General features: G+C 44.8%; 3 protein-coding genes across 9 annotated transcripts; all 3 read right to left on the reverse strand.

Moving 5' to 3' along the window:
• Window positions 1-28,903: 28,903 nt before the first annotated feature.
• On the reverse strand, window positions 28,904-42,446 carry LOC147300793 (chloride channel CLIC-like protein 1). 7 transcript variants are annotated; one of them, XR_015127068.1, is made up of 12 exons: window positions 42,031-42,446; window positions 41,815-41,922; window positions 40,863-40,973; window positions 40,501-40,722; window positions 40,236-40,376; window positions 40,032-40,131; window positions 39,635-39,732; window positions 38,959-39,105; window positions 38,261-38,821; window positions 37,098-37,124; window positions 36,644-36,937; window positions 33,662-36,454 (listed from the first exon to the last, which is right to left on the reverse strand). XR_015127068.1 is itself a non-coding variant. In XM_086281564.1 (12 exons), the coding sequence occupies exons 2-12, from the start codon at window positions 42,160-42,162 to the stop codon at window positions 36,842-36,844; spliced, it is 1,743 nt and encodes a 580-aa protein (XP_086137690.1). In that variant the 5' UTR covers window positions 42,163-42,202; window positions 42,295-42,446; the 3' UTR covers window positions 33,662-36,841. The 7 variants fall into 7 exon arrangements, 6 of the variants coding, with proteins under 6 accessions (XP_086137693.1, XP_086137695.1, XP_086137690.1 ...); XM_086281564.1 differs by having other exon boundaries at window positions 33,662-36,937; window positions 42,031-42,202; window positions 42,295-42,446; XM_086281565.1 differs by having other exon boundaries at window positions 33,662-36,937; window positions 42,031-42,202; window positions 42,392-42,428.
• Window positions 42,447-42,956: 510 nt separating this feature from the next.
• Window positions 42,957-53,967, reverse strand: ftsj3 (FtsJ RNA 2'-O-methyltransferase 3). Its single transcript, XM_086281562.1, has 21 exons — window positions 53,788-53,967; window positions 53,546-53,651; window positions 52,787-52,833; window positions 52,598-52,677; window positions 52,359-52,458; window positions 51,935-52,129; window positions 51,693-51,808; window positions 51,402-51,506; window positions 51,191-51,291; window positions 49,564-49,650; window positions 49,327-49,476; window positions 49,004-49,139; window positions 48,681-48,874; window positions 47,121-47,238; window positions 46,911-46,992; window positions 46,625-46,775; window positions 46,360-46,457; window positions 45,658-45,760; window positions 43,857-44,040; window positions 43,681-43,775; window positions 42,957-43,589 (listed from the first exon to the last, which is right to left on the reverse strand). The coding sequence occupies exons 1-21, from the start codon at window positions 53,852-53,854 to the stop codon at window positions 43,331-43,333; spliced, it is 2,574 nt and encodes an 857-aa protein (XP_086137688.1). The 5' UTR covers window positions 53,855-53,967; the 3' UTR covers window positions 42,957-43,330.
• A 1,086-nt stretch (window positions 53,968-55,053) lies between these two features.
• On the reverse strand, window positions 55,054-60,187 carry plaat1 (phospholipase A and acyltransferase 1). Its single transcript, XM_086283390.1, has 5 exons — window positions 59,992-60,187; window positions 59,207-59,256; window positions 58,756-58,894; window positions 55,826-56,094; window positions 55,054-55,225 (listed from the first exon to the last, which is right to left on the reverse strand). The coding sequence occupies exons 2-5, from the start codon at window positions 59,231-59,233 to the stop codon at window positions 55,124-55,126; spliced, it is 537 nt and encodes a 178-aa protein (XP_086139516.1). The 5' UTR covers window positions 59,234-59,256; window positions 59,992-60,187; the 3' UTR covers window positions 55,054-55,123.
• Between the last annotated feature and the right edge of the window lie 761 nt (window positions 60,188-60,948).

The following is a 60,948-nucleotide window of genomic DNA, read 5'->3' on the forward strand; positions in this document are numbered from 1 at the left end:
AGGAAACAAGAAAAAACAAGAAAAAGACTACCAAACATCTCCTTTCACTGTTATGCTGATGATATTCAGGTTTATTCATCTTTGAAATCTGATGTGTCTGCTTCTATGCAACCTCTGTTCAACTGTCTGCATGAAGTTAAAATTTGGTTATCACATAATTTTCTTACACTGAATGAGAATAAGACCGAAATCATAGTTTTTGATAGTCACATTCTGCCAGACTGGTTAGCTGATGTCCTAGGTCCTCTTGCTAGCCATCTCTTGCTCACTGTAAGAAACCTTGGAGTGTTCCTGGATAGCTCTTTTAATCTAGAGAAACAGGACTCCACTGTGGTAAGAAACAGCTTTTACCAGTTGCACCAGATATCTAAAGCAAAGCCATTTCCACGCATTTATCACATCCTGTAACCCCCTCTACTTGGGCGTCCAACACTCTTCTCTTTACCGGCTTCAGTTAGTTCGAAATGCAGCTGCACATCTTTTAGCAGGTTAAATTGTAGCCAACTTACATTGGCTTACATAGTTAAATATCGTATAGATTTTAAAATTCTTTTGTTCACTTTTAAAATTCTAAAGAATTTAGCGCCCAGCTATCTTTCCAAACTCCTCCATTTGTACAATCCCAATAGAGAAATAAGATCTTCCAATCAGATGTTCCTAGCATAACCTAGGTCTCGACTGAAGTTGAGAGGTGACCGTGGCACCTAGACTCTGGAATAACCTCCCTGTTCATATTCGTACCGCCGAGTCCATCCAGTCTTTTAAATCCCATCTTAAAACCTCTTTTTACTTTGGCTTTTGATTCTAACTAGTTGGCTGTTATGTGGCTTGCTGCGTTGTCACCTATTCTTTCCTGTCCTGTTTTCTTATTGTTTTGTTTTAATTGTCTCATACTTTTACTGACTGTGAACAGAGGTGGGTAGTTGTCATGGTCCTGGGTCGTGCGACCCAGTGTTTTGTGTTTAGTCTATTTTGATGTTTGTTTGTTTAGGTTCATTAAGTTATTCCAGCTCATTTGTAATTATATTACCCTTGTATTAAGCCTCCCTTGCCCTTCATGTGTTTATGTCTGTGTGTCTTGTGTTGTCAAGTTCATGCTGTCGCTTCTGTCATCTTCTCCCTGGTTCGTGCGTCTACCTGTCATGAGTCATGTCTGCGTGGTTATGTTTAGTTCATGTCCTGTCTAATCTCCATGTTTCCTGTTTTACTTTGTAAGTCTGTATTCAATGTCAGTGTATTTAGTTTCACCTCTCCTGTCCTGTCGTTAGGTTCATGTGTGTCAGCTGTGCTCCCATGTGTGGCCACTTCCCCTGATCATCCCTCATGTGTATTTAGTCTCGGTGTTTCATGCAGTCTGTGTCGCGTCGTCTGTGTTCCCACCCTCCATGTTGTCACAGCCAGTCTTTTGTATTCATAGTTATGATTTCCTGTGTCTTCATAGTTTATCCTGGTATCACTTTCCCAGTTTAGTTATAGTTTAGTTTTGTCACTGCGCTTCTGCCTTGTTTGCACTCCTTGTCTTCAGCCACAATAAAGGCTCGCTTTTCGTTCAACTCAGTTTCGTGTCCACGCCTGTGTCTGCACCTGAGTCCTCCACACACTCGCCACACGGTCTCCCACTGCGACCGTGACAGTACGGCGCGACCATGTCGGACTCAGCGGACATTTCAGAGGAGGTAGGAGAGGAGCTGAACAGGCTCTGCCGCATTATGGATCGCATCATCGGATGGACGGATCCAAGAGTGGTTTCCACGGGATTGGCGGCCGTGGACGCCATTTTGTTGCGGGAGCCACGGTTGCGACAGCTCCCCCACCTCATCGAGGCGTTTGACTCCCTGGGCCCCCTTAAGGAGGAGCTTCATGCCCTTGCGCTGGCCCAGAGGGTCCTGAATGCCGCCTCAGCACCCACACCTCCACCCCGTAAACGGGTGTCGTCATCGCTGCCTCATGAGCCAGAGGCTGTGAGAGGTGGAACGCTCAGGCCCACTTCCACTCAGCCATCGCCTCACCGTGGATCGGCTTCCTCGTTTCTGCCACAGTCAAGCTGCACTGACCAGCACACGGAGGCGATGGAAGCCATAGATTTTGGTGACGATGAGCGTCAGCAGGTGTTACGGGCTTATCGGGAGGAGGAGCTCCGTTGGAAGCCTTGGCTCATTCCCGAGGAGGAGTTCCCACCTGTCGCCCTGCTTCAGACCGGCCGCTCACCTTCACCGCCTCGCGAGGACTTCTCGTCTCCGGCCGCTTGTCTGTCGAGGATGTGGGCAGAGGAAGAAGACCCGATCCCAACAGTTAACGCTGCCGTGCTCGCGGCCGCTCCCAGGAGGAAGCGGCGTCGGCGTCGCTCTACACGGCACTCAGAGGTTAGTGATAATGTTCTGTTGCCACTGAAACGCCCTGGATGTAATGAGGGCGAGGGGCTGGGAAAGACAATTAAGGTCTCGGAGATGGAGACTCAATTTACCTGTACTGTTAACTCTGTCACCCCCCCATGCACCTCATCGCGGTCTGTTTTCTCGGGGGCCAGTGAAGAAGCTGTCTTTTCCATGCCTCTGACTGCTAATGTTGAAGGTGTTAATCTTGTGCCCACGTTGTGTTTTGACAACAAAGCTAAAATTTCTGATGTTGGGCACGCTATTCTTGGGGAAAACACACTGCCATCACCGAACTGTGAAACCGACACTGCCAAACCGGCCATAGACTCTTCAGTCCTGAGAATTAAACCAAGTGATGTACTGTTAAACCCTGGTATTATGTATGAGCAGGCTGAGGGGGGACATTAGCGAAACAGAATGTACTAATGATTCTGCACACCCAGAACATCCATCTTCCACTGAGAGGGCTTCTTTTAAGACCGCTACGGCATCTGGGGCCTTATTTAAGACCGTGTCTCAGCCCCTGCTGTCCGTTAACTACAAATTAAGTGAGAAAGCTTCTGATCGGACCAGTAGTAAGACTGTATTGCCTTTGGCTAGCACCCCCCTTTCCAAGTCTGTTTTCCTTGTTCCCAAGTCAAATAACAAATGTTCTGTTTGTATAACTAGGCCAGCGAAAGAAGAAATGTCCAGTGTTGATCATGAAAATGTCTGTTATGATCCTGTGCTGATCGGTCCCCATGTTCCTCACTCTGCTGATGGTTTGACCAGAGTGAGTGCTTTGGAGCCCGACATCAGCGACTGCTTTTCTACACCAGTCCATCGGGCCGGGAAAAATATTATGGGTCTGCCAGGATTCCCTATGTCCGTGAATGACATTGCAATTTCCGTTAATACAAAACTGAAGGACTGTTTAAGTTATGCTCCTGTTTTATCCAATGACAAGGCTGAATTTTGTGTTTCCAAGACTGTCGGGGGGGAGCGCCATGCTAGTCATTACAAACCAGCTAGCCCTTTAACTGCACCCCTGGGCCAGGACCTTTTGACAGCAGTTAATGAACTGGCCGATCTAAAGACAATTCAGCCGGATTGCTCAGAGCCAGTCCACTATGTTTTCTGTGCAAAGCCAAGTCCATGTGCATTCCACTCACTAGCCTTCTACAGCCGATTAGTGTGTGTGGCTGAACCCCTCCTTAACTCAGTCTCGCCAACGGGGGGCTTAGATTCCAATAAGCGTAGTTATTTCCCATGTGACTGCCAAATTATTGTGTTAAAATCATCTGCACATAGTCCTGGTTGTTTTATGTGGGTTCATGAATCAAGTCTTGGCCTTAAGACTCATGCTTCCTGGGACAATATAACTATCACTTATGTCACTGAGCCAACTTATTTCAGGTCTGAAATGTTGTTTGAATCGTGCTCCAAGACAGAAGGTGTGTTTAGCTCCCCAAGAAGGGCAACTAAGGACAAGCCGGACTGTGTTAAGGACTTAGAGACTTTAAGGTTTTTGTCTGTCGTTGCTCCTCTGCTTACACCTGACAAAGTCAATGTCCGGAACTTTGTGCTCACTCCCAGGGTGGCTGTGGCGTTGCCTGACCTCTCACCTGCGTCTGATCTCCAGGTAGAGGCAGTGGTCACCCATCCAGCACCTGAGCTAGTTCCCACCACCAGGGTCAGGGCAGCCATAGGTCAGCCATATCCTGCACCTGCATCTACACCTCAGGTGGGAATGGCTGCCGTCCGGTTTGTTCCTACACCCGGGTTGGTTCCCAAGGTTATGCCAGTCAGCACACAGCTGAGCTCCGCACCCAGCCTAGGCACTTGGGTGGGAGCGGTTGTCGCTCTGCAGGCGCCTGCACCAGCTCATGTTTCCATTGGAGGCTCAAGAGAATCATCTCCGCCACAACAGCCTCCTACTCAGGTGGCAGCCCTGCTCCCGGTCCAGCCAGGGGCCTCCATAACTGTTCATCCTGCGCCTGCTGCTGGATGCCTGGGTGTGCCTATCCGGCACCCTGCAGCATCCACACCACTTCACGTCATGCCAGCTGGAGGGCCCGAGGAGCCCGTCCAGTCCCATGCCACGTCAGCTGGGGGGCCCGAGGAGCCCGTCCAGCAACCTTCCTCGTCAGCTGGGGGGCCCGAGGAGCCCGTCCAGCCACCAGCTGCTCCACCAGCAGCCTCATCCACGCCTGCAGCAGCAGTTTCATCCACACCGCTGCCTGCTGCAGCGCCTCCATCTCCGGCTTCCACGCCGCCGCCAGCTGCGGTCTCCGAGTCTTCGTCCTCGCCAGCTGCGGCCTCCGTGTCTTCATCGTCGCCTGGTCCAGCCTCCGTGTCTTCACCCACGCCGTCGCCTGGTCCAGCCTCCGTGTCTTCACCCACGCCGTCGCCTGGTCCAGCTACAGCCTCCGCCTCAGCTTCGGCGTCATCAGCTTTGTGTTCGCCTGGTCCAGCTTCAGCCTCCACCTCAGCTTCATCAGCTTCGCCTGGTCCAGCCTCTGCTTCAGCTTCACCCGCTTCGCCTGGTCTGGCTTCACCTCCGCCTGGTCCAGCTTCAGCATCCGCTTCAGCGTCGCCTGGTCCAGCCTCCGCTTCAGCTTCTGCTTCGCCTGGTCCAGCCTCCGCTTCAGCTTCTGCTTCGTCTGGTCCAGCCTCCGCTTCAGCTTCTGCCTTGTCTGGTCCAGCCTCCGCCTCGCCTGGTGCCGCAGGGATCACGCCACCTTCAGGTCCCAAACTGCCGCCTCAACGTCATCGATCATTTGTCAGGCCGCTTGTTGGTCATCATCACCACTGTGGCCGCCCTCCGGACTTCTGTTGCCACCCCCCCCCCTTCCGCGTGGACGACCTCCTACACGCCACCACTGCCTTCCGCGTGGCCGGTCTCCAGACTTGCATTCCCGCAGCCGTTGCCGTCCGCACGGTCGGCCCCCAGAACTGCTTCCTCGCCGCCGTTGCCATCCGCACGGTCGGCCCCCTGAACTGTTTCCACGCCGCTGCCTACTGCGTGGCCGGCCTCCGGACCTGCCCCACTGCCGCTGCCATTCACATGGTCGGCCTCCGGAACTGAACTGTTTTGGCCTCCTGCGCTGTCGGCCCCCTGAACTTGGCCATCTGGGCCTTTTTGGAATCTCAACAGGGTTGTCCGATAAGAACAGATGGCGTATCCACAAAATCCACTGCCACTCAGGTATCTGCCGTTCACTCATTTATTTAACAAGAATCTGAAGCACACATCCATCATGTGAGTGAGGGATTTAACAGGCTGTAAAATGCTATATGCCGTGTGGTGAGTGATGGTGTGGTTTCTGTTGGAAAGAACATAAAAGTCTTCCATAATTATGTGAATAGAGTGAATTAAATGTGTAATACAACAATACAAACAATACTGGATAGTGGAACATTCAACCAAAATAAGGGAGTATCAACAAATGCTAATTTTACTATTTACATAAATCCTAACTAGGCACTTTACACTAGAGCTAACATGAGAAATTAGTGACGGTCCCTAATGACCCCACGGCAGAGGCTGCTTCGCAGTAAACGGCAGTAACATTCGGTAAACAAAGGGTGCGCCAAGGATTAAACAAGGGAGGATAATGGCCGCAGCAAAGAACAAACACGATAAAACACAGAAACTTACAGTCTCATGGACGCACCGCTAACAGCATTAGAAGGAACGAAAATCCACACGGTGAGTAAAACTCTGCTGCTTCCCACCTGCAGCTCCGACCGAACTCTCTGCGTCGATGTGTGCATAATGATGAGGTGGAATTGTGTCTTCTGATTGGTGAAGAGAATGGGTTGCCTCACCGCTCATTGGCTAAACGGCAGCAGTATGCTGATATCTTACTCAGCAGATGTGGCTCCGTTCGTGAGTTCTGCGAACTGGCTGGCCTTTTGTACAATTTCAGTCTGCCTGTGTGACAGAGGCAAATAGGAGCAGCTAACATTTGAAAGTGGCAGCTTTATTAATTGAAACTTTGATAAGCTAATGCTGATAAGCTCATGCTGTTTATGAGCCGTGTTAAAATCAATATTGTATTCTCATTCTTTTTTTCTTTTCTTTTTTTTTCTTTTTTGTGTCCCGTTTGGATCTTTAGCCATCAGAATTGTTGTCTTAAGGCCAAGAAAGATGCCAAGCGGATTTATTTTACCAAGTGGATCATCATGGTCTTGCCATATTGGTCCATTTGATTGACCTTTATTATAATTATGAATTTATTTAATTTTCGGTTGCTACAAACGGGACAGACATGACTGGGGGATAGGACCGGGAGAAAGAATGAAAGAAAGAGAGGGAGAGAAAGAAAACCAAAGGGGAGAAGAGAGGGTGAGAAGGGGGGGAAGAAAGAAAAAAAACAAAATAAACAAAAAAACAAACAAACAAAGCACCTGGGTCACCTGTATGGAGAAAAAAAACAGAAGAGAAAGCAAACAGCAAAGAGCAACATAATAAAAAAAAAAACAGCACCATCACAATAAACTAGCTAGCAGTAGATATCAGTAGATACTAAATAACAAACGATATTGTTCAGCACGCAAGATAGACAGCGCACAATGTGCTTTGAGGCAGCAGCCAAGAAAGCTGTAGTCTGCGTCTGTGAATACCCGTGTGTACACCTGTGTGCATACCTGTGTGGATCAGCATGCTTGTATTCCAAAGGTTTCTCCATGTAACGATCTGCTAGGGAGTGTGGGGAGCCACAGCCCCGTCCTCCAGGGTATGAAGCAGGTATGGAGGAGATCAAAACTCCAGACATCCAGAGGCCCCCAGAACACAAGAGACCATGGAAGACCAACAGAGGGGCAGCCGCGCCACTGTCCCATTAAGAGCTGAGGAGAGTCCCAGATGAGGGTTCACCCAGCAGCCGCGGAGCAGAAGCCAGGGGGAGTTGCAGTGACGTGCCCGTGAGCTCCGCCGGCAGCCAGCTGTGCCTGAGTGACCGAGCCCCAGGCCGAGAGGCCGGGGGCACCCCACCTCCGAAGTGGCCCGAGCGAGCCCAAGGCTCCAGGCCCTGATAAGCGGCCGCCAAGGAGTGAGCCGGTGTGTACCTGGACGCCCATCCCCAGACACAAAGAACCACCAACGCACCGATACCTGAGGGAGTCCGCCACTGGCAGGGGAAGTGGTGGTGGGTGGAGATAGGCCTCCAAACCTTGGAGGGCCTGAGATGTCCCCAGAGAGGTGGCGTCTGATACCCAACCTGACATATAGACACAGACATACAGGCACACACAGACACAACCATCCATTCCCCCCCTCATGCTCTCATATGCACTTACTCCACACTGAACCAACGTGGAGACAGACATAAAGAGACGCTGTACACACGATCACACTCCCCAAGCGTACTCTACGAACCGGGTCTAGGTACCCTTGCCCCTGGAGGGGGGAACTGCACCCAGACCCAGGTGGTGTTACCCTTTTCCCTGCGGTGGGGAGAGGCAGACCGCCCCGACTCCGTAGCAGCAGGGAGGCCCCACACTCCAGACCGCAGTCGGACGGCCAACTCCTCCTAGCCCTCCCGCTCCAGCAGGCCGCAGAGAACGGGGGTGGGAGAAGACTCCAAACCTCCCTCCACCCGCTCATTGTAGTGTTGATGCATGTGTGTTCTAAGGTGCAATTAAAACCCAGGAGGGCATGGAGCTACCTGCCAAGGAGCAGCAGGTAAGCGCATAGTCCCTCCTGATAGCCCTCAATGTCTAAGTGTATTTAAAATTGAGAGGTGGGCAACGACGCCAGGGGTGAGATGTACACCCTGATGGTAATTTGGACTCCGTGTATCGTGCCCACCCCCAAGATCCTATATGTATGTGTAATGAGAGTGTGAGTAATGTGAATGTCTAAGTTGTGGGATAAAATTGAGGCAGAGGCAGCCAGAAGGGGACGGGGGGGGGGGGTAGCCTCCTCTGCACCCTGGTGACATACCCCTACTTCAAGGCCCTGCATGTGTGGGTGGTTGTGGTGGAGCGGGAAGAGGGAGGCAGCTGGAGATGGGGAGGGAAGGAAGGGAGGGGCAGGTGACCCCTCCCTGGGGCCAGCTCCCCCGCTGACCCCAGTAGGCACTCCCACACTCCGCGACCCGCCAGGGAAAGGGGGCCCAGGCCCATCCAGACCGGGGCCCAGTGCAGCAGCGCCTCCCGGCCCCACAGAGCCCGGGACAGTCCACCCAACCCCACCACAGAGAAAACTGCACCCACCCCACCATCCACTCATCTTCCAGACTACATAAGACAATAAACGCCCAGGCTGAGATCTTCCTCCACCTCTCCTGTATCTCCCCCTCCTGCAGAGAGAGTTCCTGAAGAGAGGAAAGCTCCTGCAAGATGTGACCATCTCCCCCACCAGTTGAAGAGCCCCCCAGGTGGCTCGACGCACCGGCCCACAACCCCGGCAACACACCAACCAGGACCCAAGCCCCCGAGGCCCGGCCCGGGCCCCAGCCCAGAGATTCTCATTCTTTAGTTTGACAACAGTAACAGAAAAATAAGAACTTGAGAACAAACTTATTTTGGATTCGGCTTTGAATGTGGTTAAGAACCACTCAGAATATAGAAACGTGGGCTACCTAGCATTAGATGGAAATGGTGATGGAAATGGTGCCTCTTCGAGGCAGTCCGAAAGTCTTTTTACATGGCCTCTCCGAACTCCTCCCACACCCAAGTTTTTGCAAAGAAAAAAAGAAGAAAAAAAGAAAGAAAAGCAAGAAAAAAAAGAAAAGCAAGAAAAAAAAAGCATTAGATGGTCACATGGTTAAAAAGCAAGGGAAAATGGCATTAGCTTTAGCAGCTAATGCTTATAAGAGCTGTCCCACAGTAATATTATCCCCGAGAACACTTCAAATAAAGCCTACACTTAAACTGAGAGTGATTTGTGTTGGACAAAATATGCTTTGCTGCTAATCATCCACAGCAGTACAATTTGCATAGTGTTCCAAGCTTTCTGTTAGCTAGCAGTGAGGGGGTGGGACTATGGTCTGTCAGAGAGAGATGGATTAAAACCAATTAGATGATGATAATCAAATAACTCAGCTCCTTAACTGGCATTGGCTGCACCTATGTCAGAGGAGCTATTTAGGTACCATGGTTACATGAGCTCATAAACCAGAGCTATTGAATGTATTGAACGCTACCCCAACAGAGGTCGATTATCTTGTTAATAATTTCACCTCCTCACTACGTACGACTCTGGATACTGTAGCTCCTGTGAAAACTAAGGCCTCAAATCAGAAGTACCTGACTCCGTGGTATAATTCTCAAACACGTACCCTAAAGCAGATGACTCGTAATCTGGAGAGGAAATGGCGTGTCACAAATCTAGAGGATCATCATTTAGCCTGGAGAAATAGTTTGCTGCTTTATAAGAAAGCCCTCCGCAAAGCCAGAACATCTTACTATTCATCACTGATTGAAGTAAATAAAAACAACCCCAGGTTTCTCTTCAGCACTGTAGCCAGGCTGACAAAAAGTCAGAGCTCTTTCGAGCCAACCATCCCTTTAACGTTAACTAGTAATGACTTCATGAACTTCTTCACAAATAAAATTTTTATCATTAGAGAAAAAATTACCAATAATACAACAACAACAACAACAACAACAACAACCTTTATTTATAGAGCACATTAAAAGCCTAGGCATACCAAAGTGCTTTACATAAAAGAAAAAAATTTAAAAAAAAAAAAAAAATAAATAAATAAATAAATAAATAAATAAATAAATAAATAAATAAAATAATACAGTTAAGAGCATTAATATCAATTTAATAAGAACAGCAGACAATGTTCACAGATAAGAGCCACTAATAGAATAGACTGCAGCACATAGGTTAAACAGACTCTATGCCGCCATGATAGAGAACAACAAGAAAGAAAGAAATAATAAAAATAAATGCAATAAATCGCAGCTAACAAGTCAACATTTAACAAGTAGTGAAGGCAAGTTTAAAGAGATAAGTTTTAAGCCGTGCTTTAAAGGAGTAAATGGAATCAGACTCCCGGATGCCAATCGGGAGGCTGTTCCATAACACAGGTGCAGCAACAGCAAACGATCGATCGCCTCTAGATTTCAATCGAGATCTAGACTGAACTAACAATGACTGCGAGGATGACCTTAAAGTCCTAGCAGGGGCATAGGGGGTTAAGAGTTCCTTAAGATAAATTGGTGCTGTATTATTGATAATTTTAAAAGTAAACAGCAGAATTTTAAATTGAATACGGTATTTGATAGGTAACCAATGCAGTTCAGCAAGAACAGGAGTAATATGGTCAAACTTCTTGGTTTTAGTTAGAATACGTGCCGCAGCATTCTGAACTATCTGTAGTCTATGTAGAAGGGTAACATGGAGACCAGTATAAAGTGAGTTACAGTAATCTAATTTCGACGTTACAAAAGCATGGATAAGCTTTTCTAAGTCATTATATGGGATATAGTGTCTGGCCCTGGAGATAAGGCGAAGCTGATAAAAGCTAGATCTGACAACAGCAGACACCTGTTTATCAAGTTTAAGGGAGCTGTCAAACATGACACCCAGATTCCTAACAGTATCAGAAAAAGAGCTAGTAAGAAAGCCAAAGGCATCTTGAAGTTTGGCGCGAAGAGCATTACTGCCAAAAATCATAATTTCAGTCTTATTTTCATTGAGGATAAGAGTATTTGCCAACAGCCATTTCTTGATCTCACTCATGCATTCACAAAAGTTATTTAAAGACAAAGCAAGATCGTCAGATAACTCAAAATAAATCTGGATGTCATCCGCATAGTAGTGAAAAGCAATGTGGTATTTCTCAAAGATAGCGCTTAAGGGAAGCATATACAGAGAGAAAAGGGTCGGGCCCAACACAGAGCCCTGAGGAACACCACAGCAAACAGGTACAGGGGAAGAAGAAGATGAGGCCAGATGTACCGAAGAGAGCCGATTGGAGAGGTAAGATTTGAACCAGTCCAAGGCAATGCCCTTTATGCCAACAGTCTGCTCCAATCTAGCAACTAAGATATTATGGTCAACCATATCAAATGCAGATGAAAGATCCAATAGAACTAAGACGGACGGACGACCATTATCAGCCATAAGTAAAAGATCATTAAAAACACGAAGCAGCGCTGATTCAGTGCTGTGATGTTGTTTAAAGGCTGATTGGAATTTATCGTTTATACCATTCTCGTCCAGGTAGGTCTGCAGTTGAAGCAGAACAACCTTCTCTAAAATTTTAGCCAAGAAAGGAAGCTTGGAAATCGGTCTATAGTTGGCAAAATCACCATGATCAAGGTTACTCTTCTTTAAAACAGGTTGAATAAAGGCATGTTTAAGAACTGACGGTACATAACCAGAGAGCAAGGAAAGGTTCAATATGGACAATATACAGGGTCCAATTACATCAAAACAATCCTTGACTATACGAGATGGAAGAGCATCATGTACACAATAAGTATTATTTAATTTCCCAATTATACGCTTCAGAGTGGGAAGTGAGATTAATTCAAATTGATGTAAAGCAGCAGAACAATCAGGATTAGACGTACTGTCAGTCACCAGAGGAAGAGTGGATTTAAGAGATAAAACTTTATCAGAAAAATATTTTGAAAATTTTTCACAAAGACCTGAGGAGCACAAAAGTGGCGTAGAGGGACAAGGATTAACCAGAGAGTTAAAAATTTTAAATAAGATGCGAGGATTGTCACTATTAGAGGTAATAATCTTAGAAAAGAAAGCCGCTTTAGCCATTTTGGCAGCAGATTGGAACTTCGAGCGGCTAATACGTAAAGAATCATATGATGACTGAAGTCTGTCATTCCTCCACCTCCTCTCATCACGCCTACACAAACGCCGTAGAGCACGGACAGAGTCGTTTAACCAGCATTGCGAGTAGGTTCTAGGGCGTTTGTGTTTAATAGGTGCAACGGTGTTAAGAATAGAGGAGCATGTGGTTAAAAAAGTATTGATAAAATTCTCAAGTGTGTGTGGGAAAAAACAGTCCGACATATTAAATGAAGAATTCATAAAAGACGTAGAAAAGTTGACCACAGTGTCGGCGTTAATAGTACGAGTGGGGTGGAGAGGAACCTCCAAGTGGTCAATATTACCCAGGTCAACATCAAAGATGACCGTGGAATGATCAGAAAGTCCAGTATTTCTAATTTCCTTAATGCATAGTTCCACATTAAATGAAAAAACCAAATCAAGAGTATGACCTTTAACATGAGTAGGTTCCTTTACCCACTGAGTAAGATTAAAAGAGTCAGTCAGTGCAGAGAAATCTTTCACCAGGAGGTCATCCATACAACAGATATGAATATTAAAATCACCAGAAATAACCACTGAATCATATTTAAAAAGAATAGAACCCAAAAAATCAGCAAATTCAGAGATGAACATCTTATGATATTTAGGCGGTCGATAAACCACAACACACAGGGTAGTTCGAGAACCAGTCAATTCACATAGCTGAGCTTCAAAGCTAGGATAGGTTGGGGAGGGTAGCAGCCGTGCCTCAAGTTTATTTTTAAAAACCGAGGCTAAGCCACCACCTCTACCAGTAGGCCTTGATGAGCTAAAAAAGGCACAGTCAGAAGGGAGAAGTTCAGAAAAGGGGATGAACTCACCCGGAGAGGTCCATGTCTCCGTCAAAAATAAAACATCCAGTCCCGAGGAAAGAAAAAAATCATTTAAGAGGAAGGCCTTATTAGAAAGAGACCTAACATTAAATAAGGCCATCCGAGTCCGAGGAATCCTGTCCTTAGTAGTAGCCCGTTTAAGGGTACAGAGGTTTTCATGTTGAACACCACGGCCAGGCAGTGTTATCCAAGAACGAGCAAAGTGGAAGGCAACTGGGCAGGCAGGATAGGGTTGAGGGCCGACGGGACATATCCAACGGTGGTTGAGCAGTTTAGCCGCAAAGCGGCTACCAAGATTGTGGATAGGGCGAGAAGAATCCCAGCTAGTAGAGGGGTAATCCGTAGCCATGGCTCTGATATAAGCCCTGAAGCGGACACGGACACCACTCCTTCTACCCCGTCTCCTGGGACGTTTCCTACGAGGCATGGGAAGAGGTAGGTAGGTCAGATGAGTGGGGGAAACAGGCATCAAGGGAATGGCATCACCCGCGGTCTCAAAGCAGTTCAGTCGTTGGGAACTGGGAAAACGAAGATTCAGTAGCGTGTTTCTATCATAGGTTATTAGCGTACAGTCACCTAGTGAACATAAAGCTAAGGATAAAAGGACAAAAAATACAACGCAGAGGCGCAGACGGAGTCGAAGACGGCCAGCCATGCACACCGGCGCCATCTTGGATTTAGATTGGATTCATCCCACAGATGTAATATTATCTACAGCTACTCTTAGTACCATTGATGTTAAATTAGACTCTTTTTCTCCAATTGATCTTTCTGAGTTAACTTCAATAATTACTTCCTCCAAACCATCAACCTGTCTTTTAGACCCCATTCCTACAAAACTGCTCAAAGAAGTCCTGCCATTAATTAATTCTTTGATCTTAAATATGATCAACCTATCTCTAATAATCGGCTATGTACCACAGGCCTTCAAGCTGGCTGTAGTTAAACCTTTACTCAAAAAGCCATCTCTAGACCCAGCAGTCTTAGCTAATTATAGGCCAATCTCCAACCTTCCTTTCATATCAAAAATCCTTGAAAGAGTAGTTGTCAAACAGCTAACAGATCATCTGCAGAGGAATGGTTTATTTGAAGAGTTTCAGTCAGGTTTCAGAGCTCAGCACAGCACAGAAACAGCTTTAGTGAAGGTTACAAATGATCTTCTTATGGCCTCTTTTTTTTTTTTTTTTTTTTTTTTGCCTGTCCCATTTGGTTCTTTAGCCATCAGAATTGTTGTCTGAAGACCAACAAGGATACCCAATGGATTTACTTTGCCAAATGGATCTTCGTGGCATTGCCGTATTGGTCCATTTGGTCGATCTTTGTTTTTATTATTTATTATATTTTATTTTCAGATGTTACAGACGGGACAGACATCAGTGAGGGATAGGAAAGGGAGAAAGAAAGAGGAAGGAAAGGAAAAACAGAAGGGGAGAGGGACAGTGAGAAAGGGGGGGAGAAAAAAAATAAAAATCTCCTGGATCACCTGTTGAGAGAAGAATAGAAGACAAAAAAAACAAAGCAATATACTAAACACAACACCATCGCATTAATCTAGCTAAGTGTAAACAGCAGTATATACTAAATATTCAATGTTGTTGTGCAGCACGCAGGACAGATGTGCTTCGAAGTAGTAGCCAAGAAAGGTGTAATTTAAGTCTACGAGCAGTGAACACCCGTGTGCATACCTGTGTGGATCAGCGCGCTTGTATTCCAAAGGTTTCTCCATGTAACGATCTGCTAGGGAGTGTGGGGGGGGCCACAGCCCCGTCCTCCAGGGTATGAAGCAGGTATGGAGGAGATCAAAACTCCAGACATCCAGAGGCCCCCAGAACACAAGAGATCATGGAAAACCAACAGAGGGGCAGCCGCGCCACTGTCCCAGCAAGAGCTGAGGAGAGTCCCAGATGAGGGTTCACTCAGCAGCCGCGGAGCAGAAGCCAGGGGGAGTTGCAGTGACGCGCCCGTGAGCTCCGCCGGCAGCCAGCTGTGCCTGAGTGACCGAGCCCCAGGCCGAGAGGCCGGGGGCACCCCACCTCCGAAGTGGTCCGAGCGAGCCCCAGGTTCCAGGCCCCGATAAGCGGCCGCCAAGGAGTGAGCCGGTGTGTACCTGGGCGCCCACCCCCAGACACAAAGAACCACCAACGCACCGACACCTGAGGGAGTCCGCCACCGGCAGGGGAAGTGGTGGTGGGTGGAGATAGGCCTCCAAACCTTGGAGGGCCTGAGATGTCCCCAGAGAGGTGGCGTCTGATACCCAACCTGACATATAGACACAGACATACAGGCACACACAGACACAAACATCCATTCCCCCCCTCATGCTCTCATATGCACTTACTCCACACTGAACCAACGTGGAGACAGACATAAAGAGACGCTGTACACACGATCACACTCCCCAAGCGTACTCTACGAACCGGGTCTAGGTACCCTTGCCCCTGGAGGGGGAAACTGCACCCAGACCCAGGTGGTGTTACCCTTTTCCCTGCGGTGGGGAGAGGCAGACCGCCCCGACTCCGTAGCAGCAGGGAGGCCCCACACTCCAGACCGCAGTCGGACGGCCAACTCCTCCTAGCCCTCCCGCTCCAGCAGGCCGCAGAGAATGGGGGTGGGAGAAGACTCCAAACCTCCCTCCACCCGCTCATTGTAGTGTTGATGCATGTGTGTTCTAAGGTGCAATTAAAACCCAGGAGGGCATGGAGCTACCTGCCAGAGAGCAGCAGGTAAGCGCATAGTCCCTCCTGATAGCCCTCAATGTCTAAGTGTATTTAAAATTGAGAGGTGGGCAACGACGCCAGGGGTGAGGTGTACACCCTGATGGTAATATGGACTCCGTGATTGTGCCCACCCCTTTTAGACCCCATTCCTACAAAACTGCTCAAAGAAGTCCTGCCATTAATTAATTCTTTGATCTTAAATATGATCAACCTATCTCTAATAATCGGCTATGTACTCAAACAAGCTTTCACAGCAATAGGTGTGGCATGTACAGAACTCAAATAACATCTCCTTAAAAGGAGAGACCATTAGCTTATCTGTTGAAACAGGAGGTAGCTTGGTATATATAGAACTCAATAACATCTCCTTAAAAGGAGAGACTGTTAGCTTATCTGTTGAAACAGGTGGTAGCTTTTTGGCTGTCACAGCACATTTTTTCTGCACACAAATGTCTCACTCCCTTTTCCTGCAATTGTCCAATTCACAAGCTCTTCTTCCTTTAAATGAAGCTACAAATAAACATAACACAAAACTCAAAATCTTTCAACAACAGTGAAACAATCACAGCTGATTGTGTGATGATGTAAACTGTCACTGTTACATTCAGTGTGTGTGACATAATGTTAGTGCAGGGCTGATAACAGCCTGGTTCTGTTAGAAACACATGAACGTGTCCATAGATCAGTGTGTGTTTAACATGAGAGCTTCAGCCCTGCTGATGTGTTAAATAAAGACATGCAGGAAAACTGATGAGACTCTGAAATAACTCTTTATATTTATAATGTAACTCTGCATCAAAAGAACAAGAAAGGATCCCAGACAGGTTTATGTGAGCAAAGACGATTCTGACGTTTCTGTGTTTCTAACAGTTTGACATTATTAGTAAATAGACTGCAGTGAACAGGATTTATAAAGAGCTTATATATAAAGATATGACAGCTGTTTGACAAGTTTATCACTCTGTGTTTTGACCTGATCAGTCCAGCTGTTTACTTGAAATATGTTCATTTACCTAGTCTGTTATATTTATGTTCTTGTCTCTGTTGAAAAACACATTTTAATGTCCCTCAGATTTTTCGCCCAGATGAATAAATATAAAAATGACACAAACTGACTGCAGCTACTTTTTGTCCTTTCTGTCAAAAACCTTCATCTGACTCATGAGAGACACGTATCAGCTGTTTGTGACAGATCAGAGGCCAACAAGTCATTTATAACACTTTCAATCATTGTTTAGCACAAATTCAAATTCAAATTTCAAATGTTTTATTTGTCACGTACACAGTCATACACAGTACGATATGCAGTGACATGCTTAGACAACTGCTCGTGACCTAAAGAAAAAAAAGGAAAGGGCTATGAATAAGATAGGAAATAAATATGAAAAATTAAAGTGTAAATTTAACTAGGAAGGAATAAAATATAAAAAATTAAGGTTAAAACTGAAATAACTGTACAACACAAATTAGAATGAAGGGTAAATTTAACTGGGAAAGAATAAGATAAAATATATAAATTAAAGTTGAAAATAAAATAACTGTACAACAAAATACACAATACACAGTATAGAACTATATAAGAATGTATGAAGAAATATAAATAAATATATATATATACACACACACACACACACACACAATAACAGCAGCTGTACAAGTATTAACTGGAAATGAAGAATATAGTGACCAGTGTTGTGCAATCCACATTATGTCTTGTGCAGTGCAAATATGCTTAAAGTGATTTAAGTGATAACAATGTCCAGAATGTCCAGTGTGTGTGTAAGAACTATATGTGTGGGTCAGTACTGTGTGGGGGTGTGATTGAGAGACCGTATCGCCTGCGGGAAGAAGCTCCTCCTCAGTCTCTCTGTGTTGGTCTTCAGGGAGCGGAATCGCTTTCCTGACCTCAACAGAGAGAACAGTCTGTTGTTGGGATGGCTGAGGTCCTTCACCATCTTCCTGGCCTTGGTCCAGCACCGCCTGCTGTAGATTGAGTGCAGGTCAGGGAGCTCGGAGCGGATGGTGCGCTCAGCTGACCGCACAACCCTCTGTAGAGCTCGTCTGTCCTGCATGGTGCTGTTCCCGAACCAGGTTAAGATGTTTCCCGTCAGGATGCTCTCTATGGTGCACGAGTAAAAGTTCCTGAGCACCTTGGAGGGCAGTTGGAAGTCTCTCAAGCGTCTGAGGTGGTAGAGACGCTGACGGGCCTTTTTCACCACGGAGTTGATGTGACAGGACCATGACAGGTCCTGCGTGATGTGAACTCCGAGGTATTTGAAGCTGTCCACTCTCTCCACTGGGCACTCGTTGATGACAGGGGTCTGGTAGTTCCTCTCCTGCTTAGTGCTGAAGTCCACTATCAGCTCCTTTGTCTTACTGACGTTTAGAAGGAGGTTGTTCCTCTGGCACCAGTTCTCCAGATTCCTAATCTCCTTCAGGTAGGCCGTCTCGTTGTTATCAGAGATCAGGCCTACCACGACGGTGTCGTCAGCAAACTTGATGATGGTGGTGGAGCTGGTAGTGGCCACACAGTCATATGTGTACAAAGAGTACAGCAGGGGGCTCAGAACACACCCCTGGGGGGCTCCAGTGCTGAGAGTGGTGGAGGCTGAGACATGTCCGCCCATCCTTACTGCCTGTGGTCTGCCAGTTAGGAAGTTGGAGATCCACTGACACATAGATGAGCTGAGTCCCAGATGCTCCAGCTTGGTGGTGAGTGTGGAGGGAATTATGGTATTAAATGCAGAGCTGTAGTCTATGAAGAGCATTTTAACATAATTCCCCCTTCTAGTGTCCAAGTGAGTGAGTGATGTGTGGAGGAGATGAGAGATGGCATCGTCTGTGGAACGATTTGGACGGTAAGCAAACTGTAGTGGGTCCAGTGTGTCTGGTAGTGAAGAAATGATGAAGTCTCTGACCAGGCGTTCAAAGCACTTCATCACTACTGAGGTGAGGGCTACAGGGCGATAGTCATTGAGAGAAGCAGGGTGGGGTTTCTTCGGGACAGGAACAATGATGGACTCTTTGAAGCATGTGGGGATCACCGACTGAGATAAAGAGATGTTGAATATCTCAGTGAACACAGGAGCTAGCTGGTATGCGAAGTCTCTGAGGATACGACCTGGGATCCCGTCTGGTCCTGCTGCTTTCCTGGTGTTCACTCTCTTGAAGGCTCTCCTTACTTCATGCTCGGAGATGACGAGCACGTTTCCGGTGCTGGCAGTATCTTCCTGTCTGCAGCCGTTAGCGCCGCTAACACTAGCATTGTTGGAGTCCTTAGCTGCAGCCTCGCAGCGAGCATAGAAAGTGTTCAGCTCGTCTGCCAGAGTCACGGCCGCGTTCGTCATACCGGTCGTTGGTGCTTTATAGTCCGTTATTGTCCTTAGTCCCCGCCATAGGCTCCTATTGTCATGGTTCGCTGTGTGGCAGGCAGGATGAGGACCCAATCGCAAAACTCACACACACGGGGATGAACTCAAAAAACACAGCTTTATTGCTGGCCACGAGAAACAATACAAAACTAAACTGGGAAAAACTAACATAAAGCTCACCAAGGAACACAGGGGAATCACACACAGCATGAGGGAGAACGCGACGCCGAACAGAGGGAGACTCAGACAGAAATACACAGAGGGTAAACGAGGAAAGTGGGCACACACGGGGAACACAGGTGACACTGATAATCATAACGAGACAGGGCGGGGTGAACTGAACATGACATGTACAGGCACAGAGGTTCAGACAGGAGGAGAGAGAGCACGGGGAAACACAGACATAATGGGCAGGGGAAACATGGGATAAAACATAAGGAGAGACGAGGGCTCACAGATACACAGAGGGGCACACAGGGGGTAAAAGCCATGAAGGGAAAACACTTAGGGAACAACACAACAGGGCAACTCAGAAAACATGGCCTAAATAAGGAACGAAATACAAAAATACAAGGAACTAAGAATACTGGGCCCACATGGCCCAGGACCATGACATCACCCCCCCCTAAAGGGCTGGCTCCCGACAGCCCAAACCCGAGAAACAAAAACAAAAACAGAAAACAACCCACCCAGGGCGGGAGGCGGGGGACCAGGACGGAGGGACCAGAACGGGAAACAAAACAAACAACAGAAAACACAGGAGCACATGACCATAGTCAAAATAAAGTTCAGGGGGCCGACCCAGAGCCCACAGGCACAAGAGTTCACGGGTCACACGGTCGGGGGGCCGACCAGGCGGGTGGCACAGGTGACAGAGCTGGTCCGTAGGCCGGCCGTGCGGAAGGCAATGGCGGCGGCGACGAAGGAGACGACGGAGCAGTTCAGGAGGCCGGCCGCGCGGAAGGCAGCGGCGGCGGCGAGGGAGACGACGGAGCAGTTCAGGAGGCCGGCCGCGCGGGAGGCAGCGGCGGCGGCGAGGGAGACGACGGAGCAGTTCAGGAGGCCGGCCGCGCGGAAGGCAGCGGTGGCTCTCCAGTGTCAGGCGTGCTGGCCATGGCCCGGTGGGCACAGGACCAGACGAAGCACAGGCTGAGGCTGGACCAGACGAAGCACAGGCTGAAGACTCAGAGGCTGGGCCAGACGAGGACGAAGACTCAGAGGCTGGGCCAGACGAGGACGAAGACTCTGAGGCTGGGCCAGACGAGGACGAAGACTCTGAGGCTGAAGCCGGAGCCGGACCAGGCGGAGCAGGAGCAGCTGATGCAGAGGCCGGACCGGGCGAGGATGACGGCTCTGAGGCTGCAGCTGACGAAGCACAGGCTGGAGCTGCAGCTGACGAAGCACAGGCTGGAGCTGCAGCTGACGAAGCACAGGCCGGAGCTGCAGCTGACGAAGCACAGGCCGGAGCTGCAGCTGACGAAGCACAGGCTGGAGCTGCAGCAGACGAAGCACAGGCTGGACCAGGCGTAGCAGAAGGTGGCTGGATGGGCTCCTCGGGCCCTCCAGCTGATGTGGCATGGTGCTGGACGGGCTCCTCGGGCCCTCCAGCAGACGAGGCGTGAGGCCGGACGGGCTCCTCGGGCCCTCCAGCTGATGTGGCATGGTGCTGGACGGGCTCCTCGGGCCCTCCAGCTGACGTGGCATGAGGCTGGTGCGGTTCTCCTGAACCCCCAGCTGACGAGGAAGGTTGCTGAACGGGCCCCTCGGACCCTCCAGCGGAGACAGGAGGCTGAACGGGCCCCTCGGACCCTCCAGCGGAGACAGGAGGCTGAACGGGCCCCTCGGACCCTCCAGCTGACGAGGTAGATGGCGGCGTGGGAGCCGCGGAGTCCTGGATGAGCTCATCCGAGCTCCCAGCAGGAGCTGATGCAGAGCCAGAGAGATTTGAGACCCCTGGCTGAATGTTAAGCTGACCAGCGGACCATACTGCTATCGGGGACTGGGCTACAGGAGCTACTGGGGCCTGCGCTACAGGCGGCACTGGAGCTACTGGGGCCTGCGCTACAGGCGGCACTGGAGCTACTGGGGCCTGCGCTACAGGCGGCACTGGAGCTACTGGGGCCTGCGCTACGGGGGACACTGGAGACTGAGCTGAGGGGGACACTGGAGACTGAGCTGAGGGTGGCTGCGAGGGAGCTAACTGAACTGAGGGTGGCTGCGAGGGAGCTAACTGAACTGAGGGTGGCTGCGAGGGAGCTAACTGAACTGAGGGTGGCTGCGAGGGAGCTGACTGAACTGAGGGTGGCTGCGAGGGAGCTGACTGAACTGAGGGTGGCTGCGAGGGAGCTGACTGAATTGAGGGTGGCTGCGAGGGAGCTGACTGAACTGAGGGTGGCTGCGAGGGAGCTGACTGAGCTGTGAAGGGCTGCGAGGGAGCTGACTGAACTGGCCTGGGAGGAGAAACACGAGCAGGAAAAGGAGCAGGCTCAGAAAAAACTGTCCGAGAAATGGCAGGCTCAGGGTCGACAAAAATAGCTCTATCAAAAATGAACCCGCCGTCCACTTCATGTTTTGTAGTTTTAGCATTGTCCGGTTTATGGCGGCGGGCGCGCCGCCTCCTTCGAGCAGAGGAAGCTGGCGCGATGGGCGCTGATGGCGCCAACACAGAGGGTGACGTAGTGGTGAGTTCCCCGTCGTCCGCCCCCATCCTTGCCAGAAATGAGACAGGCGAAAAATAGCCTAAGCGGATCGGAACAAAACAAAACAAAAAACAAAAAAAACAAAAAACAAAACAAAACAAAACAAAAATCTTCTAGTTTCACTCATTTAAACTCTGGCTGCAGGATTCTGTTCACCCCTGCTATCATGTTCCCCAAAATAATACTAATTCAGTCGTCTATGTATCAGTTCTCAACCCACTCAATAAACCAGACAGGATGATGGTAACAGTATTACCTACTTAAAATTGTGTTTGATCTTCATTACGTGTGTGTGTGTGTGTGTGTGTGTGTGTGTTAGTCAGGTTAATACATTTTCTGTTTTTATGTTTCCTTTCATGTACCTTCCCCCTTTTTTCTGAAACAAAACTCCGTTCACTCCAAATTTTGTTTCAGAAACATCTAAATGAAAAACTCTGTCTTAGTCAGGCACAGCTAAACCCCAAATGCTTCCAGGTTACCATAGGCAACCACACTGTGTGTTGTTAACCCCTTCTACAAATGCCCTCTTTTAATGTGTAACACTTTGTGTATGATTTTGTGTTATCTCTGGTGCATATTATGTGCATGTGTGGTGTCACCTTTCCATTTTTCTAACAGTACACTTGCATACCTCAGTGCTTGTCTTCCTCCCCCTTTTGTGGTGGTCTGGACACTGTGTCAATCCTCCACTTCCAGGCAGTCGCTTGTCTCCCCGGATTCCTTAACCTAATTTGATTCCCCACACTAAAACAGCCGCCTCAGTCCTCTTCTGTTCCTTTTCTTCTCTCCCACTTTTCAGTCCAATGGCAGTCAGTTGTCTTCAGCTTTGTCCCGTGTATCTCTTTGTCCCACTGTCTCATTCATTGCCATCTCACTCCAAACATGGCAAATGTCAAGCTCAGACAGTCTTCTCAAAAGTCCTTCACACACAGTGAGGTTGCAGCTTGCTGGGAACGCATCTCCATCCATCCAATCTAGATGGTGGTTCTTCTCTTTCTGATGCCGTTTGCCCACAGCGCTGCTGGACCTCTCTGCTCAGAACTCTGGTATTGTCTCTTGGACTTCTGTCCATTGTTGATGTTCATGCTTATGCTTCTGAAACTGCACTCTGTGTCTTCAGGGAGAGATTAGCTTCCTTGGAGCTTGCTTGTTCAGGATGAGGACGGGAAGCTGCAAAACAATTCAGCCAAAAAATTCTGGCTGGGTGTTTCTATTTTTTCTAATGATTTCAACCTATAATTTTCTTCCGACTGCTGCCCGTGGAGAATTGATCCAGGTCCGTTCCCCACCTGTAATCGACAGACTGAGAGACTTTCATTATTCAGTGTGACTGCATATGTTTTCATCACTCCTAAAGCAACACATCTCTACTCATTTTGTTTTAAACTCTGACTTTAAACCCCAAAAATGAAATTTTTATTTGGTCTTAACTGCAAACCCAAAAATCTTCTTGATGTTGTTGTTAATTATTTTCATCCACCACACTCCAAATTATGTTTTCTTTTGTGTCCAGCAGGGGAAGAAGGTGACCTGTAGCGTCACTGCTTCCCCCAGTTGGAGACAATTTCCCACTCACACTTCCACGCTTTTTATTTTCTTTGTTTTCATGATTTTCTTTCTCTTTTTTTATTACCCCATTGTTTTACACCCACACATTAACCTGTTAACTCACTCCTTCAACCTCATCTTCCTTTCACCCCAACAGCTCTCATAGAGTCAGCAATCAAATTCTCCATTCATCCTTGAATACTTGATCACCTTTAAATGTCACTGTTAATTTTATCAATTTATTTATCATTACTTTAACACTAATCCACTGTTTATTTATTTTTTTATTTACTTTAGTTCATTTCCTCCTCTTTGATCACTACGATTTCTTGACTATTTATTATTTCACAGAAAATCAACTAATCTACTTTGTCTCCCTTTTTGTCATCAAGGAATTCACACACACTCACAAGCTAGTCACTAGCCCCCACCTTTTCTTTCTCTCTCACACACACGCACATTTTACTCTTCGTTCGTTCCACCTGTGAACCCGCCCCTCGAGGCTGGCTCACACACACCTCATGCTTCTCGCAGTCCCATTCAAACTTTCTGCGAGACACTTCTTCCTCTGCTTATTCCGGACAACGCCCCAAGCGGCACACAGAGCGGGTGCCGTCCGCTCTTGTGCACCTCGCAAATTATTCAAACTGCGCCACGGACTCGATACTGCGGTTTCTCTTCCCCTAAAAGATATAAAACCAAATTAAACCCCCCAATTGACTTCACAGTTTGCAACAATTCGCGACACGGCCTCCTGCCGCGATTTCTGCACACCACAAACACACGCTTTTAGACACGAATTCTTTTTATTACTTCAATTGACTCCCATACTTCAGATGAGACACAGACTCTAACTGCGCTTTCACACAAACTGCACAGTCTACACACACTGCAGTCAGTGGGCTGAGCCAAGCAGTCGTACTCTCACTAAGAAGCAACTTGCCCCCACTATTATGCATGTTATCAACCGCGACTAGGATCCAACACCTAGCTTTAGTTATTTAGAGCGCCCCGGTGCCCAGGTCACCAACCCGGCAAATCCCAAGGACGCGTCCGACCAAGGGTGGAGTTGCCAAACTCGGAGCGCACACGGCCCTTAGCCGGCGACAAAGCCTTTCAGCCCCGCTTTCTAACTAATAGTAACACAAGTTTCCTGCTTTAACGCACGGGGACGGATCACCGCCACTTTTTTCCTAATTAAGACGGATGAAACACTGATTCTATTAATCCGTAACAAAAATCTCCTGCTTTAACGCACTGAGATTTTCTTACGGGGCGCTAAACATCAACTTGGAGTTCTTAAAAAAGTCTCTTGCTTTAACGCACTGAGACGGACGCTAGCCGCCTTTTTTCTACTGAGTGAATTTACACTGGGATACGTTCAACTTAGCGAACAGATAATTTAGGCTTTAAACAATATGCACGGTTCGAAAATAAACAGGTCGTGCTTACCTTTTAATCATGTGAGCTAGCTCTCTGTTCGCCTCGTTTCACGATCTCAGCTCTGCCAATTCATCTCTGCGCCTCGAGCGAATCCCGGGTTTCGGCACCAAAACTGTTAAGAAATCAGTTTTACCCCGGTTCTTTTTATTCCTCGAGCATCCAGAGATGGCACCGGACTCAGTAGTCATTTTCACAAAACTTTTATTCATCTTTATTCATCTTCATTTAAGCATGCATGCACTTCTAGAAGGGAAGACGAGGCCGGTGTCCCTCTCCAAAATCTTCACTCCTTTGTCTGTGAAACACAGTTTTATAGGGGCGACCCTATCATAAAACCCCCTACGGTGTGCTGCAAACTCTGTCTGTGTCTATGTGCACGAGCACATGAATGCCTACATGTGCGCGTTCCCTCGTGTCAATGTGAGTGCTCGTGTGTGACTGTGTACGCATACCTGTGTGTATGTGTGAGTGCACATGAGTGAGTGTGGGTGTGGATGTGTGTGCGTGACAGTTAAAACACTGTGGGTGTAGGTAACTCCCTAGAGGTCATAAAACCCCTCTCACTTCCAGACCACAGTTACAAATCTTGAGACCCCCACCCTAAAACATCCTCTGGGGAATTTCCACTCAGTGGGGGAGAGGTCTCATACAATCTACTCCTAAGTTCACGACACAGTGAGGCCTTCATTACTTTAAGGGCAGTATCAATGTCTCTACAATAGTTCTACATTCTATGTTAACACATTTCTAAACTCTAAAATCAGCTAAACATTCTACAAAGGTTAACTGGTTATAAATGAAGGAAACACTGCAGAAGATGTTCGAGTAACCAAGGCTGAGGCTAAACCAACAACACGTTACAGACTCTCTAATGTTAACCAGACATGCTGGGGCAAGGTGTTCAACTAAAACTGGAAGAGGTCCAGTCAGAGAGGATTCACTGAAGCATGATCATAATAATATCTAATTATTCAGTGATCGTTCTAAGTGCTGAACTTCATAAAAATGAACCAAAGAGAGTTAAATCTTGAATTTCTCCTCCTCTGTTTCTCATCCTGACTGAAAGTCTGAACCAACTCCACAGAAACAGAAGCTAACCCCAGGCAAGGCAGCGTGATGCATCCCGAGACAACAGGACTGGGATATCTACATAACTGTGTGAGTCAATTGCCTTCAAAAAGTTTATCAATTCACTTGAACCAAAATCACGAACACCCGGTGCTGCAAGAGTTAATAGTCTCATTGGGGCCAAGATATACATTTTATAGTTGCCTGGTATCAATGGTTGTTCATCTGCCTTTATTTATTTATTTATTTAAAGAACCCATAGGTGGGAATGTGAGTTGTCTGTCTCTGCGTGTTAGCCCTGCGACAGACAGGCGACCTGTGCAGGGTGCAGGGTATGGTAGCTGGAATAGCAACATACCCAAGGATAAGCAGAAGAGCATGACTGATATGATGAAACTGGGATTTTGTTGCACTTAATTATTGCAAACAAAACTAAAACTATAACTGAAACTAATCAAAACTAAACTGAAACTAAGGATTTTCAAAAAAAATTAAAACTAAACTAAACTAGCAAACAATTGGTAAAAACGAATTAAAACTGATATAAAATTGAAAATCTGAAGTCAAAACTAAATAAAAATAAAAACTAATGAAAATTGCAAAACTATTAAAACCCTGGTAATTAGTTACTGATTACTTTTTTCAAGTAACTTGACCAACACTGTTCACGGCAGCCATAAGCTTCTCCAAGATCTTATCCGTGCTGCACTCAATGAGCCCATTTTGAGAAACTCACGCCTCGTCCCATCATTTCAATCCCAGCGTGCAGCCTTGTGGGGGTTTGAACAGCCGGTTCCGCTTCCTTAATTCTTCGATAAGCCAGGGCCAAGCCAGCTCCGATCAGCAAGAACCCTGTTATCATGGTTCCGAATAGGTAGATATCTTCAGCACTCAGGCTCACCCAAGCTCAGACTTCTCGTTGAGAAAAGGGGTGTCAATTGCATTCAGCGACCAGTTGATCAAATCCATAATTCCTCTTTTAGGTTTTAGAGAACAGACTGTGAGAGAGTGTTCCAGGGAAAAGTAATACAAAAAACACGAGACTAAGGGGGAGGAGGAGGAGGAGAAAAGTGCGACTGCCTTCGTCAAGAGCAAGAGAGTAGTCCATCATCTGGTGTCCCCACTGTGGACTTCTCTGACCTCCTCTTAGGACACCAGAACATGATCTTCCTTTGGTTCAACACGACTCACCAGGAGGCCACGTTTGAGCTGTAAGGAGATGACATCATCACAGTGATCACTCTGGGAACATCCAGGACCACCATGTTTGTAGTTTTCTCCTTCCCACTGTAGCTGTGTTTGAACAGTTTGTGCACACATGCTCTTCATCTACCCACAGTGACTCCACGCTGGTACAGAGCTCTCCTCTAACCTGTCACATACTTATAGGGATGTATTTCCTTTTTTTTTTTTTTTTTTTTTTTTTTTGCCTGTCCCGTTTGGCTCTTTTGCCATCAGAATTATTGTCTAAAGGCAAAGAAAGATGCCCAACGGATTTACTTTACCAAATGGACCATCCCAGCCTTGCCATAATGGTCCATTTGATTCACCTTTTATTGTTTATTTTATTTTCACTTGCTGAATACGGGACAGACTTGACTGGGGGAAAGAAGGGGAGAAAGAAAGAGGGAAAGAGAAACAGCTGAGAAGAGGGACGGGGGAGAAGGGCAAAAAACAAAAACCAACAGAATGGGCAGAAAAAGAAAAAAAAAAAGAAAAGAAAAAAGAAAAAAAATGCATATATCGATCACCTGGATCATCTGTTGAGAAAGAAAAAAGAAAACAAGCAGAAGAGAACAAGAGTAATAGAATAAACAACATCACAATGATATATGGGAATATGACAGTAAATACTAAATATTAAACATTATTGTGCAGCACATAAGATCAACAGAACACAGTGTGCTTTGAGGTAGGAGCCAAAAAGGGTGTAGTTTGTGGGTGTGATCACCCGTGTGTACACCTGTGAGCATGGATGCGCTTGTTTTTTTTAAAAGGTTCCTTCATGTAATGATCTGCTAGAGGGTGTGGGGGGCCACAGCCCCGTCATCCAGGGCATGAAGCAGGTATGGAGGAGATCAAAACTCCAGACATCCAGAGGCCCTCAGAACACAAGAGACCAAGGAAGACCAACAGAGGGGTCTTTTGTGCTTTCATGTTATATGACCCTTTGATCAGCAGTACCCCACACACACACACAAACACACACACACACACACACGGTATTCTTTGTTCACATGTATACCTATGTAAGATGCTATATGTTAATGACCCTATGCATATTCATGTAACCACAATAAAAGGAGTGCTATGGGGAACCTGGCTGAGAGTCTGACGGAGGTCAAGTGGTGGAACGACACTTGGCTCCAGACAGGTCTCCCTCATGCATGAGTGACAAGAAGAACTTTGCCTACTTCGTGTCTTGCTTGCTGTGTAATTATATTGCCTTCAACGTTCCAGCGAATAGGTTCAAGCTACAAACCTATCACTAACCCTTATTGGGAGGATGGGAAGAGGGAGGGGTTCAATATTTACAATGGGTCATTGTAATCATAAAAATTCATGGGGGAATTGCAACTAATTCATGATTTAATTTTGATAATTTTAATAATTTAGGGTATTATTGGGTTAAAATTTTCATATTTGTAGTTTGAGCACAAGGGGCATGCAGAATTTGGGGGTTTAAAAATATACAAGTAAAAAATTAATATGTCATAACATTTAACATAAATTTTGGGATTAAAAATTATTATTAAAAATTTCATGTTAAATTGGACTTTTAATATTGGGTGTAAATATGATTTGGGCCTACAATAATTAAGTACATACTGGGAAATATCATAATTCATGGAGTGAGCATTTTTAAAAACTAATGGGAAAGGGCAATTTACATAGGAAGGAAATTTGGATAAAGAAGACGAATGAAAAATCTAACTGGAGCAGAGGGTATAAAAGGCGCTGAGACACACGGGAAGGGCATTTCGCCTTGAGACACAAAAGGAGCAACATCACAGAGACTAGACAAACACACAGAAGTTTGTTTTGCTTGTTTTTTGTGCCATAGCCTGAAGAAGGCCCTTTTCAGGGCCGAAACGTCGCGGCGGCACAAATTGAAATTTTATTTTATTTAATTCATTTTATTTTTAATTCATAAATACAAAACTAATAAATAACAAAAGAGCAAAAAAACTTTTATTTCATTTCATTTTATTTTCTTAATTACCACTCTTACTTTTTGATTACTTAGATACCAAAGGCGACATTATTAATATATAACAAAGGCGATACCACAATAATAAAAATCAACACACTACATAAGTAAACAAAAACACCAAGACATTAAAAAGTCCATCGGGCTCGATGGCTTTTTTTGATGATGAGGATGGGTGGACGGTGGTCCGTCGCGGGAGGCGCCAGTGGCGTCCTGGGCGGTCCAACTTCCAGCAGCAACGGGTCACCTGGGGGATGGACCGTGCACGTCCTCCTGCCTTCGAAAGAGGGGGGAGGAGTCAGTCTTCATTCCCTAACCCTAAAAACAGTAGCACAAAGAGAAAACAAGTCAAAGAAAAAAGGAAACACAGAAAGCAAAGTGAAAAGACAAGTAAGTCACGTAAAAAGAAAAAGTGAGAACCCAAGAAGTGGGAGGAGACAAGCAACACTGTTACGTTCCCCTGAGGGGTCTAGGCGGGGAGGGGGAAGTAACAAAAGTGACCGGGTCAGAAAAAGGAGTCAAGGAGGCAAAAGGGTTAAATTAAAGAGTTTTATTAAAGTAGCGCAACTAAAAGAGACGGACAAGCCGCTATCACCATTTAAGAAAAACAAACAAAACTCAGGCGTTGGTCAATAAAGTAAAACGTAAGCCAAAAAGAAAGAGCAGCTCACTAGCTGCAAACCACCAAAACACAGCTCACTAGCTGCAAACACAAAAACCACTCAGCTCACAAGCTGTAACCACACTAATGGCACTCTGGCCCAGAGCTCACCTTTCCCTGGGCTTAAATACTGTTAATTACTGATGTGAGTCAGCTGTGTAACAGGGAAAGGTGGCACCTCAGGCAGAAGAGGTGGTGGGACACGCCCACACAGGCACCTTCAGGAGGAGGCCCTGCTAGGGCCGTAACAAACACTATAAAAGCCAAGACGGCACACAACACAGACACACTGAGCTCGGCCTGAAGAAGGCGAAGGAACGCCGAAACGTCGCGAGGAGCTCAGTAGATGCGCATTAACCCAAGATGGGCAATTTTTTGAACTGGGGCAGGGGTACCACCATCCTGTCCCACGGTGGAGAGTGCATCTCAGGGAACCGGCGATTGCTGGTGCCCTGATCTTTTTTCAACACCCTAACCCTATTCTCGCAGTCGAACTCGTCTGGGCTTCACCTTCCCACTGGCCCCTGTGTCCTTCTCATAGTGTCCTTTGTTGTCTTGAAATCTCCAGCAGACACAGTCTGTTTCTTCTCCGTTGATCTTTTCAGTATTTTCCTTTTAGATTAAATCCCAGCCTGGCAAAATATCCCATTCAGTGCCTTTAAACAGTTATGTCACACTGTTCTTACCAGCCTGCAGTTCACCGTGCATCTTTTCATCACGTGGTTTCTTCTTCTCTGTTCATCCTTTCAGTCGTCTCTTTCAAGATTACTCCAAGCATGGCAAATATGCTGCTGCTGGTATCGTCAGTGTGGTTTCAGTGTTAATGGTTCAGTTGCACTGTCTTTTGCCTGCTGTTAATTCTTCAAGTCCACGATGTTCTGTCGGTCTTCATCAGGAGATTAACTGTCCTTTGAGTTTCTTCTCAGGATCGGGACAAGTGGGAGGTCAAGCTGTAAAATTTTAAGCCAAAATCTGGCCTATTTCCTCCCAATTCTGTTAATCTATGGTTTTGCCGCTGTACTCAAAATTCCAGGTTGAGAAAAGTCCACCTTTATTTATTTGTAACCTGTATTGACACACTAAAGCATACCATTAATATCCTTTTCATTTCTTTTCTTAAAACCTCCATTCTGCCTAGAGTTTGACTCATCTCTCTCTCTGGGTGCTCACTTGTCACAGTGAGTCTCCTTTTATGGGCATGCAAAGTTCCTGTCACACAAACCATTTCTTGTCACACACACACAGCACTCAGAGCCATATTTCCTGTTTCTCTTTCCTATTTTACAACCTAATCAAACTGTTTAGTTTTACTAAGTCTTGATCTAAAAACAATGCACCCTTGTTTCACGCACACACACTTTTAAATATACTAAATTCTTTGCATTTGTCAGCATTCACATCACAGTCTTCAGTGTGCTCAGCAGAGCTCTTTCAGACATCAGGAATCGTCTCACACACACCGCCTTTTTCTCTCACACTTCCACTTCTGCACGCACTCTACTATCAACTTTCATAGTGTTATTATTATTTATTATTTTGTAGAAATCACACCCAATCACTCAAAGCCTACTACTCACAGCATTCACACACTTAAACTGTGACAAGAGTTGAGGAATATACTCAAAACACGCTTTCCTAAGAGTATTTTAGACATGCCTTTCATAATCAGAAAGAGCAAGTCAAAAAGAAAAACAATTGAAACCTCTATTATTCTCACCGCACACACAAGAAATTGAAAAAATAAAACACACCAGCAATTATTGCTGGAGAGAGGTTACTACTAAAAGTAATATGTTAGTCTTAAATATATACAGTGCACTCACTATATATATATATATATATATATATATATAAAAAACACCCAGCACGCCCCTGCGGGCGGTTTATCCTTCAAGCTCGGGTCCTCTACCAGAGGCCTGGGAGCTTGAGGGTCCTGCGCAGTATCTTAGCTGTTCCCAGGACTGCGCTCTTCTGGACAGAGATCTCCGATGTTGTTCCCGGGATCTGCTGGAGCCACTCGCCTAGCTTGGGAGTCACCGCACCTAGTGCTCCAATTACCACGGGGACCACTGTTACCATCACCCTCCACATCCTCTCGAGCTCTTCTCTGAGCCCTTCGTATTTCTCCAGCTTCTCGTGTTCCTTCTTCCGGATATGGCTGTCATTCGGAACCGCTACATCGATCACTACGGCCGTCTTCTTCTGTTTGTCTACCACCACTATGTCCGGTTGGTTAGCCACCACCATTTTGTCCGTCTGTATCTGGAAGTCCCACAGGATCTTAGCTCGGTCATTCTCCACCACCCTTGGGGGCATCTCCCATTTTGACCTCGGGACTTCCAGGTTATACTCGGCACAGATGTTCCTGTACACTATGCCGGCCACTTGGTTATGGCGTTCCATGTATGCCTTGCCTGCTAGCATCTTGCACCCTACTGTTATGTGCTGGATTGTCTCTGGGGCATCTTTCCACAGCCTGCACCTGGGGTCTTGCCTGGTGTGATAGACCCCAGCCTCTATGGATCTTCTACAGCTTGATGTCATCCATGTACAGGAGGTGGCTGACAACTGCTCCATTCCGTAGTCGGTATCCGTAGCCAGTCTTGTTAATGATCTCACTGAGGGGGTTCAGGCCTATGCAGAACAGCAGTGGGGACAGAGCATCTCCTTGGTAGATCCCGCACTTGATGGTGACTTGTGCTATGGGCTTGGAGCTGGCCTCTAGTGTTGTATGCCACATCCCCATTGAGTTCCTGATGAAGGCTCTTAGGGTCCTGTTGATCTTGTACAATTCTAAGCATTCCAGTATCCAGCTGTGGGGCATTGAGTCATAGGCCTTCTTGTAATCAATCCAGGCAGTGCACAGGTTGGTCAGTCTGGTCTTGCAGTCTCGGCTGACTGTTCTGTCTACCAGTAGCTGGTGTTTTGCGCCTCTGGTATTCTTGCCAATCCCTTTCTGTGCCCCACTCATGTATTGACCCATGTGCCTGTTCATCTTAGCCGATATGATGCCTGACAGGAGCTTCCATGTAGTACTGAGGCAGGTTATTGGTCGGTAGTTGGATGGGACCAGTCCCTTCTTGGGGTCCTTGGGGATCAGGACCGTTCGACCTTCGGTTAGCCATTCCGGGTGTCTCTCGTTAACTAGCAGCTGGTTCATTTGTGCTGCCAGACGCTCGTGGAGTGCAGTCAGCTTCTTCAGCCAGTAGGCGTGATGGTGCTGTCCAACTCTTCATACTGGAGACCCTTTCTTGGATATCTGCCACTGTGATGGTTACTGGACCCTGTTCAGGGAGGTCGCTATGGTCTGCCCTCAGATCCACTAGCCACTGAGCATTGCCGTTATGGGTTGCGTCCTTCTCCCATATGCTCTTCCAGTATTGCTCCGTCTCCAGTCTCTTATTGTTCCCTTGCCACTGAGAGTACACCTTTGCTGGTTCTGTGGAGAACAGCTGGTTTATTCTCCTGCCTTCTATCTCTCTGGTGTACCTCCTCAAGCGTCCTGACTCCTCTTTGCCATAGCATTTATGTTGTACCTTGTCAATCTCTAGCTGTGATAGCAGTCCCTTCTTTCGAATGTTGGAACACTGAGCTACTAGTTGTTTCACCGTCATTGTGGATGTTGGGTATCGAAGAATCCATAGGTCCCCTCATCCTATTCGTGTAGCCCCTTCCGCCAGGGTTACTTGCGTAGTAGCATTCCAACAACGCCCTGTTTTCGTCTCTTGCCCACCGATGCCTTCTTGTTCCAGTAGCCCAGTTGTCGTCAGGGTGCCCTGGTTCCTCAACACCTGACGCGGACCTTGTTGATCCGGGCGACGTCCGAGCCGGCATGCCTTCATATTTATCTGTCTCGCTCATGTCTGCGGTAGGCTCGGTAAGATATATATATATATATATATATATATATATATATATATAAATTTAAAAAAACTCAGTCAATTACTATACATTCACTACGGCAGCTCAAGACTTTATTTATAGCCCTCTAATAAACATAAATGGCGTCTTAAACACACATTCAACAATGTTTGCAGCAGTACTTGTAAAACCAACTGTGGTTTAAACAGTTCACTGCTTACTAATTTGCATTTTCACACACACCATCTAAAAATAGCAGCAGACAGTCAGTGCATTACTGAGTCGACACACAACCTCCTCTCACACCAAACTCTCTTATTTTATATTACAAAGACGTCTTATATTTACAACCACTGTCAGATCTGTCAGCTTTAGCGCCTAAACAATTTCGACAAATTTAAGTTAACGGTCCAACCGATAAAGTCCAACTTTCTTGTGATCAATTAACCAGTATCTGTCCAACAGTTTCTGGCCTCATCTCTAAAATCCCTAACTCAATTTAAAAGCGTCAACCAACCCAAACTTTGCCTGAAGCTCTATTTTTGCCATTTCACAGCCAAGGCTTACCCCAAAGTTTTAAGTTAAAGTTACACGCCCGAAGTCCAACTTCTGCTGGCCAAAAAAGCGCAGACTACCGTTCCAAACGGTAAGGAGACTCTAACTCCTAGTTATTCTGGAGTGCCCCAAGCTCCACAGTGACCAACTGACTATCCCTCTTCAAGGACAATGCCTAAGCGTCCTTGGCATTGGCAAGCGTTACCTCTGAGCACTGCGCTTCCTATCAGTCCAACTGACGTTCTTGAATAATTTATAATACTTTGGAACAACAGTAAAACACCCAAAAAAGTGTAAGACTGAAGCAGGTCCAACCTTATAACCAATAGGGGCTCCAACCCCAAACAATAACCAAATTCCCTAATATACTAAAAGCAGTCCAACTGCTTTCCACGGTCCAACCGTATTAAATCCTTTAGCGGTCCAACCGCATTCAATCATTTAAATCCTCAGTACTGTCATGAGATTTTCATCAAAATCAAACCAGACATTCACCAGTAATTTCAGTGAGTAGACTTTAATTTGTAATGTCCAATTTGGCACACTTTGGAAATAATTCAACAGGTAGTGCCTTACCTTTGGATAAGCCGGCTTATGCCCTCTCACTTCGACCACTGGCACTCGTGTCTGCCCGTCCGACCACCTCAGACCACCGAATTTCTCCGTCTACACCTTCTAATTCTCTCCCTCCTCAACCACCGGACGAAGCCCCCAAATGTTAAGGTTCAAATATTGAGGAAGGAGAGTACAAACAACCAGGTCCAGAAGAGCTTGGTCAGACAATTGATTTTAATGAAATACACTTACACGACTTAATCAAAGCATAAACAGATATTTTATACCATCAGGGCTTGAATTTAATGACGCCCCCTCAACGTCAGATCCATTTCATACATAGGTCAAAACCACAATGACTTTTAACACAGTTTAAAAAGAACATTGTCTTCATCTTCATGGCAGGTACTTCCTGTCACTGCCGGATGCTCGCTTATCATCTTGACACATCAGCAGCAGTTCTGCGACAAACTGCTCTTTTGCAACCCTGAGCAAAACATGATTAAACTTTCACCTATAAATGATTCTCTCTAACTGAGTGTGTGTGTGCTAACCACAATTGTACCCTATTTCACCTCGCCGACTAGCTCCTGACCTCTCACCAGACAGAGAGACAGAAGCCACTCTCATATATGTAATAACCGAACTGAAACTATGTATATGTTGAATAAATGTTTTAATCAGGAACCTCTACTAAAAGCTTAATCAAAGAATATAAAAGTATAAAAGACAATTTGAATAACCTAGTTATTCACATAGCCTCGTCCAAACAGCTCCTCAGAATAACCTGCACTTAGACTCTGCTTTCAGTTTCACTTCTGTAAAAGGCACACTCTGCAAACCTGCAATTTCCTGTCAGCCTGCAACTTAGTCTTTCTGAAAGACACACACACTGTTTAAACATCTGAATGCAATATCAATACTGTAGATTATATTATTAATGCAATGGTAATGATGATGATTATTAACAATAGCAGCAAAATAATTTCCCTGATCTCCACAGCTACAAAAATATCCGTTCGGAAAGACGGAGCGCGCATGACCATACCCGGCTGATAGCACTCCCGCCCCGCCGCATCATCGGGTTAAACCAGCACCGCCGACAGAACGAGTGAGAGCGCAGCTGGCACAAAACACGGATCGCTGGATGGCCAGTTATTCATCAATAATATGTAGCAAAACCAAAATGTGTGGTAGCATTTCTTCAGAAGAATAAACATAAAAATATCGTAAAGCCCAGTGACAAACAACATTAGTAATAGTGTATTTATTTCCACATATTCAGAACTTTTTATTCCTTAAAAGTCCCCAACAGTTCCAAAAATGTGGCCTCAGTCAGGCTCTAGTTAAAAATTCAAAACATCTTTTTTAATTTGCAGCACCGACTTATTATACAGCTCGTCAAATATAGTTCCAATTTTAACAACGATTCGAAAGAGACCAAAAAGCACACAGGAACACCAAACTGAGTAAACAACACTGTTCCAGCCTGGTGCTACATGATTTCCCAAACGTTTTGCCAGCGGGAAATCAGAATTCACCAGGAAAACACAATTATCCCGAGCAGTTGTTCCTCATGGATAGCCACATACGGGTGACCGCACAGCAGCAAACAACCACACTGCGTGGTGGTAATCCCGTCATCCTGTTAATTCACTTTAACACCATCTGTACATCTGTCAGTCAGATGTATTCATTATTTCCACCAGTCTCCTGGATGGGAGCTTTAAAATTTACAGAGCGTCGCAGTGAGGAGTCTTCAAGTGAGGCTTCTGGGCGCTGCAGAGAAACAGAACAGAAATGCATTACAAATTAATTACATATTAAAAAGTACCTTTTAGCAGCAAATAATACACTCATAAACCAAAGTTTATAATTTAGCCATTAAGAGATTTTCAACTACATAAAGATAATAATAATCACAAAACGTTAAACACATTTGGAGTTCAAAGTTATCATTTTAGTTACCACAGCGGGTAGCTCCATGCTTAATTTGATACAGCTGTTTACCCATCAGCATCAAATGTGTCTCCTCCTTGGATCAAACCAGGGAACTTGCAAATGTGTAAACTATACAACTATGAAGCCACTAATTATTTGCTGCAAAACGTCCTCAAATGAAAAAAACAAAACGATGTAATGAAGATACAGTCGCTGACATGCACTTTATTGCTGCGTATACTGAGAGAGCTCCATCAAGCTCACCAGGATTGAAATCCACTGTTGTTGAACAAACGTCAGTGGTGTGGTAGCAACAGAAATCTAACATATACAAGGCAGAAAAAAAGCAGTAATGATAACGCATTACTGGCTCTACATTAACAAAACTAAGACAAACTCAGCAGGTATAAAAGAAAAGAAAAGAACAAAAGACAAAAATGCAGGAAAAATGAAATGTTAATGTCATTAAATACTTTGTTACCAATTTATGTTGCATGTGAATATTCACCTTCCCGTCCATGAGTGCATTAAAAAAATAAGAACAACATTAGTCTCTGTTAAAAACCACTGCTGTGTGTCTAATTTGGTTGGATGAATATTAGGGCTGCCACGATTAGTCGACTAGTCACGATTACGTCGACTATCAAAATCGTTGACGATTAATTTAATAGTCGACGCGTCTTTTGAAGCTTTGTAAGACCCCAAAAGACGCAGGAATAAGTAGCAGGATTTAAGAGTGTAATAACGGACTGAAACAGAAGATGGCAGCACTGCATGTACAAGGATGCCAGTTGCCGTTAAACCCAGAAGAAGAAGAAACTGTGTCCCAGAATTCATAGCGCGGCCCAGCTCAGTTTCCAACAATGGCGGCAGCTAGTTAGTTTTAATATTACTCTTATTATTCTTTCTGGGTCACAAAATAAACGTTTACCATATTTTCAGGCGAGAATGTAGCTGTGTAAACCTCAAATATCTGCTCAGTTTATCAAGACACCGCATATTTTCAAAAGCGCTCCGACGTTTTCGGAGACGTCTGTTACCCGCTAGCTCGATAGCTAGCCGGGGGCAAGGCTCACTAGAGCCCTGAGAACACCAGACTCCCGGCAAATCGTTTTCAAACCCACCGCCGTCTTTTGCTACTCAGGTTAAACATGACATATGAGTCACTTTGATAACTTAAAAATGTTATTGTTTGGCTTTTTTCAGTATTTTATTTGTTCCTGAGTAAATCGGTTTGGCTGAGATTAAAGTTATAGTTTTTACACAGCTGAGTAAAGTCAAGCAGACAGCTGATTATCAGAAGTGTGAGATGCTCGAGAATATACTGCGGTGAGTTTATTAAACTCCACCGAAACAATCTACAAATTTCATTAAAATTTAATAAACTATCATCTTCTCTTTATTTTTAGTTAGCACATACCTGAAACACTTAAAGCTGTAAGCTAATGATATATAAGAGTAGATGCATGCTGGTGCAATAAGCTGCAGGTTTTACATTCAATGGATGCATGATCTGATTAGTTGACTAATCGCAAAAATAATCGGTGACTAGTCGACTATCAAAATACTCATTTGTGGCAGCCCTAATGAATATAAACAAAAATCTAAAAAAAAAAAAAAAAAAAAAAAAGGGGGGGGGCTCACCTCATCGACAGGCTGCACGTCTGGGAGCTCAGGTCTGAGCAGTGCAACATCTCTGTCTGGTTGATCTTGAGAAAGGTTCTCATTCCCTTTTGAAGTTTTATTCTTCGACTCAGACGAATCTGACCGAGCAGCTTTTGGCTCCGATTTGGCTTTGTTTTCACCAACGCTGTTATCCTTTGCTGCTGGTGGCCGTTCTTCTGCTCCCCGCTGGTTTTCTGAATCTGGCTCAACAGACGGATTCTGGTCTGCCTCAGGAACTTCCTTGGCCCGCTCAGCGTCCGGCTCATCCTCAGCAGTTCCTAGAGTCTCGACCCACTGCCTGTTGGGTCTCCTCTGATGCAAGTCATTCCTGTTTAATCTGGCTTCATCAGCTCTGTACCTTAGGGCATGTTGCTGTTGAGGTGCATCCCCTCCTGCAAAATGATTGCAGTCCTCAATCCTGAGGCGAGGTTGAGCTTGCGGTTGTTCCAGCTCTGGTGGTGGTGGATCCCTTCGAGGGCGGCGTAGAGGTGCCATGATGCCATGCTGGAAGGCTGCTTGCACACTTCCATACATGAACACCTGTAGAAGAGTCAAACATATATTTATTTATACAAAGCAAAGACATACAATGTATTGCTTTATTAATGCAAATAATGCTGTGTATACAACGAAAGCTCCATAATGTGAATTAATGTGAAAAAGGGGACAATTTGTACCACAACGGCGATCACGATAGTGAGCAGGACTGGGATCTGCAGGGTAACTGGTAGATCTTTGAGGAGCGCTCGAAGAAATTCACTGATTCCCTGTCCGAAGTGCTTCAGTGGCTCTGTGATGAAGGTCGTAATGGTAACAGAGATTGCCTAAAAAGAGAAGGATGTCTAGGTCATAACAAAGTCCAAGCGCATACCAAGGAACACAGTTTGGCATGGTAAAAATATATAGCAGTTAGAACAAGGTAGACTGGTTGCTGGGTAAAATCGGTGTAAAGAAGGTGCTGTACCAAAATCCTCCTGGTGACAACTTTGGTTTTTGCCACAGTGGCTGTTTTTTTTCACGTTTTGTCTGCAACAACTTGCCAACTAATAGCCGAGCAGTTGCACAACTTGAAAAAGTGTGACACAAACTGGACATGGAAGCAAAGTTGTGCTTCAGTGCTGCAGCCAAGATGTTTCAAAATGCAATTTCAAAATTTGTACTTTTTACTTCACAACTGGAGGTTGTCGTATGGTCGTGGGCAGTGTGTGACTGGCAACTTGCTCGCTCACTTCTACGCTGTCAACATATTTGTCACATGTCCAAAATGGCAGCCAAATTAAAACCATGTGTTTAGTGGTGATGTGTCCGCAAAACCTCAATAACCCTTAACAGACATTCCAAAGAGTGGCCTACCTTGGTTGGAGGTACCAACAGGATGGGATTAACCATGAGAACTTCATAGTATCTCTTACAAGGGTCATCTTGAAGAGTCCAGGTGCTTCTAAACCACTCTGCAGGATACCAAATACAGGTCCAAGCTTAGGCAGACGTTATGAGCCAAATACGCTTAATATATGCAAAACAGCAATGCTGGAGTCTAAAACTGTTAAAGCAGCTGAGACTTCAGAGTTTGCACAATGACTCCACAAGGACTTAAATTCCTCTCCATCTCATGGCTGTGCAGTGAAACGTATTTCAAAATGATATTTAATACGCTCTAAAAAGGAATGTTTTTCTCAGCCAGTTAATATTTTAGATGCACGAGGTTTTCACAGAATGCCGTGACTGTTCGTGCTTGGTGATTGCATACCTTTCAAACTGTCACTCCAGTCAATTTTCTTCACCCCAGTGCATTTTGCATTAAAGCCTTCCATCTTCACTATATTATTTTGATGCTCAGCAAAGGCAATCTGAACAAAATATACATATTTATTAAAAACATTGTATTTTACAATCAAAGCACTGAAATACAGCTAAACTGAAACCACTGAAAGCTGCAGGAGCTCCTATTTACCTTGTACAGGTAGAACCAGTTCCAGATAATACTAACGAAGAAGCAGACGGCAAACAGTCGTCGGAACTGCACAAACCAGGAGATCGTTGTCCACAGTTCGGTGCTGATAATGGCTACTATAATCAGGACAAATGACCCGATCTGGAGGAGAGAGCAGAGTACAGTTTGAGTGGTTACAGAAAATAGAAACCATTAAAGCACAGTAGAAGCATTAAGAAGAGTCAGAATAGAAGGAAGCCAGAGGTAAAAGCTACTAAAAACTTACTTTTAATACTGTGTCCAGCTCCACCCCAAAGGTGTCTTCAAATCGCCACTTCCAGGCCTCATAATCATGCGGTTTAAGGTCCACGAGTATCTGACTGATGGCGTTGTCCAGAGCGCCTGTTCTCCATCTGTCTTCACCCTCCAGAAGTGTCTGGATCTCTGTCATGGCTTGTTTGGACAGTTTGACTTTGGCATCAAAAAAGACATCTGTGGAGTCACTGGGCTGGGGAGAAATTAGAGCAAGTGTCTTAAAATTGCAATATTTATGACACTTGGCCAATTATTGAACCAGAGAAAAATTATGGCACAATATGTTCAACTAAAATCTCATAATTCACCATAAAACATGAGATGACCACCTACCACACCCACTCTTTGTATTTCCTTCAACAGTCTGCTCAGAAATCGCTTGAACACTGGACTGCATGTTGGCTGTTGTGAGATGAGCTTGATCGTCTTCTTTTGATCTTCATTCTGAATGAAGGAAGGTGGTGTAACGATATGAAGGATATCTTCTTGGCACACTTCGCCATAATTTAAACATCTCAGCCTACCCGAGTCTTGTTGCTGACCCACTAATGGCTGTTCTAAAAGTAGTAACAAAAGTCAAATCATGTATAATTGGTTTCTTGTACATTCAGTGATGATCTCAAGCCAATAGAGCACCTTTGGGATGTGGTGGAACTGAAATGTTTGCAGAACCTTGTTGAACATAAGACAGCTCTGAATGCAAAAGAGGCTCCAACACAGGACTAACAAGGTGTACCTAAGAAAACATGCACAGCGAGTGCACATGTATACATAAAATGTGATTGAATGTGATAGGCTAACTATGTGTTGACACCATAGTAACAGCCTGACTTTTACTATGGTAATGTCCTGATACTCTTGATGGTCCAGTATCTGTAAGTCTGACTCTAGTTAATAGAAAGTGAGAGGCTTAGAGTGCTGCTAGTCCTATCCCTGATCCTCAGATCATACTTTACTTTCTTTTTAGAGGCTACATTTCAAAAGTCCCTTAGAAAAAAACTTTCCAGACTCCTTAAACCTTCCACACAATTCTGTTTAAAAAGGTACATGAAATTGTTTTCTAAGCTTGAACGCAGAGCTTGACTCAGGAGTGTAAAACGTGTCAACAATTGTGCTAACAATGAGAAGAAAGTAATAAGCCTGGAGCCTAAATACTGTTAGACAAATTGGAAATTGTTTTTCAGTTCTACACCTTCAATTAACTCATTCAATTTGAATGGGGGAAAACTTATATTTTGAAAATATGAATATGCATTGTGCCTGATTTATTATTCAAAACACCAACCTGTTTCTGTAAGTCCTCCACTTGCTCTTTGCAGGACGTCAGCTCGGTCTGGCTAGGGTCCTGATTGTACTCTCTTCTTTTAGTGCCCACGTTGTCATAGCTTGCTGGCTGCGATGCAAATACACACTCTTAATGTCAGAGCTGGACAACACAACGTCTTCACAGTGATCAGAACCGTGTCAAATGTAGCTGGGTCAGAGTAAACAATCTCCCAACCTCAGTAGGCTTCCTCATCGTTTTGGTGCTAGCATCGTAGTTGAGCATATCGTAAGGGTCGAGCCACTCGTTGTCCTCCTGCTGGCCCACGGCAGTGAGCGACAGGCTCCACAACAAAGCAATAAAGAACATCCTGGCCGGGAGAAGACAGGCTCCGAACCAGAGTTAGATCCTTGACAGTGAAAGCAAGCACAGGTGTGCACAACTTTAGCTAGCAACGTTAGCTAAGTTTAAAGCTAATTTTTAAAGCAACTTTAGACTCACTGAATAAAACGTGACGTTTAAGGTAATATGACAGGTTGAGGCGTGGGTCACATATTAAAACTAAACCGTCTATACTGAACAAAACAACATAACAGACCTTTCCGCAAAAGGAACCGCTTTACTGTACAACCGCGTGACGCAATTTAAGTTTGAAGGCTCATGGGTAATGTAGTTTTGGGAAGAAAAAAAAAGTCCATTTTGGTAAAGCCGTAGTATTGATATTAAAAATCAGCTCAACCACACATGCAACTTCATAAGTAAACATACAGGAGCATTTTTTACAATTACACAAACTGAAATACAAATAAAGTATCAGGTACTAGAAATCCTAATAAGTGCTTGAGCAGATTTGCTTTCTTACACTTGCATTGATGCACACAATTTGGTAATAGAAATTTTAAAAATGTAGTTTATTTATTTAGGTCACAGCAGCGTTAGTGTTTCTCCAGCATGACCGAGGACACTGAGCAGATGTTTCTGTGCAGGTCAGACTTCAGGAAGTACTCGTGCCTTTTTGAAATAGAAAAGACGTCATTCATCAGGTTGAGTTCGCTTCCTGCTTGGCCTGTGCAGTCTAAGACAGATGTTTTTGCACTTTTATAGCTGTGGCTGCATTAGACAAAGGATGAAATGGTTTTTTTGTAAAATGCTTGAACAACCAATCTGAACAAAAACTTTATTGCAAAGATTGGAATTTACACGAGACAAACATTTATCAATAAACTTTTACTGCATTTTACAGTTAAGCTGTTCAGTGAATCCTCTTCCTTCCAGGGGGTTCAAGGCAAATCAGCTACATCTTCACAGAGACGTATACATAAAACCTGGATGTCATATCTCCCAGACATGTCTGAGGTCTCCAGGGCTTTAAGAAATCCAGCAAAGGTTCCAAAACAGAGACTCATGTTTATTTTGTCTGTGATACAGGAGCCAAAACTGAACCATCGTAGTTCACCAAGCTCCACAAATGCTCAGTTATAACACGAGTCCAGGGAGTTGAATAATAATAACGACAAGCAGAAACTCAAATGCATTTTCATTTTCGCCCTTTACCACTCTTCACCCCTCCTTTGCCACCCTTAGCCTGTCGTCCCTTTCCGCGCTTTCCTTTGCCTCCTTTAGCACGTTGTTCTTTTCTCTGCATTCCCCGCAAATCTTTCTTCATGCGCCCGTCCACCACCTTGAAGACTCCTTTGACACCAGGAGGCCGTCTCACCTTCTTCCCAGCACCCTTTTTGCTCACAACGTATGTTACTTCTCTCTTTTCTTTCCCCAAGCCGGCTTTCTTGTATATACTGAAAGAAACACAAACAGTATTGAAATTTTCTCCTGGGTAAAACAGCCAGTTAGTTTTGTCTTCACAGCCCCACAGATGTGACAACATACCTCTTCAGCTGAGCCATCTTCTCCCTCTCAGAGATGTCCACTGTGTTGACAACCGCTTCTGCTTTCTTCTTGGCCTGCTCCATTTTTTTCAACGTCTTGAAAAGAAACAGCGGAATTAATACATTCGGAAACACACCGATTACTTCGAAAAGCTCCTCGGGCTACAAGTGTTTTACCCTTCTCTTCTTCCTGGCCTTGGCCTCAGCAACTCGTTTGATTGGCCGAGCATTGATCTCCTTCCATTTTTGTTTGTATTCCTCCACCATCTCCTTGGTGACCGGCACCGGCCTCTTCCGGTGTTTCCGTTCATCATCGAGGAACCACTCCGGTACTTCCCACGGCTCGTCAGAGGTGGCGAACCTGAAACGGCATACACAAGGTGTTATTCGTGATCTTCACTTATTCCAGCAGGTTTAAGCCTTATTTGTCGAAAACAAATGTTAACCCGAGTATACGCATCGTTAGATGCAATCAGCAATCTGAAAGGCAGATTCTTTTCCATTAGTACCTATTGGGATTGACTCAGCAAAGTTTTAGGTCATAGTACCTGGTACCACTGCTCGACTGGGGTTCCAAGCAATCCGAGCAGATACTAAAATGTGACGCCGTCAGAGTGCGTGCCACCGATTAGCTGGTCAGTGGCGTCACTCGATGAGTCGCAAGAGCGTCTCCTTCCAAAAAATCAAAACTGCCCTTTTTGAAACCCGAAATGGCTACAAAACCCCCCCAAAAAAACAACGCCATGGTCTTAGAGTCTGCCGAAAAGCCACAGATGGAGCACCAGGTATTAGGGCTGTGCCATTTGACCAAAATCTCCATATACCAATTTCTCATCCCGACAACGATATAAATCACAAAACGGTGCATTTTCTGTAAATTCTGTGAATCTCGGGCAACTCGACCTGCGTGAAGTGTGGGCGTCGTGCACCTGGAGTCGAGTGTTTTAACCGATACATAAAACTGCATTTTTTTAGACATAAGTTGTAACGGCCGCCATTTTCTTCTTGAGTATTTATTACATGGCGTGCTGCAGGGAAAAGCCATGTTCTAACGTTTGAGCCCAAGGTTTATTTTGACCACCTGACGGCTCTTTTCTTCTCATCCATAAACCCTCTCCACACTCCTTCACGTGATTCTTGCGTAGGTGGTAGAAGAGAAAAACAAGATACTGCCGTATACGGGTTTTTTGTGACACCACGAAACAAACGATAGCGCGTAACATGAAGCGACAGATATTTTCCTGTCAACATCCGACATATTTCATCATATAGAACAGCCCTCCCAGGTGCATCAACACTTTGACATCCACCTTTGTTATAGCGTTCGTGTTGTATACTAATAAGGTCACAGAACGCTCAGCAGCATTAATAATAATAATAATAATACATTTTATTTGAAAGTGCCTTTCAAAACACTCAAGGTCACTGTACATAGTAGAATAAAAGCAACATAAAAGCAAGAAGTTTACAGAATCATAAAAGCATAAGACATAAACAAATAAAATAGCAGAGTGGAGAGGTTATGTGGGATAAGCTATTTTGTACAAGTGGGTTTTGAGTTTGGACTTAAAGAGAGAGAAGGAAGAGATGTTTCTTAAATCAGGAGGTCGGGAATTCCAGAGTCGTGGAGCAGAGCAGCTGAAAGCCCTGCTCCCCATGGTGGCAAGACGGGGGGGAAGGGACGGAGAGTGAAAGGGAAGAAGAAGATCTGAGACAACGAGATGGGGCGATGATCTTGACCAGGTCAGAGAGATATGGAGGAGAGAGATGATGAATAGCCTTAAATGTGTACAAGAGTATTTTGAAATTGATGCGATATTTGACCGGGAGCCAATGAAGCTGCTGCAGGACAGGAGTGATGTGGTGGACAGAAGGGGTCCTGGAGATGATACGGGCAGCAGAGTTCATCGCTATGATGACAACCACGGACATTTGCTAGTTCTGGATTGTAATGGAAAAAGATCCAAAGCACACACACCTGTGGAAGGAGCTGTCCACCAGGTCCCTTGCCCTCTTCTTAGATGTAGCGATCTGAGTGCCGAGTGCCAGGCCTTCTGGACTCAGGATTCTAGCTTTCTTACCTAAAGAAACAGTCAGTCATCCAGAGTTACACACACACAGGCTAAAAACAGAATATAAGCTCTAAAGCATGAGATAGGACATAGACATATCAAATATTGCTGAGATGCAATGGTGCATGTTATTTAACTTAAGAGCACTTTTATTGGAAACCATGCGGGTTATTCAAATGAGTTTTCAACCCAGCTGTGGCAGCAGCAGTGCAATACTTCAGGTTACAAAAGAGTTTAGAGGTGCAACACCAAAATGGATGGGTGCCAGCACGCAGCACCATGCAACAGGGGGCGCTCACCAAGCATGAAAACTGACTGACTCTTCCTGAAGATGGCAGACTAAAGGTTCACCACTGAGTGCAAAGATGCACTGAGGAAGAGTTTCAGCACTCGAAAACTGACAAGCAAACAATTTAGAAGATCGGAGAATTATGTGCTGCCTGGCAAAAGCATAGTTTCTTTGTAGGGCTTCAAACGTAGGGCTTAAGATGAGCTCTGTCAATTGTTCTGGAGCCCAAATGTGCATAAATAAAGAAATGTCTATATGCGACATTTAGATGATGACGAGAAGTGTTTGGGGATGCTGACGACCTCACTGTCATACTCACTGGTACTTTCGACAGGAACAACCTGGAAGTCGTCGTCATCATCGACCTCTCCTGATACTCCACCAGCCCCCCGGGCCTGCTTCATTCTGGTAATCTCCCTAAAAGGAAACCGGTGAACATGTTACCTGTATATTAGCATTAATGTTAAGAACAGTTTTAAGAAATTGGAAATATTGCAGATTTCTTTTCAGTTACGCAATCAAACTAAGCTTATTAATTATGTAACACACTGGACTAAAGAGAGCCACACTTAATGTGCTTTTACGTTTCATCATCGCTGCTGTCATCCGAGTCACTGTCACTCTCCTCTGCAGCTTCCAGTGATGGTCCTGCCTTTTCCTCCTCTGGCAGAGCAGCTTCTTGCTGCTCCTCCTCCTCCTTTATGTCTTCCTCAGCTTTCCTCTTTTTGCCTTTTCCTAGAAGTAAGAATACATACAAGGATAGCTACTAGCCCCTCACAAACACAATTTCATTTAAAGCTGTGAAAAATAACATGTATGTGAACGTGTGAGTGTGAAGACATGAACACGAGGAGGAGAAACACTTCACACCTGACTGTTTAGTCCGGAGCCACTCGGTCTGTTTGAGCTCGCTCTCTGCGTCTCCTTCGAGGCCAATCTCAGAGAAGATGCCCTACGGGTACACAAAGCACGGTGAAAGATCAGAAATCAAGTAGGAAGCAGGTGCCACATCACACAGCGAACAGGTGCAGCAGAAGAATACCTGAGCTTTAGATGTTGTGTTACGAGTCAAACACATACCTTGCTGAACCACAGGTCGGCCTGACGCTCCATCTTCTCATCTTTTCCCTCTAGCTCCACCACCAAGCCACCATCCTGCTCTTCATCCTCCTCCTCCTCTTGGTTGGTAAACTTTACTCTGAAAACCACAGAAATGAATCGTGAACTTTGAGGTCTTCTAGAAAGGTTGGGCTTTCTTTCTGGTAAAATAAATAAATAAACAGACTTGAGCTTCCAGGGAAAAACAGTAAGCATCAAACTTGTGGAATGACAATAACAATTCTAGTAAATCAGTCTAGTTTGAGACCAACTCTGCTAAAAATAAATTTGTACTCACTGAACATGTATACTAGGGGTGGGTTTTAATAATCGATTCATCGATTAAAAGTGATTCTGGCTTGGATAACGTGATATCGATTCATTAAAATCCTGAATCGATTTTTTATATAAATGTATTTTGCCCAAAATTCCAGAATCTCAGGTGAAACGTCACAAATTTTGACAACCACCAAACATTTAAAACAGTAAATGAGAGCAGGAACACGGCTTCTGCACAAAGACGTAAACACAAAGCGTGGAGCCGCCAAAACATCAGAATCAGTGAGATGTCGCCTTTCTCACCAACGACACGGTCGGGGCTGAAAGCCGACAGCTCGCCGATTCTGATGTTTCGGCGGGTCCGCGCTTTGTGTTTACGTCCTTTTTGCGCTGATTCTAAAGCTGTTAGTTTTATCTCTCTCCAAACAATATTGACTGAACCAGCAGCAAAAGAAGATCCAAACTAAGCTTCACATAAAGATCGTCATGAATTCACTGACTTTTGCTGTTTTGCTTCCACCAGGATAAAATCACACTTCATGCACAGCTCTCTCTCTCTCTCTTTTTCTCAGTGTACTTCAAGAACAGTTTCCCGTCTATCCCCGAAATCTGTTTTCTGCATTATTCGCTTGCTTGTTACGCACAAGTCTACCGTTGTTCACAGGCTGTCGGCCGATGTTTTTTTTCCTTTTACTTACTTCCGAAAAGAAAACCTAATTTCTGCCGTTCAACAGGCTTCTGAACAAATTTAAACTTTTTAAAATTATACAAAATGCAAAACGCCGTGTCTGTAATAAAACCGCTGTAACTTCAGAGGTAATGTTCATGTGTTGATTAATGGTTTTCTTTCGTTTCTGATGTACTGCAGAATATTTTTATAAAATCCAGGCCAGGAAAATCACCTTCATGTTTTTCTGTTTTATCTTCAGCTACTTTGACACAAAGGCCTCTGCTGTGATGCTCACACCTTTGATAAAGTCTGGAAAGCGTCAGCTTCCTTTAGATACAAAAATATGTAAATGTACTGATCTGAATTATAATATTTCTGACTGTCAAAATTTCCCAGATTTAAATCGAATTGAATCGAATCGATTCAGGACCTTGTGAATCGGAATAGAATCGATTCTAGAAATCAGTGACGATACCCAGCCCTAATGTATACATGCTATTCAGTGCTTAACACCTTTCTAAAGAGAACTCCTACAGAGCCAGGCACCACATCACCAGTACCTCAGAGTGCTTTTGCTCTGAATGGCCTCTTACTTCTTTTTTGGCGCTTTCTTTTCCAGCTCCTTTTGTCGCCGTTCCACCTCTTCCAGATCCTCGTCATCCAAATCAGATGCCAGTGACATTTTATCTGCATCATCGCCATCTTCATCGGAGAGGTGAAAATCATCGTCTTCATCTACCAGAGTGTCCGCTGCCTTCATGTCCCCCTTTGATATGTCAACAAGCACCTGAGGGACCGAGAAATTAACATGAAGCCGCTTCTCAGTGATAAAGCTCGTGGGACTTGAACTCTGTGGGAATCAGCGGTATTCTGATCTTGAGTTTGGTGCTTTAGGGAAGCAGCGTGTGACGTTTACCTTTTTCTTCTTGATGGAGACGAGAGAGAACAAGGACGAGTCCTCGGTGGAGGCGATGGACACACCCGGTAGATCCATCTTCAGCTCCACTCTCTCTCTCTGCTTCCGCTGCTCCTTCAGCAGTTTCCTCTTCTTCCTGCCAAATCAGCAAGAGACAGTTTCTTGGTTTGCCCCTACAACTGCATCCGTGGCAAAAGCTAAGAGAGGTGAAACTAAAAGTAAAGTGTTGCTTCTCTTTAAGGCAAGATGCACCTATCAAGACAAAGTAGGAAAGATGAGGAATTAATGTCACCGAAAACACAAAAAACTAAAGCGGTTCATACCGTTTGAGCTCAGCCACCTCCTCAGCTTTCAGCTCTGCCAGCTTTTTCACCATTTCTTCCTCCTCGTTGTCCTCACCCTCCTCCTCTTCATCCTCCTTCTTCTTTCCTGCTTCTTCCTCTGAATTGCTCCCTTCTTCATCTGAGCTTAAGCTAAAAACAATGTAGAGATGATTTATGTGTGACACACTTTAACAAAGATTTAATATTTAAATTGCTTTTTCTTTTCTTTTTTTAAACCTGATCTCCTGGTCGAGCTGCTTAGCCTCGTCTTTCAGTTTCTTAGCTAGGTATCTCCTCAGCTTGGACCTCCAGTTCAGCAGCAGGCTGCAAACGTGAGAAAAGACATGCAAACACGGCCCGTGTTAACAACACTTCATGCTATCTGGGACTCAGCTCATCTATGTGTCAGTGGATCTCCAACTTCCTAACTGGCAGACCACAGGCAGTAAGGATGGGCGGACATGTCTCAGCCTCCACCACTCTCAGCACTGGAGCCCCCCAGGGGTGTGTTCTGAGCCCCCTGCTGTACTCTTTGTACACATATGACTGTGTGGCCACTACCAGCTCCACCACCATCATCAAGTTTGCTGACGACACCGTCGTGGTGGGCCTGATCTCTGATAACAACGAGACGGCCTACCTGAAGGAGATTAGGAATCTGGAGAACTGGTGCCAGAGGAACAACCTCCTTCTAAACGTCAGTAAGACAAAGGAGCTGATAGTGGACTTCAGCACTAAGCAGGAGAGGAACTACCAGACCCCCGTCATCAACGAGTGCCCAGTGGAGAGAGTGGACAGCTTCAAATACCTCGGAGTTCACATCACGCAGGACCTGTCATGGTCCTGTCACATCAACACCGTGGTGAAAAAGGCCCGTCAGCGTCTCTACCACCTCAGACGCTTGAGAGACTTCCAACTGCCCTCCAAGGTGCTCAGGAACTTTTACTCGTGCACCATAGAGAGCATCCTGGCGGGAAACATCTTAACCTGGTTCGGGAACAGCACCAAGCAGGACAGACGAGCTCTACAGAGGGTTGTGCGGTCAGCTGAGCGCACCATCCGCTCCGAGCTCCCTGACCTGCACTCAATCTACAGCAGGCGGTGCTGGACCAAGGCCAGGAAGATGGTGAAGGACCTCAGCCATCCCAACAACAGACTGTTCTCTCTGCTGAGGTCAGGAAAGCGATTCCGCTCCCTGAAGACCAACACAGAGAGACTGAGGAGGAGCTTCTTCCCGCAGGCGATACGGTCTCTCAATCACACCACCACACAGTACTGACCCACACATATGGTTCTTACACACACACTGGACTTTCTGGACTTTGGTTTTGCACAACACTGGTCACTATATTCTTCATTTCCGGTTAATACTTGTACAGCTGCTGTTATTGTGTATATATTTATTTATATTTCTTCATACATTCTTATATAGTTCTATATTGTGTATTGTGTATTTTGTTGTACAGTTATTTTATTTTCAACTTTAATTTATATATTTTATCTTATTCTTCCCAGTTAAATTTACCCTTCATTCTAATTTGTGTTGTACAGTTATTTCATTTTTAACCTTAATTTATATTTTATTCCTTCCTAGTTAAATTTACCCTTTTTAATTTTTCATATTTATTTCCTATCTTATTCATAGCCTTTTCCTTTTTTCTTTTCTTTAGGTCACGAGCAGTTGTCCAAGCATTTCACTACATATCGTACTGTGTATGACTGTGTACGTGACAAATAAAATTTGAATTTGAAATTTGCTACAACACGTTCGCACACCATCTGATGTATGTGATGTGCAAGCACAGTAAAGTAGCAGCAGCTTACTAAAGCACAAACGTGGCGAGTGAGAGATGGAAAAGCTCACCGGAGTTCTTTGCGGCCCAGGACTTTGATGTCACGACAACACTCCTTTATTTCATTGCTGGTTACTGAGTGAAACTCCAGATCAGGATTGTTGAAGGTGATCTGAATGAGACAGAGCAAGAAAAGCACGAGTTTTCTTCTTAGTTCTTATTCTTAACAGGACTGTCTCAAAGCCCCCCCCACACACACACACACAAACAAAAAAAGCTCACCTCACTGGCTTTTCCCAGAAAGTCGACTGGGTTCTCGGCTTTCAGAAAATCGGTCACCATGAAACTGTGGTAGAGCGTCAGATCTCCATCTGTATATCCCTCCGCCTGCAACAGAAGAAGAGCTGCTTCATCACTGATGGTTCATTTCTGGGCTCAAATGTGCCTTAAAGTAAGTCTTAAACCTTGTGACTGATAAATAAAACAGTGTTTAAAAGCCAAAAATTTCATAACAGGCAATCACAGCCAGATCTGACATGCTTATCGTGACCAAACACTTGTCAGTATACATGCCTTTGGCTTCTTTACAGGGATCAGCTCCTTCACAGTTTTGGCCTGCACCTCCACCTCTTTGAATGCATACTTGGGGTCAAAGAACTTGCTGTCGATTTTGTCCGGGGCAACAAAACCTGATGACGACGACAATGGGGGAGGTTTAGGTGAGGTTTAGTCAAGAACAAGGTCAAAATTAAGATCATTATTTATTGTCTTCAAAAAGCGAATGAAATAATAAAGGTTGTGCTAATGACACCGACCCTGACAGATGACAAAGATCTCAGCAGACTCATTCCTGGATGCCTGCGGTTTGGTGGCCTGCACCTTCTTGAAGAACTGCTGGAAGATCCAAAGCAGAGGCTGGTAGTCTTTGGAGCGAAACACCTTGGTGACAAAGGTGCCTCCTTTGGTAAGAAACTCACAGGCCAACTTCAGAGCCATGAGAGTCAGGTGAGCTGTGGGTGAAAAAGGGAGGATTTCAAAATTAGATTTAAATACCAAATACTGTGGAAAATGGACATGAACTAGTTTAGGCACAACAGAGACACAAAATCAAAGAGTGGAAAGGATGTATCAAAAAAGAACCCCTTACAATCCTCTTCAACCAAATTAAATCATTTTGGACATATTGTGCGAATGCTGTTTTACTGCAGTCTGATCTCTAGACGTTTTGTCTCGACTCACCTTGGGAAAAGGCATCGTGCTGCCAGTTAGCTCCCACATTTGGGGCTCCATCGTTTAACACAACATCCACTTTCCAAGTCTGAAGCTCCTTTCTGAGAGACTGTACAACGGAAAGAGTGTCTCATCAGTTAAAACCATGTCACAAACATAGCGTTGGCTGTCCACATCTGTACTGTTGAAATATCATCTCTGATTTTATGTTTTTTCAGTGATGTTGTGAACAGCAGCAGCTTTCTCACCTGTCTGCATTTCTCAGTGGTGATGTCTTCTTGAAGTGTCACCACGTTGGGGATGGGTTTAATGGGGACCAAGTCAACACCTGAGAAGAAGAAACCACTCATATGGGGAAGTATTGTCACACGCGTTACAGCTGCTTTAGAAGCATAACAGAAACAGAGCCATTTATCATTGGAGAAATTTGCACTCACCGATTATCAGACTTGAAACAGGCATAAACTTAGACGCTACCTGCAACCTGGAAAAGGAGATTTTGAATTCAACTTTGATTATTTTGCATAGTACAAATCACTCATTTATCCGTTTTCGCTTCCGTCATGACGTATTGTACCGTAATGTCATTTCTGTAAGGCTCGTGCATTTTATCTTGTAATCACAGCAAAAGAAAGTCTGTGATTATAGTGAACCAGAGTCGTGCTCACCAGAGAGGAGGTCGAGGTTGGTCACACACGGTCCTAAGTTAATGCAACTTTACACAAACTGCAACTGTACAATCACCAGTCAGCTCCTCTTCCCTGACTTTCACCCCCTACTTTCTCCCCTCTCCCCCATACTGTCATTATATTAATGCTGCTATCCTGTATATATCGTACTTACTATTGTTTGAGTACTTGCGATTATTTTATTGCACTTTTTATATTTTACATTTATATTTATTATTTATCTTGCACCAAGGGAGTGGCACTCCAATTTCGTTGTACTCTGTACAATGACAATAAAGGCTATTCTATTCTAACACTTCTGTCAACGTGGTCGCTGTTTTCTCTTCTCTCTGTCCCTGACTCAGCTGCCACTTGTTATAACAAAGACCTTTGGTGATCGTTCAAATGTGACAGAAGCGAATGACCAAAGACTGCAAAGTGGTCAACTGGCCAGCTTCCCCCCCGAGGGGTTACTTCTTTTCCTTTTGTTACCACACACGACGGCATGTCTGGTGACGGGATGCTTACCACCCTCCAGGTGCAGCGCACAGATCCACCAGAGCTCGGGCTTTCTGCAGAAACTGGAACTTACGGTTAAGCTGGATCAGTTTGAAGGAGGAACGAGAGCGATAACCTAAAAATTACACAAAAGAGGAGATTTAAAAGATTGCCAGCAGTCTGCAACCCACACTTGATATCGATCGGAGCTTTAGCCTGCTAATGCTAATATCACGACAGTCTCGAGCTCGTGTTGTTTTCCGGTACTCTACCTGTTTCTTTGGCCAGGTGGTAGAATTTATCTTTCCGGGTCTTTCCGACCTTAAGTTTCTTCCCCATATTTGCTGCTTTACTTTTACGCCGGACCTTAACACACAGATATGTCACACACTCAAAACACCCCTCTGCCTATGAAAACAGCACGTGTACACGTGCCGGCGCAGGACTACGACGTCACACTTCTTCTTCTTCTTCGGATTTGTTTGTTAGTTTCGCGCATGTTTCGCCACCTGCTGTTAACAACACATTACTACGATATCTTAAATAAAATGCATTATTATTATTATTATTATTATTATTATTATTAATGCCGTTGCTGCTATAAATATATCCAGTTATATGGACAAGATTAGTACTAGACACACAAAAATAGCTCATGTTTATGAATTGCTATTGAGGGAGAAGGACTGTTCTTGTCATGCATACAGGCGATCGTGGCTCAAGAGTTGGGAGTTCGTCTTGCAATCAGAAGGTTGCCGGTTCGAGCCCCGACTCCGACAGTCTCGGTCGGTGTGTCCTTGGGCAAGACACTTCATCTGTTGCCCACTGGTGGTGGTCAAAGGGCGCCAGTGTCCGGCAGCCTCACCTCTGTCAGTGAGCCCCAGGGCAGCTGTGGCTACAATGTAGCTGCCATCACCTGTGGGTGGATGACTGGATGTAGTGTAAAGCACTTTGGGGTCCTTAGGGACTAAGTAAAGTGCTATACAAATACAGGCCATTTACCATGGCAGTCTGAGCAACGTAAAATAAGACTGTAATTAATTCATTCAACAACTCTCCATTACCCATTAATTGCTTTCATCTAATGGCATCAAAAATTAATTAAGTGAAAATAACACACCATGCGTGGTTTGCTGAAATTACAGAAAACAGGGATCCACAGTATTTACTCTGGCCTATACTGGTGTCCGGCGTGCTTATAGTTTTTCAGTTACAAAGGTGATGATACATTTCTGTCCATCCATCTCTTTAGGAGCTAATCCCAGCTGCTATAGGGCAAGGAGCGGGGTACACCCTGGACAGGTCACCCATCTGTCGCAAAGAGACAGACAACTATTCACACCTACAGGCAATTTAGATTCACCAACCTAACCCCATCAAACTATGATTAATGCTCCATGGGTTAAAAAAAATTTTGGTCAAATAATTCACAACTCCTGCCTACAACAAAGACTGGATCAACAAACAACTGCGGCCATATTGTAATAGTATATGGGGTCTGTTAATAAACATAACATCATTTTTTAAATCTTTATCAATGTTTATTTTGTTATTTTTTATCACAGCCAAATGAATTTAGGGAAAACACTTTAGTGAAGACTACAGCTGTCAGAAAGGCCTGTTTCTGGACCGTGTGTTGATCAGTCCCAGGACAGAGAAGGCACTGGCTGCTGCCGTCACCAAACTGATGGCCCCAATGGCTCGTGAAGCCTGTGGAGACAAGAAGGAGGGGCAGGGCGTGGACTGCAAGTTAGAATAGGAGCAGCAGAGGCTGATTGATTTTATTGCATATTTACAATACAGCATGATTCCAAACTTAACAAGACTAACTCATTAGTCTGTAACTCAGATTTGTCTAACTTATAAGAGGAAGCAGGCAACAACACATTCATTTACAGTAAACCTTTTTTTCCCGTAAACTCTTTTGAGCTGATTATTTAATTCAAAGCTGATTTGTTGTGTAAAGATTAAGGCTTTGGCAGGATGTATTTGGCTCTTAAACATAGCTTTAAAGTAGATTTGGATGTCGTTGTTTTCAATACAGAACATGGTCATAATTAAAGCAATTATAAGATAATATGTGGGTGAAAAATAGAATTATGAATTATATTTTGGGACAAAGTATCATGTTTTCATTTTAGTGGTATAGTAGAGCCCTAGGATGGATAAATCCCTGATGTTAAGGTTCACTCTGATTTGCCACTTTGGTCAATGTTTTTAAATGTCTGACAATGTGAGACTATGACAGGGACAATGTTTTGGATTTATTAGTCGCTTTTAGTGACAGAAGCAGAACAAACAGTGAGAGACCTGCTCAGACACCCCCTCCCCGTAACGAAGAAGGGTAACGAAGTGCTCGCAGTTGCTCCCCAGCAAGTCATAAGAGACCTCCTGGCCAATGAGGACTTGTGCCCGCTGGATGATTTCACAGACAGGGAGGGGTGTGTGGTTGTGGTCATACTTGTTGTTGACACGGTAGGAATCACTTCCCACTACCTCCTTCAGTAGCTGCATGCGTACCACTGCCTTCCTGCTGAAGACAGACTTCACACTGGACATGGCGGCTGCCTGGCTCTCATCTGTGGGAAAGGAGGAGATGATTTAAATTGTCAAAGGGAAGAGAAGAAAGACTCTTCTGTAGGCTAAGGCTAATGACGCCAGACTTAAAGACCAGATATAAACACATTAGCACAATGAAGCTGGAGAATGAATGCTAACCTTTTTTCCACTCGATAAAAGTTAACGTGAGGGTTCCCGATGTTTAGAGACAAATGCAATCACAGGATGCTGTAAATGGACCAAACTTCAGTCAAGAGAACAACTGAGCTGTACGTTTTCATTTTTTTTTTTAAATCTCTCAGTCAGAACATACTCTATCATGTTTAGGTGGAAACTAGCGAGCTAACCTCCTGCTAACTTCAAACTCAGTTAAATTTCATAACTTCTGTTTTCATGGATGCCTGGATGTTAAACTGAATTGTTACACCTGGTAAAGCAGCAACGCTGATCATTTTATTAAGATGAAAGAATTTAGACAGTTTGTAACGCTCAGTTATACCGCAGTGTTCATTTGACTTTGGGACCTGAAGCGGAGTTTGGACCCAGAAACAGCTAATGCCATCAGACTAAAAGACCGGATAGAAATGGGGACGTTTTCAAGTATGAAACAGGGGGAGGGGATGCCAACATCTGCAGATAACAGGGGCCACACGCTTGTCAAAAAAGGGTAAAAACAAGTTTTGGTTAAAAGGGGGTGAAAATTGTGATATGTTATCCCAGCCCGTTTCACAGTGAATGCAGTTCACTATGAAAAAGGACATTTTTACAGGACTCTGGGTGTATTTGTGAAAAAGTAAGAACATCCTCTCTCTTTCCCTGGAAAATGCACATAATCATCAAAAAGTGTGAGCACCTCTATAAAGTTTCTGCAGTTTGCTGGCCTGGAGCATTCAGACGTGTGTAAACACGATCCTACAATATTCCCAGGAGTGCACATCATAGCCCCACGATGACCCAAGAGCTACATCTCAGACTAAAGGCTTCAGTTGGCATGTTGAATGTTAAAATTCATGACAGCTAGAAAAATACTGAACCAGTATGAATAGTTTGCCAAGATAAAGCCTCTTTTCTCTAAAAATGAGCACGACAGGAGAGTTTAGGTTTGCAAAGCTGCATCTGGAACAATGGCCCTCACTTACTAACAGTGCATACACAAAAATGTGTGCATGATTTATGGATACAAACATTTCATGCACAAATCAGTGATTTATCAGTATTTTCATACCTGAATTTGTTTACATGTTACATGTTACTAGTCACTGCACAGTGGCGTCAGAGTGGGTATTTCAGTTTAACAGGTCAACGAAGTTGTATTGTATTAATTTTTAACCTCCTTTCACTCTTCCTTCAATTATTTGATAAACGACATCTCAGGAGTTATGAAGTGCCCAGACCTTAGTGAAATAAACAAAGCTAAAATTAATTTGAATTCAAATCAATTCAATTCAATAAAACTTTATTGATCCTGAAGGTTGACCCCGAAAGAAATTGGGTTAAGGCTGCCGACCTTTGCCAGCGCCATCTTACCCTCCGACCATACATACATTAGACAAACATCACATGGGGAAGACAGGTCAGAGAGGTATAACAATGGAAAATGCACAACATGAGGAAAGACAAGGAGAAAAAATAACTCCCCCCAGACTGAGCTCCAACAGGAAGATCAGTTTGAGAACAGAAAAAAACACCTCAGCACATAAATCATCACATCTCACAACATAAAGACATGAGCTTCGAAGGCGTTTGGAGGGGGTGGGGGGTGAGTGTAGGTCTGTGTCAGTGTACATGCGTGTGTGTGCGTTTTCCATGTTCAACCGAGAGAAAGTGTCCCTTCACCCGGTTATGCAAAAGTCAACAATCTTCGATCAGCGCGGATGGCCTTGAAGGAAGGTTGTTGTTCCAGTCAGCTTCAACCTTGGCAGGCCTTCAGCTGGTGCCAGTGGGATGGCCGTATGAGTGAAGATGGTGAATGTTTAGGTTTAGTGAGAACAACTGCATCCAATTTTACAATTGGTCTAATGTCCGTCACTGGTCACCAATTCTCTCAATTCCCGTTGTTCTTCTCCAAGATCGTATCCATATTGAGTTCAAAACACAGTCTGAGTACTCACAGCCCTGCCCATCGTCTATCATGCCGGCCAGCCTTGTGGGATTTTGAACAGCTGTAGCCGCTTCTTGTACTTCGATAAGCCAGGTCTGAGCCAGCTCCAATCAGCCAGAACTCTGTTATCGTGGTTCCGAATTGGTAGATGTCGTTCATTGTCCTCCATCGAGAGTGTCGCCAGACAAACGATGCAACCGACCATCGAGTATCCGGCAGCAAATGTCTCCGCAGGACAATCGGGCTCTCCCAAGCCCAGGAAGGTGTCAATTCCGCTACGGGACCAGTTGATCAAATCCATAATTCTTTCGGTTTTAGAGAAGAAGACTGAGAAACTCTTTGAGGGTTAGAAAGCGAGACTATACAAAAGACATGAGAAGCCAAGCAGGAAAGATAAGGGAGAGGGAGAAGAATGCGACCGCCTCCGTCAAGAGCCAAGAGAGAACTATTCTCTAATTTAATTAAGCATCAGGATGTAGTTTGTAATGTGAGCCTTTTAACCTCAGTCTAAAACATGACAGGTTTATGTCAGATTTGTGAGGATAGCCGCAAGTTTTACGTTAGAAACTCTTTTACTGACCAACAGGAGTTAAGTTGATGATGTAACCATCTCCCAGGTAGAGAGCCCAATGCTGATAGGCTGGTCTGAAAATCTCAATGAGGTCACCAGGCTGGGGGTCACCGGAGAGGGCAGGAAGGTCCAGCTCATTAGAGGCCATCTACACAGAGAGCCACAGAGAGACATACATGCTTAAAAGGACATTTAAATAACAAAAATAACAGAAATATTTAGTTGATAGAATATTTGTCATTTTAGAAAATGTGAAATCTGTAACACACTTGCAAAATGTGAAGCCTTTCTCACTAGATTTGAGAAATCTTATCGCTGCTACATGCTTACAGATTATATAATTATTATTGATAAGGAAAACTGCTGCTAGAGTGACCGCTCACTCATATGTGTATCCCTCTCTGCTGTCATTCAATCCCCAAAACACACATGGCTAATGCACATTATCCAGCAAACTTACATTAGAGTTTTGTAGTTGTTTATCCATCCCACATCATGCTTCCACAAATTCTAAGAAGAGAGGAAGAACAGAGAGAAAATCCTTTCAATTCAGCTGATAAATACAAACTGCTTTTGCACCAATAGATGGAGAAATTCCACTTTCCTTTCCTAGTCTGATAAGATTCGAAAGGGAAAATAACAAAATTCCCAGAGCAAGAAAATGCTAGATAAAACACAATGTAAAGGTCACCCATACATACACGCACGCACAATACACACCAGCTCGCACAGACAATACGCACATGAGCTCTTGTTTCACCTGTGCTGCCACAATAGCAGCAGCACAAAAGGGAAGCTGACAGAAAATAGTTTGAGCACAGGTTATTTCACACAGGAAAAAAATATTTCACCTGTCATTTCATGTCTTTAATTCCCTCTCTCTCTTATTTTTCTTTCCTGGACGATAATGATTACAGTGTGAATATTTCCCAAGGTCAGAGTTTAATGTTGAATAAAATTTCACTTGGATGGCATGAAATCAATATCTGCCTGGGAGAGCAGCTGCTATATCCATCTCATTATTAATGTATGTATGTATTAAGACACGTTGAAAATAAGTGTCCATACATTATTCACCAAATCAAAACCGCATCAGCATCTGAGAGCTGCCACAAATACAGAAACATACATGTATAAAGTCATGTGACAGAAGTATATTGTAATAACTAAATCGAGGTTACAGACCAAATAGGCAACACTGAGCAAACATTTTAAAGAGAAAAGGCGTCCAAGAGTAGTACTTACTCAAACACCAGCAGCTTTTTCTTCCTCACCATTTTAATTCCCCATCATAAATTCACACAAAACCATAAAGAAATTCAAGAGAAGAGAAAAAAAGAGGTTCGAACACAAGTTCCTGAGAGGATGAGCAGATTTTGAATATCTCAAAACAAAACGAGAGGCTGGAGGTCCTGGTGGAGGTATTTCACTGTCCGCTGTGCTGACTGATAGCAGTTTGTCCCAGCTGTCAAAGTGACACACACATATAAACACGCACACACAGGCATTTCCTACCTGCTTTTGTCCCATTCAGAAGGAGCTGTTTGCAGATATATAGCTGGTTTCAGATTAACTCTGTCTGATCACTGTTCCTGGAAACTGACAGATGCACAAAATATCTTACATCGTGGAGTTTAGGTACAACACCTGGTGGACTGGTGTCAGAATAACAACCTGTCTCTAAATGTTCAGAAGACTTAAGAGATGGTTGTTAACTTCAGGAAGAGCTCAATGGCCCACACCCCACTGCACATCAACGGATCTGCCGTTGAGATGGTCATCAGTGTCAAGTTCCTGGGTGTGCACATATCAGCTGACCTCTCCTGGAACCTGAACACAACCACCATCATGAGGAAAGCCCAACAACGTCTTCACTTTCTTAGAATCAGAATCAGAATACTTTATTAATCCCGAAGGAAATTAGGGTTACAGCAAGCAGCACGCTAATGGCGCATGCGCACTTACAAAGGAACCTTCTGACCAACTTTACACAAACATCACATTGGGGAAACATGTCAGAGAGGTAGGCTGATAGGAAAAAAACAACGAAAATACATAACATGAGGTAAGAGGAGGAGAAAAAAAAACTCCACTCAGACTGAGCTCCTAGTGGGAGAACAGTTTGATAACAGAAAAAACACCTCAGCACAAAAAGCACATGACTATCAATACACCATAGAAACACAAGACAAGCAACAGGGG

The sequence above is a fragment of the Aulonocara sp. 'chitande type north' Nkhata Bay genome, linkage group LG23 (genome assembly GCF_057382095.1).
Source record: "Aulonocara sp. 'chitande type north' Nkhata Bay isolate Kocher_YH1m ecotype deep benthic linkage group LG23, A_spYH_male_GT1.1, whole genome shotgun sequence".
Lineage (NCBI taxonomy): Eukaryota > Metazoa > Chordata > Actinopteri > Cichliformes > Cichlidae > Aulonocara > Aulonocara sp. 'chitande type north' Nkhata Bay.

Excerpts from the sequence above, each read along its gene's own strand:
- LOC147300793 (XM_086281564.1), bottom strand. The coding sequence starts at position 42,162 with ATGTTCTTTATTGCTTTGTTGTGGAGCCTGTCGCTCACTGCCGTGGGC. Across the intron at positions 40,377-40,500 it reads AGCTGGACACAGTATTAAAA|ATCGGGTCATTTGTCCTGAT; the intron begins GTAAGTTTTTAG and ends TCTCTCCTCCAG. Across the intron at positions 36,938-37,097 it reads TTCACATGCAACATAAATTG|ATTTCTGTTGCTACCACACC; the intron begins GTAACAAAGTAT and ends TGTATATGTTAG.
- ftsj3 (XM_086281562.1), bottom strand. The coding sequence starts at position 53,854 with ATGGGGAAGAAACTTAAGGTCGGAAAGACCCGGAAAGATAAATTCTAC. Across the intron at positions 49,140-49,326 it reads GAGGTGGCTGAGCTCAAACG|GAAGAAGAGGAAACTGCTGA; the intron begins GTATGAACCGCT and ends CTGATTTGGCAG. Across the intron at positions 43,590-43,680 it reads AAGATGGCTCAGCTGAAGAG|TATATACAAGAAAGCCGGCT; the intron begins GTATGTTGTCAC and ends TGTTTCTTTCAG.
- plaat1 (XM_086283390.1), bottom strand. The coding sequence starts at position 59,233 with ATGGATAAACAACTACAAAACTCTAAT. Across the intron at positions 56,095-58,755 it reads CATCAACTTAACTCCTGTTG|ATGAGAGCCAGGCAGCCGCC; the intron begins GTCAGTAAAAGA and ends CCTTTCCCACAG. Across the intron at positions 55,226-55,825 it reads GGGAGGGGGTGTCTGAGCAG|GCTTCACGAGCCATTGGGGC; the intron begins GTCTCTCACTGT and ends TTGTCTCCACAG.